At 40.6% G+C, this 72,089-nt stretch overlaps 1 long non-coding RNA gene across 1 annotated transcript; it reads left to right on the forward strand.

Annotated features, from left to right (window-relative positions):
* The first annotated feature begins 927 nt into the window (after positions 1 to 927).
* LOC146761176 (uncharacterized) lies at positions 928 to 17,723 on the forward strand. The gene is made up of 2 exons (XR_014946136.1): positions 928 to 1,019; positions 17,485 to 17,723. It is a non-coding gene; the product is annotated as an uncharacterized LOC146761176 (long non-coding RNA).
* Positions 17,724 to 72,089: the final 54,366 nt, after the last annotated feature.

The raw sequence follows: 72,089 nt of genomic DNA on the forward strand, positions 1-72,089 counted from the left end.
ATGAAATGGCTGACTGAAGAAATTTCACTCAATTCTATGTCCTACATTCAAAAACATCATTTTCTGTCTCTGATGAAACTAACTATGGTTTGTTTGGCTTCTTTTTCCCTTTCTAACTTTTCATTCCATGACACATCTAGACTAGAATTGATTTAGTCTTTTCTACTTATATCCCTGAAGTTGATGACAATTGATGTTCTTTCATTTGGGTTTCAAAGGTGTGAACCACATGATCAATTTATGCCTTGCCACAACTCACCTCAGGACACGATATATACCTGGCATCTAGTTCCTGGGTAACAGATCTTTAGGACAGCTTAATGACTGATGCAGCTGTGCAAGTGGTGATGATGAAAAGAAAATCCATATTTCAGCTTTCACTCAAAATAGGTGACATTCAATCAGTAATTCTGAGGGAGGACAAAGGCAGAAATGTGAGAGATTTTGGACTCTACTTATTTTTATACCTGTCAATAGAAACAGTTCGACTCCTAGACACTGAAAGAGGGGAGCAAATAACCTGTTCGTTGCTAAATGAGCTTTCTAATGCAAAGTTGATGGAGTCTGAGATGTCATTGTTAAGAGAAGCTGAAAAATGTCACTAATTTTTCTTTACAGAATCTTGATCAGAGATTAAATGAAGAATGCGTAGATGTCAATTCTGAGGTCAATGGCCCCAATTCAGCAAGTTCTATACATGTCTGACTTAAAGCATATTGATGAGACATTTGAACTGACGTAAAACTAGTCTACAGAAGCTTTGGGTGCCCCATCCCTGCAGGTGCTCAAAGCCAGGTTGGATGATGGTAGCCTGATATGGTGGAGGGCAACCAACACACAGCAGAGGCAGGTACTGGGTGGGTTTTGAGGCCCCTTCCAACTCAAGCCATTCCATGGTTCTATGGTTACAGTTCCATTGTGTGCTGTCATGAAATGCCAACAGAAGACTCGTGTCTACATGGATCACCATCCACTCTTAGGCTATGGACTGGGAAGGTGGTCACGTTGACTGAAGGAAGGTAGAGAACTGTGTTATTTCTTGTACAGTATGAAACCCTGTGAAATATTAACTTCTAGAATAGAAATCCTGTTAAATTTCTGAGGGGAAGGACAGGAAAAAACACTAGAAGTTCACATGAGATGCAGTCTGCCTCAGTATGCAAGTAGGAAACAGGAAAACTTCAGCTAAATGTGAAATTTGGACTAAATGATCAAATGATGTTTTGCTTTGGATTTGTGCAGCTGAGTTTTGTCTGGATTCCATGTTGTGGTGCAGAAGAGAGCTGGGATCTGGGAGAAAAGCCTTTATCAGAGTCCTTAGATCAAAGGGGTATATATAGAGGGTAATGAGAAGTGAGATATTCCTACATAAGCAATACTGTTTGATGGTACTGGTAAGAAGATGGGCAAGAGCTGATCTAAAGATGGGACAGATGGCTTTTACCTGCTTCCCTGGGCTCCAAATGCCCATTGTGTTGCTTTGAGTACAGCTGCCACCATACCTGGTCTCACAGGTGCCATGGAGATCCCATAGTCACCATGGGACAGGGTGAAGCAAGCAAATACTCTGTTTACCACAGTGAACCCTTTGCAATTAGCACCTGTGTGGAGCTGTGTGCAGCCTTAAAATTGACATTTTTTTGCTCTCTGGTTTGCAATATTCAGCTGCTACACCCTGCAGGCAGGTAATTGGACTTCAGTGCCTTTTCTTTGAACTGTGTTTGCTGGAGCACTGGAGGATTTTGCTAGATATTTTATCTTTTATGCATCATTCACATCCTTTTGGCACGTTTCCTAACATAGCAGTGATGCTTTTTGACCTGTTTCTGATTTTTATTAGTATTTTTAGACAAAGCATACTCCCTACTGGACCTAGATTAGGAGCAGCTCTTACTTTAAGCTACTTAGAGGTGAATTTTAAGGAGAAGAATGGAAGCAAAGGAAAAAGTCACACCTGACTTCTTGAGATGAAAAGCAGTATTATAATATCCCAGTACACATGGGAGGGAGACCATTTCTTCGACAGAGAAGCACAGGGTAAATGAGAAAGAAAAGATTGTTCCAACCTCTTTATGAAAAACAAAGCTAATCCTGCAACAAGGGAAGGAAAGAAAGCAGGGAAACTTGTTGGCAAACAAAGGAGACGTGAAGGTAAAGCCTTTTCAGTAAACCTGTGCTTTGAGGTGTACAGGCAGCTCCATCACCCATGGGACAAAGGCATCGGTGCTTTCAGCCTGTGCAGCATCTGCTTTATGGCAATGAAACTTGCAGGGTATCTCAGTCCCACAAATGATTCAGACTGCTGGGTGATGAGATGCTTCCATTTCAGGAAGCGCTATGAAATTAGGCTTTTCATTACAGCATTGAAGTACTGGGGGGAAATCTATTAAGGCAGGCCTAATTCAGCTGAGGGACTGGGTCAGCAGGCAGCACAGCAAGGGGAACGGAAGATGCTAATTTACACAAAATATCTACCACAAGTAAACACACCAGGGGTGACATTTAAATGGTTTCTTTGCTCTGGCTGTGTTACCAAAACCAACAGCATAAAAAAAAAGCAATTTGTGGCTGATGCTGAACTAAGGGGAGAGTCTGATGTGACAAATGACAGAGTGGGTACCCAGGGGATCTGGATTAATTTGAAGATGGGACAAGCAGAGATCCCGTGAGGTTTGGCGAGGGGAAGCTTGAAGCTTTGTGCTTGAGGTGGAGACACCAGCTGAGAGCCACAAACCAGGTCCAGTGGAGAAGACCTGGGGTTAACAAGGGATGCTGGGTTGGACTTGATGATCCTTATCAGTCCCTTCCACCTAGGTTTATTCTATGATTCTAACATATGATTCAGAAATACCTTTCATAGTGATCAGCCCCACATCCTGCATGGCCATCAAGCAAAGGGAGGTGTTATTCCCTACAGCTGGTGGTGCTGAGGCTAAGGCCAGGTTGGATGGGGCCCTGGGCAGCCTGGTCTTGTATTAGATATGGAGGTTGGTGGCCCTGCCTGGGGCAGGGGGGGTTGGAGCTTCTTGATCCTTGAGGTCCCTTCCAACCTCGGCCATTATATGATTATGTGAAACACAGATGGATAGCACAGACGGATATCTGCTCTCTGAGCAGATTTTAGGGCTCAGATAGATGTGAATGCAGGACTGCACGAATGGATCTGTGCTGCTGATGGTCTTGTTTTGGGTATGAAATTGGACTTGAGACCTGCAGAGATTGCTTCCACCTAACATTTCCACGACATTGTGAGAAAACCAGAAGAGTGATCTTAAAGTTCCCTCTGTTGAGTGACACTGTAAAGTGTTATGCTAATAAATTTTCATATTTAAGCAGTAATGATAAGGCCCAGAGCTTTTTGCAGGGATTAATGCTTGGCTGGGAGAGTTTATGGCTTGAAGCAAGACTGCAGGGCATTAAGACAGTTCGTCATCAGTTTCCCAGGAAATACCCAAGAGAAGGGCTGTTAGTGCAGCTGGAAGAGCATGTTTGAAAGGATACCGAGTCACAGGATTTGTTGTCATGTCTTATTTCATTTGCTGTTAAATGATTTCTTGAGGAAACAAAGAAGTATCACAATGATTTCTCAAAGGGGGCAGGGAGCTGAGCAGGGAAAGGGAAGTGCCTGAAATGGTTAATACCAGAGATGGCTGAAAGTGATTTGACAAGGATTGCAGGGCTTTCTGCATGCTCCCTGCAAGAGGTCATCGAATATGATTGATGCTTTAGCACAGTTTTAAAAGGTTGTACAAATGTAGCCATTAGCAACTTCAACCAACCTTGAAATGTTATTTGTAGGAATTTATCTCAAGTTTTCTGCATTTATTCATAAGCAGATCTCGTTATTTTTTTCTTTAATGATTTTGGTTGCCATTCAAAATGATTTAGTGATGCTTTCAGTGTGAGAGTTTTTTGTTGTGTATAGAAGTTAACTGCAGTTGCGGCTTTCAGGAATCACTTTAATGAATTTCTCACTTCAGTTTTGCTTTTCTTTTCCTTGAACTTTCCTGTGCGTGGATATGAGCTGGAGAAGAAATGGCAGAAAATCACTAATTGACTTTGCATGGCATATTCAGTGAGTCTGTACTTTTCATTCTGTAGAAGAGTAGAAAGACCTAGGAGGCTGAGATGATTGAGTTGCCATCCCTGGATGTGTTTAAGAGCCATTTGGACATGGTGCTCAGAGATATGATTTAGCAGAGGGTTGTTAGAGTTAGGGTACTCTGGTTAGGCTGAGGTTGGACTTGATGATCTCTGAGGTTTTTTCCAACCTGGGTAATTCTGTGATTCTAAAGAAACTGCTAAACCAGACCCCTGCATTCAACACTTGTTCTCCCTTTCCACCTCAGCAAATGGGACCCAGACTGCTTTTCTGAATTTGCTCTCTATTGCTGTCAATCGTGACAGCCTGCACACCTGTGTTTTTCTTTCCTACCAATTATTTCACCACTGCCAGATGCATGCTTTTATTTTCTTCTCTTTTCTTTTGCAACATCAGGTGTTGATAACCTCTGGAGGCAAAGTCCTTGCTTGATGGACTAGTGATATGATACAGTCTGACAAAGCCATGGCCTCCGTTATTTCTGCTTGATGCTATTTCCCTGATAGAAACAGATCATTTGTCATTGTTTGAAAATCTACACATTTGTCCCCAGAAGTTTGAAGTTTCCCTTTCTTTTAATTCCCCAGGAGAGACACGGTTGCAAAAGATCTTTCTGTCCTGCTTTGTCATTTTTTCCCATTACCGAGTGCAAGATGAACATCCCAGTAGGTACACAGGATTTGCTGTAGCCAATCAATGTATTTGTTTATCCAGTTCCCAGAAGAATTCAAAACCTTTTAAAATGCACATCCATTTCAGTACCTTAATATGAGATTCAAGAATAAAGTGCATGTTGCTATGATATAATTGGAGGATGCATGTGAACAAGGCAGTAACAATCCATGAAAGCTCCTATGGAAATCCTCATCTTAAACCACCTTAAACTAATCAGTTAAACTAAACAACATACTTAGGATGACACATCTGTGAGTATTTAGTGATTGTTGCTTTGGGAACAAACAGGACAAGGGGAAATAGTTTCAAAGAAAAAGAGGGGAGATTTGGATATAAGGAAGATTTAACAGTAGGAGTGTTGAGGCACTGGCACAGGTTGCGCAGAGAGATGGTGGGTGCCACATCCCTGGAGACACACAAGGTCAGGCTGGATGAGGTTCTGAGCACCTGATGGAGCTGTAGGTGTCCCAGTTCATTGCAGGGCAGTTGGACTAGGTGGCCTTTAAGGGTCCCTTCCAACTCAAATGGTTTATGATTCTATGACATGGCAGAAAGTGCAAAAGACACAAGAAGTTCACAAAATCCACATTAGCTGCTCTTCCACTTCTGCTTGTCTGTGCATCTCTGAGCTGTGGGTGCAGTGCCTGTGGGGAATGGGACATGTCCCTCTACCTGCTGCAGCACATGCCTCCTTGCTTGGTCACATGGAGCATGTCTGCACTGGGGCAGAGATTGCTGTGATCACTGCTCACCAGGGATGCTTTTTCCCTTTGTTAAAAATCACTCTTATACAAAGCTCCTTATGCTTTATCCCCTTTGCCTCTAGCACTGTGTTTGTGTTTTTTGCTAGCCATTGAAGTCTTTCGTGCTGTTTCCAATACCTGTGGGAAATCAGACATATAAGCTTTTTCTTGCATTGCATACAGAAAAGAATTAGGGCCTCTACTGCTGCTGAATTGCCTGTATAACCATATTGGAAATTTATTGCAGCTTTGACAGCTTTTTCCCAGTGCTCCAAGTTTATCTTTTCCCTTTCTGATTTTTGCTCTTTTCAGACCCCATTTCTAACCTTCCGTGGATGCCCTCTTGTCTTTGCTGCCCGTCTTTTAAAATATGAATCATCAGATGTGAGATATCATGTGGCAAGAATAGGCTATGTATCTTCAGTTGGTGTACTGTTAAACCATGGAGATCATTGTCAGATGTTTGGATGTTTTGGGCACCAAACTTTCTGATGGGTTGAAAGAGCAGTTGAATAAAATTATGGAGAATATAACTGTGGACTGTGAAGTGCAAGGTCAGAAAGCCACAAAGTCATTGGAGCTGCAAGGACATGGTTGGGCTTGGATTGCTACTCACCTGCCTTGCCCTCATCCACTGAAATACTCATGTATTTCCAATAGACAGTGCATTGGCCCAGAGGAGCCATCCTCATGCTCTGATCCCTTACCTTGCTCACAACTCTGCTCTCTTCTGCTTGGGCACCAGCAGACATCAGTCCTTCCTTTGTTTTCTTTCAGTGTTCTGCAAAGCTTTTGGGTGGGTATCTTCAAGCTGGCCTGTTTTTAGCTATATTTTCTCTATTCAGCTGTAGATTTGCTAAAATAAAAAGGAATCCCACCTGCTGTTACACAAGATGTGCATTTTTACTTTGGTAACAGTACGTGGCAAGTAGAATAAAAATAAAGCATAAGCATATACAAGCACACCCACAGATATAACACCTTTGTTCTACTGAAGTTGCCATGCTTTGTTTTGGAAAGAGAGAAAAATGTCTGTGGACAGGTTAATGTGCTGGTTCGTGTCATGTTTCTGCTTGCCTAGCAGCAGGACTGCTCACAGGGGCATGAGCGTGCTTTGTTTCCAACAGGGACCTTGCCTAACTGTTTCGTGTACCTGTCTGTGATATTCAGTGTCGTGGATACCCATTTCAAATGACGGCTTTGAACAATAACAGAGGAAGAAAGATCGACACTTGCATGAAGGCAAAAGGGGAATGTCATATGAGCCACTCTCATCAATACCCCTGAATAAACCTTTTTTAATGACAGCAGAGGGAACACCATACTTAGGTGCACAAGAACTCCCCATTTTCACTCTCTCTACATCTTCAAGTGTTTTCTAGACTGTATTGGATGATAGAAACTGGGAAGAAAATAGGAGAGGTCAAAGCAGTGTGATTGTCAGCTCAGTGAGCTGAGGCTTTGTTCAAAGCTTTCCTTTCTCTTCTGTGCTGTTAATTTGAATAATTACAGCTGAGAGCAGAGCAAAAGTTTGGTTTATTCTCATGGTTTAGGAACAGAGTGAAACACATTGTTGCATGGGTGATACACGTGTGTGGGCTCGTGCGTGTGTTGTGTGCATGAAGATACATTCATGTTTCATTGATGCAAAGTCCATCTACTGACTAAATAAGACGTGACAAGTTGATGGCCCTACTTTCTCTTCCCAAAATTGCTCTGTTATGTCAAGTTGCATAATGTCATATGAAAGACACATGAAAAAGTACCCTCCATACAGGCCTAGAGGAATAAATTAATGAGCTATAAACAGCAAAACAATCATGAACGCTCTTCTGGACATCTGGGACCAGAAGCCTGGATCTTGACATGCAAAGCCAGTGGCCTGAAGCTCTTGGGCTCATGGTAAATCTCCCCAACACATTGTGTCAGCAGGTCTCCTCCTTGCTTGTTGCGTTGCACTCGAGGGAGGCATCATGCTAGAAGCCAAGAACTCTCATAAAGTTTCAAAAGCAGCATAAACCTTGCTGCCTGGCTATGTAAACTGTGATGTGAGGGTAGCTACTCTGCTAAAATACAGGTTGGGAGACCAGTAGCAGTTGCAGATCTTGCAAAGGCTGAGATTTTCTACTCCATAGGGCTTCTGTGAAGAGTCTGACATTATACCTCTAAATATTGCCAAGAAAGGTGAGATAGCCACAGGAAACAGAACAAATCCCAGTGCACATGCTTACGCCTACCTCTAACATGACCTGGACTAGATCCCACTTCTGTGGTCACATTAAGCTAGCCAGACTACTGACACAGTGCATTAGGGCATCTTCCTGAGCTTTAGCAAGTTACTTAGTCACTCGTTTCATGTAACTGCTCTGCTCCTACCTCGGAGGCTGTCAGCTGGAGTAATTAGTTCATGTCCTCTCAGAAGTCTGAAGGGGCTCTAATTCTGATTGCTTCTGATCCATTAAGCTGAACTTTAAAATGAAGTGTGCTTTTCATTCCTCTCCCTAAAGTTGTCAGGGCAAATAGTAGGGTCTTTAGTATGAACTCATAGGATGGATGTGCAAAGGAGCTTTTCTAAAATACCACTGGCCAAGGCTCTGGCAAATACCCACATTTTACCTCAAGGCATTTGCAAAAGCAGCAGGGCACCAGATCCAAAGGGACAGCAGTAGTTTTGTATTAGGCAGGCAGTGCCACTGAACTTTATTTAATCTTACCCATGACTGAAAATACCACCGTAACCTCACAGAAGAGAGCAAATGCTCTTTGCTTCCATATGTCTTGGTTGAGAGCTTTGGATGAGAAAAGTTTTATTGAGGGTGCACTCTGTGCCTTTATGGAGGGCCTCATTCTGCCTTGAATGGAATTTGTCTTCTGCATCTTCCCTAGCTCAGGAGGATGCTGCTTTAGTTGACAGGATCAAAAGCAAAGCTTAGGAAAACATTTCCTTCCTGTCCATACTTTTGCCTCCCTTTCTGGGATGGTGATCAGGGACGTGCTTGCTAAAGAAAAGTTCAATTTCTCTTTGTTTTACACCTTCCAGGTAGGCTGTCTCATAGATGCTGTTGTTATACACATAGAATCATTGAATTACCCAGGTTGGAAAAGATCTCGAAGATCATCAAGTCTAACCACAGCCTAACCATAGTACCATAACTCCAACAACACTCTGCTAAATCACATCTCTGGGCAAACCATCTTGGAAAGCCGAAGCATTTGGCACGTATGCGCATAGTGAGAATGATCATTTCTGTGGCCGCAAATGCATCATCTCAGATGTTCAGAGTTTTTCTTTGCAGGGCGTTTTCTGCCATCTGCAAAGAACTCATTCTTAGATTTCCTTTTCCCCACCTTGTTCAGGCATTGCTGTCAGGAGACTCTGCAAATGTCAAAATCATTATCAGTCACAAGCAAGCAGACTCTTAACTGAACTTTTGTTCTCCTGTCTAACTTGCTGAACTCCAAAGAAAAGGCTGCAACATTGGCAAGGAAATGGCCTTTGGAAGTCACTAAATGTTAAAAACGACATTTAAAAAATAGAGATACATGTAATATACTATTTCTCCATTCGGACTTTTCCTTGGTTATTATATATATACACACAGATTTCTGTATATTCACAGAACCTATTTGTGTTTACTTACATATATAAAAGTAAAGTGATAGAATATGTCTTCCCCTTCAGTTTTGCTAAGGCACGTAGAATCTCCCTGCTGGCGAAGCACACCTGCTGCCTTGTGACAGGAGCCCACTGAAAGTAAATAAAAAGTAGGAAAAAAAGGTGTGAAATAACAGTCTTGTTTGATGCCTTGTGCTGTCTCCATCCTTCTTTTTTATCCTTTGTTCACATTGCTTCCCTTCTCCATCTATTTTGATCGAAACATGACAGGCAGACCTGATATTCAGCTGCCTTAGTCCATAAATGTCTCTTCGGATGATGCTGTGCTCCAAACAAAATTCAGGGCAATTGGAACAAATATCCTGAGTCCATTATTAGTTCTTCTGCTTTATTAGGACATTTTTTTTCCCCCTTTATGTCTCCCGAAGTGGTTATCTCAGGTCTTGTCAGGTCTGCCTTGGCTTCAGGAGTCTCCAGGATTCTACTGCATGGCAAAAGCTGTTTTTGCCATTAATCACCCAAACGGCTGTGAGCCATTATAGCTGCTTCTGATTTATTTCTGGCACGCAGTCTGACTGTCCAGGCTCTGTGCTTTTATATTCTGTCTTTCACTCCACAGGAATTCAGAGTGCCTTACAAAGAAACAACCTACTCCTAACCATTTAGGAACTGAACTCTGAACCCAGGTTTTCTTTGTGCCTTCATAAATAGCCTCCCTTTCCCTTCCACAAAACACAGCCTGCGCTGAACTCATTTTTAATAGTTGGCAACATGTTCATGGCTGCACAGAAAAGCTTGGTAAATAAATCTTACTTTATGTGTCGTTCAGTCTTGAGGTCACATCTCTAAAAAGGCTGTACTGTGGGTAATGAGGTTCAAGCAGTCTCTAATTTGTGTTGTATTCACAGAATGGCTTGGGTTGGAAGGGACCTCAAGGATCGTGAAGTTCCAACCCCCCTGGCCCAGGCAGGGCCACCAACCTCCACAGTTAATATTACACCAGGCTGCCCAGGGCCCCATCCAACCTGGCCATCCAGACATGAGCCAATGCTTTTATGAAGAGCAGGTCAATTAATATAATCACGAATGACTGCTTGGTCCCAGCTTGTTCTTCCACAGCTTCAGAGACAGTGCCATCACTGCTGGTTTAACCCCTCAGCCACTTTTGCATGTAAGCACAGTATTTCCACTTCACATTCTAAAGATATCATTATGCCAAGAAGAGTAGAGATCTGTTGGCTGAATGCCTGCTGTTACCCAGGTTTAAGAGCAGAAGGGACACTTCTAAAATAAAAATGCTTTTTAGTACCATGGGAACTTCATTCTACAAGCTTTTTCCGTGGTTGTGCATTGAGGTGGTGTGCTGGGAATTAGACCTTCACACTTCCTGTCACCATCAGATGTCAAAATCCAACTGGAGGTTGGAGAGCCCATGTTGGTCAGAGTGAGGGAGCAGATGTTTTGGTCTTGTAGAGGGGAGAGAAGGAAGATGATCTGATTTTTGGGTGGTATCCTGTGTGAATCATAGAACCATAGAATGGTCTGGGTTGAAAAGGACCACAATGATCATCCAGTTTCAACCCCCTGCTATGTGCAGGGTCTCCAGCCACTAGATCAGGCTGCCCAGAGCCACATCCAGCCTGGCCTTGAATGCCTGCAGGGATGGGGCATCCACAACAAGCAACTAATGGTTCCTTTCCTGTTTAGGATATTCTGTGATTCTAAGTAGCAGAGAGAATGATTGTGGCACAGACACTGTCAGCCTGGGATAGGTCCTGGGATGTTAGCTGTTGCTTCTCAACAACAAATCCCAAACTCTGTAGGACCACACCAGGAAATCATTCCAGATACAGTTCCTGCTGTACGTTTTGTTCTATAATGGCATCCCACTGTTTTCATGGAAGCTACTCTAGACTTAAGCTGCTTTGGAGAAAGTTAGTAGCCTGGCCTTCAGCTTTTTCTCTACACAACTCCTATTTTGGAATACAGAGCTATAAGCAAGCAGTCATGGAAAGGGAAATGGCTGGTAGGCAGCTCCCAAGCATAGCATCCTTGATGGCTGGAAGTAGTAGTTTTCTTCTATTGCTCCAGGCATGTTACGCAAAGCAACAGCTAGAGCAGGTCATGCACATGGATTTTTTTTCATCTCTGCTACCCACAAACAGTAATTAAATCTCAACGTGTGTTTTAATTAGTCTCCTTGGCTTTTCTCAGATTGCAGTTCATGAAGAATTTTTCAGCTTTCTGTGGGTAACTATAGCTACCATTCATGGGGAAGAGCAGGGAGGAATATTAAATATGTCTCAGTCCTGTGGTGGGAGCTCTGCAGCTCTCATAACTTGCATGGACTTTTATTTTTGATATCTTCTCTAAAAATCTTTCTATCACTTGATGGCAGTAGAGCTATAATGTAAATTCATAGTTACTCATGCTGCATAGCATTGAAAGAAGAAAAAAACCAACACCCTCGTATTTATGTTTGTCTGTACAGTTTTCTATGGTCTCTCTTTTGTATTATAAGTTTTAAAAAGACATAAGGCATAGGAAAGCCTTGTGTTTCCAGAAAGGATTAATGCAGGTGATATTTTATTCATTCACAGCAGTCATAAATAACAGCTGGTGCAACCAAACATCTGAATTTCTCCAGCTGTAGTTCTGAACTCTGCTAAAGTAAAGTCAGTTTTCTTACTGCACTTTAACTTCTATGCATATAATTTCTTTTCTGCTCTGAGTGCTGTGATAAAAGCAACAACTCCTGTAGTCATGAGCCTGTGAGTTGCACACTGCTGGGAACACTTTTGTTTGCTCTATTATTGTCAAAACACATATTAAAAGCAACAATACTGATACTGAGTTACTCTCATCTCTCATTTCTTGAAATTCAGGTAAATCCCTGACAAATAGTGAGAGCGCTATATGGCCAGTGGATGCTGAAGTCTTCCTTTAGCAATGCTCCCACAATCCATCTGAAAATAAACTTGTATAAAATCACAACCACCCCCCAGATAATCCTTCTTCTTTGCTTTGTAAAGTATACCAGGGTGTACCTCAGTTCCCAGTGTAACAAAAGCCTGGCTCTACCACTATGGGTAAATCTGCAGTCCAGTGTGCATATAATACTATACTGGGGATGCAGTAGTATGAACGAATTGCCAAAAAGCTAAACACTAAAATATGGGCTAATTGCCCTGCTTGACTTGTTACTCAAGTGATTAGCATGTGTTAGTGACTCCGCTACCTTCAGCAGTGAATCCGGTACCTACCTTGCCAGAACCAAGCCTTTATTTTCCATCCAGTCCCTCTGCAAGCTGGAAAATATTCCCTTGCCTGGAGTTATGAGCGTATGATTTTATGGGCTGTCCAAATCCCCTTGCACAAAAATGGCACTGCCTTCTCAAAGAAAAATACCTCCCTGTCCTGCTGCTGAATGCTTCTGGATGCTCTAATATATCTACGGCACTTTAATATTTCAGTCAGATCAAGCTGCTTTCTCCCTCTTTGTTCAACTTCCAGCCCTGAAATGCTTTGCAGAATATTTGTCTGTGGAGGGCACTGCTGGCCAGTAGCCCTACATTGTCATGGTGACATCTGTCCATACACCTGGGATCCATGCAGATCAAAGTCTCCTCTGATCATTTTCCCCAGGCACAATGATTTCACCACCCTTCCTTCTGCTACATGGAGTGCTTTTGCTTTGCTTACCCTTGCAGATGTTATATCAAGATGGATGTACCCAAGTGCCTCTCTACAGGCGCAAAGATAGAGACCAGGGTCTGTGAGACCCCCATTTGCCCTTTCCTCACCCAGATTTCTACTGCTTCTACTTTCCATCTCTCTCATGATCCCCCTGGTTCAATTAATATTCTCATCTTTGCTGGAACAACTCAACCTGGAGAGACCAAGGAAACGTTCTCCCAAGCTATTGACAACATGCTGAGCAGCTGCTGGGGGAGGTGGAAGGCATGGGGCTTGTTTCTAAATCAGGCTGGGATGGACTTGAAAATATCTACCATAGCCGCCACATCTGAGCTATAAATGGATTTAGGATTTTGTTTTCTTCCCCCCACCTCCACAACTCAAAGAGGAGAGAGGCAAGCAGTTTCTGCTGTCCCTGCTGATAGATGGTCAGCACCCTCCGCTTCCTCTTCTAAGCCTTATTTTGAGCTGAAAACCCTTTAGCAGGGCCTTTGAAGGCTCTTACCCGGAGGCTTTGCCCTTGGGGACAGCAGCTCACTCTGCTCACAGAGCCAGACTCTGGGCTGTGTCCTCACCCTGAGCTGCTCATTCTGCTCCCAGGCTGTGAATGTTTCCCCTGTGGCAGGACCTGCCCTTTCTACTCCCCATTACTTTGTTCAATCCTCTGCTAAGTGAGGCGAGAAAGGAAAATAAACCACCCTCCTGATGTCAGATAAACTGCCGTTATTTCACTCCAAGGTATTTTGACATTAATAATGTTGGGAACATTCAAATAACGGTGCCAAGGGAACAGAGCAATATTTAACTTTCATTTTACCTTGATCTCATTACTAGTTAGAAAACCTATTACAGAACAACTGCTTTCTTGTTTATGAAGAGAGGAAAAGTAACCATTATTTTTTAAACCCGCAATGGCTAAATACAACACAGAGATTATTTACCCCAAACCAACAATCTCAATTTCCAGCTACAGTAACTTTATAGGAGCTGCTGCAGCTTTTCAGTTATCTGCATTTTATGGCTGGTGACGACTTCCACTATAAATTCAGATGTTCCCTGTTCCTTTATCTGTCATAAAAAAGTGGTTGGTAAATGACTGAAGTGCTCTTGTTCCCAGGGAAGTTATGATCCAGCATCTGCTAGTCTATGGACAAACTCCCTGATGACTTCTGCTGGTTTGAGATCAGGTACTTTTGAGTAAGATAGAAAAGGGAGTATATTTTTACCTCTTTGTCATTTATAGGAATAACAGGGCTGTTAACCTGAAAGCTTGCTCTTGTGCCAATCTGGGGCTGGACTCGATGATCCCTGTGGGTCTCCCAACTCATTGGACTTAGTCTTCACTGATATGGAGTTAGTTCAAGTAGTATTAGAGACAGATATCTGGTTAATTGTTTGTCCTCGAGAAATGAGCTCCTGATATGTGCTTCATATCAACACAGCCTGTGGGAACAAATCACCCCTAAAACGCTGTTAATGTTGTCTGTGACTCTGTTGGTTCTTAGCCCTCCAGATGAGCTGGCCTTTCTGCACTAAACTTGGATGCTACCTAGATGTACTTTAAAAGATTATAGATTCTGCACAATTTTAAGCTATTCATCATGTTTCTTTCATAGAAAAGCATTAGCCTTATTTGTTGTGATGCCTCCTGAAAGCAAATTTTCCTTCAACAAAGCCACGGCTCTCCTAGGAGAGTTTTCTGCTGCCATGTGCCACCAGCATTGGTTCTGGGGTGCTGATGCTGCAGGAAGATGCAGTCCTGAGGCTCATTTCTTCCCTGTGTTTGCATAAAGCAGGTCTTGCAGGAACCCACCAGCTGTCTCTGCTGAGGATGATACATTAAACAACTAATTTCCTCTGAGGTCCTCCACAGACAATAAAAAAAATGACCAATCCCTTCATTCTGGTTCGTTCCACTAGAGAGAGCAAGTGGTCCAGGCTGATGTCAGTCATTTTTTTTTTTTTTTCATCAAATGTTCTCTTCTCTCATTTTTGACAGTAAAATTTGGGTTTAAGCTTCAAAATCCTTCATTAAAGGATTCATGTTGCCACCGCTTGTCCCAGCCCCCTCTCTTTGTTGTATCACTTTGCTCTTCAGCTTGTTTGCAGCAATGCCATCTGATTACATGGAGCTGGCTCGCTGCTCTGGACTTATTTAGCCCTGACTTGATCTAGTCTGGGTTTCCTCAAGCAGTCCTAGGATAACTCCATACCTTCTGTTCCCTCAGCCTTGAGCTCATGGCCTTATGAGGATCTTTGTAAGTCAGGCAGCTCTAAATCGATACTGAATTGCAAATCCTGAGATTTCAGGGTCCGAGTTTGTTTCTTGATTCCATACACAGGTTAGATATTAGGAGGATGTTTTTCACCCAGAGGGTGGTGATGCACTGGAACAGGTTGCCCAATGAGGCTGTGGATGCCCCATCCCTGCAGGCATTCAAGGCCAGGCTGGATGTGGCTCTGGGCAGCCTGGTCTGCTGGTTGGCGACCCTGCACACAGCAGGGGGTTAAAACTGGATGGTCATTGTGGTCTTTTTCAACCCAGGCCATTCTATGGTTCTCTGGTATGGCACAGGGCTTATGATGCCTTTCAACAGTAAAAAGATTTGGGTGCCCAAGAAAGGAAATACAAAGAATTAGCTGAGGGTAGTTCTTTTGCTCTGTTACTTTATATTTGCTCTGGTCCCTACAAACTTGTAGAGGATCAGGACTCGCAGGTGAGGTGTTTGCCTGCGGACTTGGATTCGCATTTAGGGAGTTGAAGCCTTGTGGTCACTAAAGTTTCACAGGCAGCTGAGCAACAACTGAACCAGCATTTGGAGGGCAGGGTTTGGAGGTGGAGAGTTACCTGCAAGATATTTGGAGCACATCTTCTCATTTCTGTTTGCCTCTCTTTCATCTGTTATCCTTATCCTTTAGTTGGCTCACTGAAGACTTTGATAACTTTAATCTACTAATAGACTGCTACATCAGTTGCTGGTTAAATCCCAGCATTAACAGCCACACTACTTTTTATTTAGGGAATTGCATTTCTGGGCTGTGGATATTTTCTGACCTTTTAGGAGCCTTCTTTGCCGATACCAAAGCTCCCAGCCTCTACTTGTTCATTTAAGACCCTTAAAATGCTTTTTTACTCTTTTGCTGGTTTCAAAAAGTAGGCATGCATTTATTTCAGAAGGAAAAGCTGAAAGCCTTTGTAGCAATATCATTGTTATTCTGGTGATGTCTCTTCTACAGCTCCATGGACTTAGAAAGCAGAAGGTCTTCTGACAGGCTAAGCTTTACATTGGGTTCAGAGTGAGCCAGTTCCTTACATAAAGACCAGTAAAAAAGGGAAGAATCTATATATTAATAATTGGCCTACTTCAGTCTGGTTTCCTGCCACACTAATAAATCATATCCTTTCACACCAGCTTTTCCCTAGATCTGTACAGGGACACAGTATTCTTAGCCCTCCATCACTCCCAACAGGAGCTGCCAATATAAGGTTATTTTAAGTACAGGAAGAGTTTGCTGGTCAAGCCCTAGAGATACAAAACCAAATGAATGGGATCAGCTAGTTCAGACTTCTGAGTTATATGCAGTCTGAAGCAGTGGCTTTGCACATCTCAAATATGGATGTGTTTCTGTGCCCTGGATATCTTCCTCACACATGGGATCCATTTCACCTCATTACAGAGGTTGAAAATTTAATTGTTCAAGCAGAAAAGGTTTGTGTGGGCTTTCTCTTCAGTCAGTAAAGGGAAAGTGTTTCCAGAGGGGGATTCATCTCATCTACTGTGGGATACAATCTCATTACCACTTCTATTTCAGCTGTTGCAGAAAATCAGTGATCCCATTCCCTCCCCCCTCTGGGCAGTTCAATCCCTTGTGCCTTTAGTTCATTATCATGAGGACCATGGACAGAGAATTGAGCTGGTTGAGGATTACCCTTCTTGTGTTTTGTTCTGCTTTATTATTTGTTTTGCTGTTGTTTGTTTGTTTTTAGTTAGGTTTCAGCTAGCTCTGTTTCTCGGTTGCAAAGCTGTTCAATAAAATCTAGCAATGATAGAGAAAAGAATACCTTAGTAAGGCAGAAAGCTGTTGAAGCAGCCCTCTCTGTAACACCATTGAAATGATTGCATCCTACATATAATGCATCTCTCCTTGGGGGTATGCCTCTCGTACACCCAGTTTTACAAGATTTATGATGAATCTCACCTCTCTTTAGCCTAAATGCAACCTAAAAATGAAGGTTACATACACATTTGCTCCAAAGGACTAACAGAAACTGCAGTGGGTATGAACCCTGGAGCTGTATTGATTTGGCTCATCTTGGCGTATTCACTGACTTCCCTTTCTCTTCATCTGTCATGGCTGGGGATCAGATCTCCTTTTTGCTTCTGGGGACAGCAGGCACCCAGTGGCACCAGTACTCACAGTGTATGTGATGGGCAGACAGAAACAGTGCCCTGTGCACAAGTTTTTCCTTTAAAATTTACATCTTCTGCAGTCGCACATCAATTCATTTCCACTGAAGTCAGTGCTATTTCATTGTAGAATTAGGAACAGGCCCATTAAAACCAGTAACTTTTCCCATTAGGTTTACAGGCTTTGGATGGGATGTTATTTGTGAGGACTGTACAATTTGTGCTTTCCCCTGCACTCTGCAGACAGCAGAACAGGAGCGGACCAAAGCAGACAGGATTTAGAGCCCTCAGTCTCCTAGCAGCTCTGGGAGAACAGAACGCAGATGACACAGGAATGCAGATAGAATGAGGGATTTCTGTGGCAAGTGAAGAAACTGAAGTTTCTGGCTTTACCAGAAAGCAATTTTGGTAAAGATATTTCTGCAGGGAGCTGCAGCAGATAAGGATTATATTATTATTAATAATAATAAAACAATGACAAGGAAGTAGAAATGACATTTTTTTTTTCTGGAATCATTTCCTGGTTTATCTCCAACCAGTATCTCTGAGTGAGCATCTTAGAGCTCATAATATATAAGAAAAATAACAATAATAATAATGAAGCTTTCTTAAATACAGGCTTCCTTGCTCACTGGTTAATACTGACTGGGAAAACAATAAACTAATAGCTTTGAAGCACAAGCTGACCAAATGAACAATGATGTTGTGATGGATCCCATGTGTGAAGAATGTCTCACAATATGCTGGTTCTATTGTCAGTGAGTACTGAGTATAAATCACAGCAGATCAGTACAGTTTTCTCTCTCCTCTATCTGCTGAAACATTATTTAAGAGTGAACATGATGCCCTGTGACTGCCACACATGCAATGTAGGCACAGATGAGCTCAGTTCAGCTCCTTCTGCCCCAAGCAGTTCTCCATTGCTATCTCAATACCACATTGGGATGGCAGTTTTTCCAGTGTTTCCCCTTCACAGTGAGGATACACCCTACTTAGGCTCCTAGCTTTGGTCCAGCCTCTGTGGTGAGATGAAGGACTCCCCCAGCAGATCCAACATGTTTCTCCAGCATATCTGTTGTCTCACCAGAGGTCAGCAGCATCCCTTCCATTCTAGGAAAAATCTGGACAATTTGCCAAGGGAATTACTTTCCAATGAACCATACCAAATTCAATTGAGAAAGATTAGGGGCTGTTAGTGAACCTTCCCCTGTGCTGTACACACACGGTTGAGCGCAGCATTATACAGAAAATGGCTGGGGTGATAATAGGTGCTTTTCAGAAAGAATCTCCCTGTAGTACAAAAAGAAGAACAAAGTGAATGAAAAATTTCAGACTCGGTCGTTCCGCTTTAGGTACAAGCACTGTTTTTAAACAGGCATAGACTACTAATTTCTGCATTAATCCCCATCAGGAAGAGAGACAGGACAGGGAGGGAGGGGGTGTGAGCAATGAATACTGTTGCATTCTCCTTTTGTTAAGCCACATTTTAAAACCCAGGGAATGAAATCCAGATACCAGTGGGGAGCCTGGGGGTGGAATTACTGACAGCATCTCTGCTCTCAGTTATGTGCTCTGTTCTCTATTGAAAGGCAGTGCAGGAGGCTGAGTTACAGCAGGAAGAATATGGTCACAACGACTTTTTTTTTTTTTTTTTCCAATTAAATAACCAATGCAATAATTCCACACTTGGCAGATCATTACTAAAAATCTACTCACAAATACCGACTCGGTTGATTTAGAGCATAAAATTACACTTTTAGCTGCAGAGCACCAGGAAATGATGAAACAAGAGTAGTATTTGGTATTTACATGAAATAAGAACATGGCAAACATAAGAATTTACTCTGCACATGGGCATCATACTGAAGCTGGTAGCTTTCAGAGTAGGATGCCCCTCTATCTACATTTTGAAGTCATTGTTGAAGTCAGCTGATGCTTTGACTTCACTTGAACTCTAGATCAATATGTGATGCCGCTGAGCTGTGGGAACTGTTTTTATACACCCAGCTCATTCCATGGCTCTAGGAAAAATCCTGAAGCTGGAGGCTATTACATCAGAAAATACCCTCGGCCATGATGATGAAGATGCAAACATTAAATGCTGATAGTGTTTAAACTTCCTGGAATGGAATACAAAGTTCATTTTATTCCTGCCTTTATAGTAACCCCACCTGGGAGAGTGTATTCTTCCAGTATTAATGATAGTTGGTGTTTCAGTTTTTCATTAAAACACTCAGAAGGTAAACTCCCCAATGACTTCAGCCTGAGAGCCAGGCCCTACATTTACTAGTTGAAACAAATCTTAATACTGTGATTAAGTTAAAGGACAGGTAGTGGTGTATGGCATGAAAAGACGTCTTGGTTATTGGATCCATTCCATCTATTGTTGTTTAGTCTTACAGGTGGCTAGGCACCATACAGTCACTCACTTTCCCCTTCCCAGTGGAATGGGGGGAAAAGATTGGGGAGGAAGATAAAGTAGAACTCATGGGTTTGAGATAAAACTATTTACTGAGATAGGGAAAAGGATAACAGATTATATATACATATATACATAAATACATATGGATATATATAATGAGTGGTGCACAAGCAGTTGTTCATTGCCCCCTGACCAATGCCCAGCCAGTTCTCTGAGCAGCAGAAGAGACTCTGATGAACTCCAACCCCCTTCAAAACTAATTCTGCATGATGCCATACGGTATGGAGTCTTCCTTTGGCAAGTGTAAGTCAGCTATCCTATTTCTGCTCCCTCTCACCCCTTGGGCCCTTACTGAGAAAGACCTTGTTTCTGTACTATACTGCTTAGCAGCAACTAGAAACATCAGTGTGTTATCAACATAGTTTTTCTTATAGAATGAAAAACATGGCATCATACCAGACACTCCGAAGAAAACAATTCCATCCCAGCTGAAACTAAGACAAAAAATGTTGCTATTATAACCAAAATTCTCATAAGATTAGATGTGTAATGCTTTTCCTTGTCCTCCGCTGTAAGCTTTAGCTCTGAGACTTCAGCTCTAACATGCCAGACCAAGCACATGGAGCAGATCAGCACCAAGCTGTGTCCTGGGATCATGCAAGAGAATCCTAGGCCTCTGGTGACAATTAACAGAGTAAATACCTTAGAAATACCACAAAAACCAATGTGGCAATATGAGCTGTGTTGTTTGTGGCATGCCATTACCATGGCAAGTGGTCTGGATGAGCCAATCCTCGGATAATAACCTTGACATGAGTTTCACAAGTAACCTTAAAAACTCATCTTTCATCCTTTCCTTACATGAGATGCCAACATATCATGAGATGCCAAAAGTGGCCCTGAAAGTTGTTTCTGCTGCTTCAGATACACGGAACTCTGGAAGTACAATGTAGTTACATGTGAACCCTGTGAAACGATGAGGATAGTATGGCCTAAATAATTGCTGATGCTCACAGTGTTACTGGTAGGTCTGGAAAGTGCCCAAGAGAAGCAAGATTCTAGAGCTTCTCAATGTGGTTCGGAGGTTGGACTCTAGTAAGCTTTACCACACCTACAGGTCACGTAAGGGATCAGAGAGTTTCATTTTGTCTCTCTGATAGAAGTGACCATTGGCAGCTGGCCACAGCTGGCTCTGAAGGCTTTGAGCAGAGTATGCCACAATTTAACCTGCCCTGAGCAAACAGTGACAGAAGGTGCACTGAAGCATTAGAGTGACCTGGTGATCTGGTGTCTGGTAATGAAAGGTTTTAAGTTTTAATTGTCCGCAGCCCCTGGCCTACTTTGAGCCTCCTGCTGAGTTGCAGAGGTCAGTGAAGTGACAGTGCTGAAAATCTCAGCCTATAAAACATCTGCTGGCTTTAAAATGACTTAAATAGGTTGTAGTCACACTGTGAAGCTGTTTGTTTCAGCTTCCTTGTTTAGATTATGCTTGAAAATTGCACTTGGGGGTAAAGGGGTGAAATTGAATTAGGTAAACTGGGAGAAGATGCTCCAAATCCTTCCCTCTTCACACAGCAGTCTCTGAAATAAATATTACTTACCTTTTGGTCAGTACAGGACTGTGGGGACAACAGGGAGTGAAGACTCTTATAGGAAGAGGCCACACATTCAGGCTGATGTATGTAAGAACTACGTATAATGTATGTGTGTATATCAGAGTATGCTTTGGAACTCTAGGAAATTCTGGAGTTTCTTTGGGCCTTAGGTCCTGTTCCCCATATTCTTAAGAAGTTGTACTGCACAATTCCTTTGATGAGAACCTGGGAAACAGAACAAAAGAGGAATTTTGTGAGGATGTCCACTTTGTCACAGTCTTTTGCTGAGATCAACCTCTCTTGTGTTTTTCCTGCCATATTTCTGGCCAATCCTTAAATATGTCCTCTGTAAGAGATGTTTCACGTCTTATTTGTGCAGTGTATTCAAATTCCTCACCAGTTGTTAGGTGATTTGTCTAACTGTTTGTCTATTGGTCTAACTTGTATTTGCTGAAGGTTACTCTTTTGTGCTAGTTCATATTGAATTTCTCCTCCATCTCACAACACACAGGATTTTCCCACTCTTACATGGGACTGATATTCACTGATGAAAGCACAGGGTACTTCCGGACCCAGCACAAACACTGTGGTAAACTACACAGCACATCATTTTAATAGCAAACCTTTGAGAACTTCTTTTTGTGCCTGATTATTAAACAAGTTTTGCATCAATTCTCTGATTGTATCTTGCTGTCTGTGCTTTATTCACTTGTTTATGAGGATATTAGACAAGCTATTGTCAAAAGTCTGGAGTAAAAAAAGACACCCATAATTGCTCCCTTTTTTATAGGCTTCTTATACTGTCATCACAAGGGATTGTATTTGCTTTATATTATTCCTTCTTAACAAATCTATATTGACTGACACCCATTTCTTTGTTGTTTGCCAGCGAGACTGTTTGACTGTTATTTACAAACTGCTTGAGAGTTTATTTCAGGAGTGAATATTTTGTCTGTCTTCTGAGAACAGAATCCACCTCAGATTTCTTCCTTTTCCTTTCCCCTTTTCCCACCTTCCAACAGCTGCTCTGTAGCCACAGTTCTCCTTTTTCCCTTTTGCATATTTAAAGCAGCTGGATTTTCTTCTGTTTTGTCTGGCTGAACACTGCTTCCGCACATCACTGCTCTGGTTGGTAGAAGCCTTTCCATCTAATTTTCAGACCGGATTAATTTCTGTCCATTTTACACTCATTTCTCTTTTGCTAAATTTGTCCTTTCACTTAAATAGTTCTTTCCTCTCCCGTGGTGTTTATCCCCATGGCGATACTTGCAATTGCATCCATTTCAGACTTCATTTTGTTAGACTAAACAGAAATGGTTGCCCTTCTATATATATATATATTTTTTTCCTTCATGAAATAAAATATCCTGTCAATCTCTGGAATATATTGAATATGTTTTCTGCACCTCTGCCTGTTGCATTCCCTCTTTCTTTGATTGCTTCATGAATTGACCCAATCATGTCAAGGCTTGGTGGTCATGGAAGGTGACATAGCTGCAGGTCACGTTTACCTCCTCCATGTCTGCATCTGGCCAGTGTCTCAGTCCAAGAGTGACTCACACCTTTCTAACTCATGCCTTAAGCAGAAATCCCCATTCTTCATCCGGAGATGCATGAGATCATTCTTTGCCACAGAGCATAATCCTTGTTTTATTATTTTGACAGGCTTCAGAGGTGTCTGGTTATTCCACTGTGATTTTCCAATTGTCTTTTTGTTTGCTCTGTGTCTCTGGCACACTCCGTGACTTCACTCTGACTTTCTGTGCAAGAGTTACTCTTAGAAATATTTCACTCACATCACTCCATGAAGAAGTTTTAGAAGCAAAAACATTCCCATTCCCTGAATCTTTCTCTTTCCACCCTACCAGTTCCTTTAACTTCTTCACCACCTTACCATGCTGCTTCCCTTAGTGCTATGTCTACCTCATCTGGACACATCCTTGGGGAGGGGATGTCAAACCTGAAATGCACAAAGAGAGGAGAAATTTCTAGTAGATTCAATGGAACCAGATACTCCTTATAGGTTCTGTGCCTCTCAGCCCGCTTCCTCCATTGGAACAAGCTGTGACATTCCCAAGACATATCCTGAGCATACAATTGTATGTGGGAATGCAGTGAGGGGTCGGGCACGTCTTTGTAGAGTATAGTTATGTGATCTGCTCCAATTAATTTAGTGCTGTTCAGTTTAGGGGGAATTAGGGAGATTAGAATGGGATAGAAGGAAAAAGTTTTTTACTAGAAGAGTGGTTTGAAGAAGTTGCCCAGAGAGTTGGTGGATGCCCCATCCCTAGAGAAATTCAGAGTTAGTCTGGATGCATCCTGATAGAGCTGTAGGTGTTTCTATTCGTAGCAAGAAAGTTGGACCAGGTGGCCTTTAAAGGTCACTTCTAACTCAAATGATTCTGTGATACCTGATACTATTTATGAACCACACCGTGCTAGAAGAAAATTTGGGAACCCATCACACAGCTTCATCACACATCTAGACTGATGTGGCATGAAGCTCCATATCCTTCAGTTTATGCCTCACCTTGTTTGTGATAGTAGTCCCAGGATGCAGCCTCTTCTACATCACTGAGCCATAAGCTATCAAAAGATGCTTGGAGAAAACAATTCCTTTGTAACAGTGTTGATTTTACTACTTCTGACACATCAGACTTTGGCTTTCAGCTCTCAGAAAGGCCCTGGGGCTGATTTTGGTGGAGAGGGGAAGGAGAGCTGCTTTGCAAAGAAAGGAGCTGCTAGGAGCTGTTGCTCAGAAATCATTGCACTGTGCTCTCACAGTGGCCTTTTCTTTTAGCTGTTTTCCTGTGCTCCAGAAGGAAAGACATTTTGTGTCTTTATTTATTTCCCCTCTTCTCTCTTCACCCCTTTCTTTCCCTGACTGGTGCAAAAACTTCAGTCCTGTGAATCCAACACGGGATGAGGCTCAAAGCATAAAACTAAGTCTTGTCAACCCAAAGCACATCCCAGGGCAGCCAGGGTCTGGTAGGCTGAGCCTATTTTCAGTCAGCAGCAACATAAATGGTATGGGATGATGACAAACCTTTGGACACAGCTCCCTGGGAATTAGCTCCCTCCCGGTGCCACAGGTGTTGTCTGTCTTACCCAAGTCATTATCAAGCTGGAGAATACACAGGAATGCTAATTTAAATGTCAGCTCTGCTTAGTATTTTATCATCGAAAGGACACCGTGCACTGAGTTTGTGACCTGCAAAATTTCTCTCCGGGGATGCCTCCTCTGGTGACCCAGTGTTGGTGGTGGCTTAGCACAGGCAGGGAGTAGAAGTGTGGAATTTTATTAGACTGCTGTTTAAGGATGAATCCAGCTTGAAAACCACCTCCAGGGCTGCCTGGACCCCCTTCCGACTGTCTAAAATAAGTGTCACTAAATCAGACAAATGTTGGTGCTGGGACACAGCAGGCACTAATTTAACCCATATGCTCTGGGAGTGCTCCTACATCTGTTGGCTATGGGCAAAAACTAAATGGCAGGATTAATTTTTTTTCTCTCCCCCCTCCACCCCCCTGTCAAGTAAAACTGTATCACAAGCTAGTAGTGCAATTTTAAGCCGACTGGAAGGTAAATTAGGACAATTCTTGGCTCAGGAAAGCACAAGTAGTAACTAACCGGATGGTGTTACTGTTGTGGAAACTGAAAGATTGCTGAGTGGTCCAACACTGGTAACATGAAGGATCCCCAAGATGGACAACATACACAAGTATGGTTACTATCCAAGGTCTGTCTGTCCCTTTTTCAAGCCCCCTCATCAAACATCTTCCCTGGAAGTGTTCAAGAAGCAGGTACATGTGGTACTGAGCTACGTGGCTATTGGGCATGGTGGGGATGGGTTGGTGTACTTGGTGATCTTAGAAGTCTTTTGCAACCTTAACAATTCCATGATTTTGACTATTTGCCATCTTACTCCTTCGCTATTTAATCATACTTACGGTCTTACTTACAACCATTAATTTCTTTCCTTGCCGTGTTGTTCAGTAGCTCTACAACTAAGAAAGGGATGAGTCAAAGCAAGATCAAGAGCTACTTCCTATTCTCTTACAGCAAGTGAAAATAAAAATCAGTGCAGTACCAATAGATGACTCATATATGTACAGAGGTAAATTACACATGGCTGGAAATGCCATAAGGATAACCAAGGTTTTGAGATCAACATTTAGTTTTTGGATTGCCTACTTTATTATTATTACTGCTATGTGCCATAATGCCTTTAAATGTTGGTTGTAGGAAATGAATGGAATATCCATCTCAACTGAAGTTTCACAATTTTATGATGAACTTGGATGACAGCAATCTCAAAATTCTTTGCAGGAAGTCATTTCAAAGCTACTTTTTGAATATATGAAATTGACCTTAATGGTACATTTTCTTCCAGCAATTTGAGGTTTTGTCACTTTGGGAAGGCAAAAGGTGCATTTAAACAGTAAAAGGGTAGTTTGATCATATACATACATATTACATTGAAATAGTAGCATTTTATAATATTTGTGGTTATTTTCAAGTTACTTGCTACAGAAAATGGTCATCCAAATAAACTAATTTCTGTTAAGACAGGAAGAATTGTAAGGAACACTTAATTAGGCTCAATAAAAATAGTGAATATAGATTTTCATCAATTATTCTGCTTCTTACTTAACAACTTCAAGCTGAGCTGAACATGTCTTTTTAGAAAGACATTTAGTCTTGATTTAGCAGCTCCCAGATGAAACAGAATTTACCATAAGCCTCAGTAATTTGTTCCAATGGTTAATTATCATGTCTTAAATATGTGCATCTTATTTTCAGCTTGCATGAGGTTTACTCATGTATTAATTGTATATTTGATTGTAATTCACCTGTCTTAGCTGGTTAAATGCATTGCACTTATTTTTATTTTTTTTAAATTCCCTGATTGGACGACTTCTTTAAATAACCAACTTAGCATGAATTATGAAGTATTACAATCAATTATACAAATGTAAAATTCAAGAATTGAACTTGAGCTGAGCCATCCATGGATAGTTTGTGCTGAAGTAGCCTTTTAGGTTTTGAATATGTGCTGGAAGGGAATTGCAAAGAAATCTAACACAGTATGGCTTTGTCCAAGCATACTGATCACTGTTGCTTTTCCTGCCGATTCACTCAAAAATAGCACAAATCATAGAATATCCTGAGTTGGAAGGGGCCCATAAGGATCACTGAGTCCAATTCCTAGCAAATATTGCCAGTGTGTAGGGACCAGAGCCTGTGAATACTGAACTATGCTCACCTGATTAAGTCTGTTGGAGTCTACTGCTGGGTCATATTCTTTGTAATTTTATTATATTCTTGTCTAAATATCATATTGTGAGATCATTGTTTTTTACAATGCTTTCAAATCTTTTGGACAGGTAGCAGTGGGTTTTGGGGGCATTGCATTGTGGTAGGCAGTGCAGGACAAGATTAAAGAACTCTGTGGCATATATCCTGCCTCTTCAACATCCTTATCACCCTTCCTTTCCTACTATCGTCATACTGGTTTTGGTGGGTTGATATTAGCTTTGGCTACATTGTAAATTTATTCTTCTTGTTCAGAGCCAACTTCCACAGATTGCTCAATTCTATACACAGTCCTTCCTCTAACTCTGTCTGAAAAAGAACCATATGAGATCATTTTGCTGTTTTAGTGAAAATACACTTGAATATTGCAATGTCAAAAAGACAGTTAGCAGAAAAGTGTCCTCCAGCCTTCAGTGAGACCAATTTTCTTCACATTTTTGAAGTAGTGTGATAGAAAATCTTATTTTCTTGCAGTAGATAGTATATTATAGAAATGCACAAACAATAACAACTACATTTTTAGATGAATTGATAAAGAGATGGATTGCTGAGCATGAATCTTGATTTTTCTCTCCTCTCTTACATGGGCAGTTCTTTAGGAGGTCCCATAATCAAGCAAAACAGCTGTACTCTGATAACTGTGGTATCTGAGCACTGGAACAGGCTGCCCAGGGAGGTGGTGGAGTCTCCTTCTCTGGAGATATTTAAGACCTGCCTGGACACCTACCTGTCCAACGTGGTGTAGGGAACATGCTTTGGCAGGGGGGTTGGACTCCATGATCTCTAGAGGTCCCTTCCAACCCCTACAATTCTGTGATTCTGTAATTTCCAGTCAGTGCTAACTCTGAAACCTAATGATAACACTGGAAATATTTTGTATGATTACGTTATGGGCATTGATGAAGATGGCAAAATAACATAATTGTGCATACACATGGGCTCCTACAGCTGAAACTATTAAGATTTCAGTTCATCTGATAAGTAAGCATGAAAAGTATTCAGTGTACTTTCCTGACTTAGGATATAAGACCTGATGTGGTATTTGGGAAAAAGGCTCTGACATGAGAAGATAAGATAGAGATAATACAGATGTCTAAGATGAAATAGCATTATTTTTCTGACCTCTTCCCATAAACTAAGAAGGGAGCCTAAGGTGAGAAACTCGTGTGTAAATCAAGTGAGATGAATTTTCATCCCTGTTTTATGCCCACACTTAGATTTTTACAAGAGAATCAGAGAATAGAATAAATAAATAAATGAATGAAGGCTGATAAAACTTGAAAAAAATATTAACACTCTCATTGAAATATTTACCTTTTTTCAAAGTGTGTAAGACTTTACAAATGCAGCTTGCTTCTCAACCAGATCTTCTGTAAAGCAAATGTTTGACTACCCATTTAACTTTCATTTGTGTAATGGGATTTATGGAGAGCTGAAGAGGAGGCACGCTGTAGGGGCTAATGCGGCACTCGAAGTGGGACAATGTTCTGTATAGCACTTGGAAGCATTATAATGCATGGAGTAAGAGGAAAAATAAACAATCAAAGGAAACTGATGCCAAGAAAGAGTGGAAAGGCAATAGAAGAATGGGTCAGGGAGACCTGATCCAGTTTAAGTACATTTTATATTCCTTTTTCTTTTTCTTTTCTGACTAAACAAACTTAATCTGTTTAGTCTTCCCACAAACTTCCTTTGAACTTCATATCCTTTTTCTTTGTACCAGGAACTGGGATAGTTCATGGTCCCCAATTCATTATAATCTCGGTTTCTATACCTCTGTCAGCTTTCCAGCCTCACTTGGACTCGCTACAGTAGACACCAATGAGTTCCTGCCAAAGCTCATGCCTCAGGAAGAACAGAAAATCTGCATTTAACATCAGTATGGAGATGTTTTCCATAATGCAAGGTTGTGTATTTTTTTTTTTGTCATTAGCTACAGGCATCTTTGTCTCACCTGCTCCCACTGTGCTATATCCTGAGATGTGCAAGTGCGGTACTGTGAGAGCACACTTCATGGAGCTGCCATCTGAAGAGCATCAGGGGAAATGCCTTGGATCCTTCTCTACCAGGCAAAGAAGCCAAGAGATAAATATAACAAAGCACTGCACAGAAATCCTTGATTCTTAGTGTGTGCTACAAGACACATATAAAATGCAGGTAGTGAGTTGGGTTAATGGGTGTAAACAAAAGGTTAACGTTCAAAGGGGAGAAAAAGACTGTAAATTGCAGGGCAAGGGGGGAATTTTATATGGCAGGGAATAAATCCCCCATGCTCTGGAAATAGGTCACTGTTAAGATCCTCAGTGATATATTTCCTGGTGTGAAACTAATGGTGCTGAGAGGCAAAAGAGAGCAGACCATCCTTTTCTGTGGCTAGAAAATTTAGTAAATAGTTTATTTTTTGCAGGCATGCTGGACATACTCTGGAAAAGCCTATTATTAACAAGCCTAAGACTTGCATCTTTAAGAAGTTTCATCAGATTTTTGAATTTTGGCATCAATAAGATCCTTCCTGCTCCCTTATGTGAAGTCACATACTGAAATATTACGCAGAAATCACTGCAGATAGTTGTTATTCTTCCAGCAGCCCACCAGAAATGAGAACACTATGAATTTGCTCTGGCCACATTATTTCTTATTCCTCTTCTCCTGGACACATACTGTAGAGATACATACTTAAGGTGTTAAAGAATACTATAATGTTTTTAGCTGAGATTTAAGTAATGAATAAGGGCCACGTATTACACTGAAGTGTGATGTATCTAAGTTGGACATGGTTTCTGTTCTTTGGGACATTCAAAAGTTGGAAATGAGACTCCTGACAGGATTTAGATGTGCCCCCGATTGCTCTGAAAATTGCCTGAGGTTCCTAGGTAGTACATCCTGCTTCAGGAGGGATTATTATTTCACCTCCTGCTAGAACACAGGGCATGGTCTGACTGGCTGTTTCCATCTAGTGTATTTCCTTGTTCTCACTGCAAGACAAACACTGTTCATCTTTTCTGTTCATCTGTTGTGCTGCTTTTTAAACTTTGGAAAATGAATGCTGTAAGCTTGGTACTCCCTTAGATGATTGCTCTTGTCTCAGAAACACTTCTGGTTTTCCCTTCTCACATTATTTGTTTGGACATCTCTGGCAGCTTTGCTTGGGTGTTCGAACAGCAGCTAAACACAGACCTGTCTTAAGATCACACAATTCCAAGGATCCTCCTTTAGCAGTATATTCATCTATGATTGGCATTTCTTGACTTCTCAATATTACTGACATCCATCTTAAGAAAGAAGAAGCATGAGGGTTCCTCAGCACAGGAAAGACATGGAGGATTTTCTGAAGAAATAGACTTGGAAACATGTAGAGTTAAATTTTGTTTTCTCTTATTTTTCTAAAGCATTTGCCCACATCAGTGTTATCACTTGTTCCATTTCGACTGAATGCTTGGCAAACTAAGTGGATATTCATCAGTGATAAGAGTAAAAAGGTTACCTGCCCCAGGATGTTTTCTTTATTGATTACAACAAGTGTAGTTGTGATGGCTGGAAATACATCAGGATCCAGAAAAAAGATAGTTACAAATTAATTCAGACAAAAAAGAGCATTCTCAGACTTCTCTAAGTGGGTTATATTCTCCTGCTCAAAGCTGGGCACTGAATAACAACACCTTTGCTCATGTTTGGCTTTGCCTATCTGACTTAGTGTCTGGATAGGGAGCTAGGAAGCATCTGGATAGGGAGCTAGGAGATATGGGTTAGGGGTTTTCTGTAGGTATGGTAAAGGGAGGACAGTTGGACTAGATGATCTTATAGGTCCTTTCCAACCTTGTGATTCTATGATTCTATGACTTGCAGTACCGTCTACCTGAATGAGGTCATTGCAGCTTGGGAAACGCATGGTCCACATGTCTACCAAGTCATCCCTGACATTTTCTTCATGTTTTTGAGAGTGGGGAGATGAATTGTAAGATCAGGTTTTGCATGTCGTTTTCTAGTAATACATGTTAATACAGGAACCTGAGCTCTACGATGGCCTCAAATAAACAACAGAAGATGTGAACATTGACTTCAGTTGCTGGAAATAGCTCAAATGACGTTGTGTATTGGAATTCTTCTTGTCTGTGGTGACATGAATTGACTGGAGAAAGGACAATGCTTTCCTGTGCATCCTTCCTGTGCATTGCCTCCAGCTGCAAGCAAGGTGATTGCCTTACAGAATCAATCAGATTAGCAAAATGTGAGCTCATAGATCACTTTCTTAACACGAAGGAGAGAAAACTGTCCAAAATTTAAGAAGAAACAGTAGCTGCTTCAGTTCACCCTACTGATACTGATCCAAGCTAAATAAAAAAACCTCTGATTTTCCTTTAAAATCGAGTCACTGTTCTTAACATCCATATTCAGTGTTTTCAGCTGGCTCTGCTCTGCTCTCTCAGGTCTGTCACAGGGTGTATGCCTTAGCTGCAGCTGCATATATTAACTGTTGTGTACAGCAGGAGAAATAAAATTGTGTGCTAACAGCCAGAAAAAAAATATTACTGAGGTACTTGCACACACCCTCACACTGCCACAAATGCTGATTGTAATGAGGGTGAGCTTTTTTAATTTAAAACTGCACTTTAGAGCAAGACTTTGATGTCATTAAAATCTACTGCAGTGGTAGTGCTTCCCTTTTGTGAAGGTCAGAGGAGTGTTTTTCGTTACTGCAGGTTATGATGCCCTGTGTTGGGCTGGGTGAGTGCCTAAGCACTCCACACACATTTACCTTCATTTTTAAAGTAAATTAACTTGCTGATTTCCAACTCTTTTTGTTTGCTTTCTATGAATACTCTAGTGAATCAGCTTTACCCACAGAATGCTCACGAGGAATTTGAAGAGCATGTTTCAATTGCAAATTAACTTCATTGCGTACTGCATTGATGTTCTCCTCAGCTAGGACTTGGCAAGGATGTAAGACTAGAAATAAGGAAAAAAATTCTTTATAATAATGGTGGTGAGGCACTGGCACAGGCTGCCCAGAGAGGTGGTGGATGCCCTGTCCCTGGAGATGCTCAAGGTCAGGATGGATAGGGTCTGAGCACCTGATGGAGCTGTAGGTGTCCCTTTTGATTGCAAAGAACTGGACCAAATGACCTTTAAGGGTTCCTTCCAACTCAAAAGGTTCTCCATAGGAGTGACATTATCAGTGCTTTCGAGCACCAGTATGTTTTTGGAGGTTGAGGCTCAGAGGCCCCAGCAGTGCCAAACACGGAGGCTGTAGCTGGTTCTTCTGTATCACACAAATGCAATTTCCCTGATCGATTAATGTGTAACTCAGTACCTTACCCAGAAATAGCAAAGGATCAGCAATAGCAGTATGCATTGAGAATGTACACAGTGGGGGAAGCCAGAGATCATAACACTATGTATTAATTGATAAATAAACCTGTGAACCTTTCTGAATAATGGATAGTTTTCAGAATATGACATGAAATTGGAAACAAGGCAGACCGCTCACTACACAATATTTATGCTCCTCTACAGGATGGAAAAATGTGAATGTTCAGCTACAGAGGCAAGGGAAATTGGATGTGCTCCAGGGAGCTCATGATCCATGCATTTCATGAGATGAAACAGATGGATGAAGCTGACACACAGAGTGGGTGGGAGGAGGGAGGAAGTTGTGTTAAAGAAAATGGCTTTATAGAATTAGCAGCACTTCATTTTCTAGTACAGATCTCCCTATGACATCAAAATGTCACTTTAGGACCTGGGTGGTTTTTGCCTTTTAATAATGTCTGAATCTGTGTTTGGAGGGATTTTAGAAAGTGAGGAATTTGGGAATTCTAAATGGAAATCATGAAGATTTCGAGATCTTTGTTCTTCTGACACTGCACTTAAAAACAGACTATAATTGGTCTCAGCGCTATCTGTGTTATTGAGTTTATAGAAAGAAATCATCGCTGTTTATAAAGCCTGTGAAAATCTGAGAATGAAAAGGCTTATATTATAAGGTACAAAAGAAAGAGAAAACTCCAAACCACAGTCACATATGTGTAGTTGTCATGGTTAGACACATTTACATGTCCCTCTTCATGTGACCAATAACACCTGCATCTCCAGGCTTATTCCTGTGTCAAATAACAAGGGGTGATTAGCACAAAATATTTCTCTTTGTTCCAGTTAGGAGTGTCCTGAATGGCTGCTTGGCTGCCCAAAGCAAGGAAATACCTTTCAACTAGTCCTGCCTGTTAGAAACTAATTACCCTTTTCCACTTCAATTCTTTTCCAGCTTCTGTATCTCTGTGAAGCAGAAACTTGACTTTCCGTATCTCTAAACCAGCATATTGCAGAGGGTTTCTAGTGTCTTAATGGAATAATACACTTCTTTGGGTCACAGTCATCGCTATTAATTGATGGCTGTTCAGAAGCAGGAAACAGGTGAGAAAACAGTCGCATGAGCTACTGATGTTCACAGAAACAAGTTCACATTTGGTTACCTAACAAGGGTAGGGTATGCCTCAGAGAAAGACATGCAGTCTTGATTCAGGTTCATAGGCATTCACTAGTACAATCTGAGAGGCCTCTGTGCAGGCTACTAAATACAGTGTTGGATTAATAGGAGACTTCTGCTCTTCTAAAGCAGCTGTTGGAGACCAGACAAGAAGCTCTGGAGCTTTTAAAATCACATCAGACCCTAATTTCAGCAACTAAACTGTTTCTTTTTCGAGTGACTGAGATGGGAACTCAGGCTCATACATAGGGGTGTAAGGAGATACCTGATCTGTGATTAGTCCTATCCCAGTTACACACTTGTCCTTCTCCACTGGCACTGTCCACTTTGTCTCAGTGCTGATTAGGGACCATGCTTCTGCACCCTCCCCATGAGCTGGGAGTTGACTGCAGTAATAGTTTGACTCTCACTGTCCTTAGGAATGTGCAGAGGTATGAGCAACTCGTGCCTGGCAAATCACTGCAGCAGTTTTCCATGGTCATGATGAATTTCCAGGAGCATTTGGGTGATCAGATCCTATTGACAACCCAACTTCAGTTTGTTGGAAGATGAGAGTTATAGCACTACTGAAGACTTGTATCCACACTGCCTGGCCCAGCCTGTGGTTCCCTGGTTTCTTTCTCCACCACACTGTACAACCCAGCAAGATGCAGACCTTTTATCTCCAGTATCAGCACCTGAATATCTTGACTTTATGATGTTCACTATTGGTCATCATATTGGTCATGTTGGTTGTTGCCCTTGTTCTCTCTGCTCCCCTACTGCTGCCCAAATCTGCTCTAATCAATTTAAGATACACAGTCATGGGCTTTTCCTTTTGCTTGAAGGTCCTTTCATACACTCGTCAGTGCAAACTTCCTGCCTCCTCCACATCAATTTCAATTTTGTTGTCTGATAGTTGAGAGCTTTTTCATCCTTTCCTGCCTACTTAGGCAGTTTAGTTACTAACCATTACCCATCCATCAGTGAATGAGCTTCTTGCACAAAACTCATTAGCTACTGACCACTCTCCATCTATCTTTAATTCTGCAATGAGAAAGCTCTGCTGAAATGCCTACATAAAAATCCCCAGGAGGCAATGGGCAGAGACAAAGGCCAGCAGATTGTGCTTTGATATTTCCATTACAATATGCTTCTATGATTCAGAACAAAGCACTTGTGCCTACATGTGATGGAAGTAAGTTTGCAAGCTCTTTGCTCTAGCTGTGTCTCTGTCTCTTCTTTTCATCCTGCTTTTTGTCATATATTCACTTTTTGCATGTTGTCTTTTTTGACATTTAAGCCGTTTGACATTTAGGGGGAAACCCTGGCACTTTCACACATCACCCTAATCGAAGTAAAAGCTTGAAACATCAAGATCTGAGGCCTGCCTATTCCCAGGGCACTCCAACACAACATCATGTAAGCTGTAGATTGGCCGGATCATTTAGATCACAAGAAACTGGGACTGTAACTCCTGAGGATAACAGAGCTGATGAAGGCAGATAAACATCTATGCACGTTTTTCTGGTAAAAAAAGCACCCTGTTAGAAGTTGACATTTTTTTCACATGCAGTTGGGATGAAATTTTGTTTTCCAGTGGAAAAGATACTTTTTATTTATTTAATTTTAATGAATAGCTGTTCCATGGCTAATTGACACGTACTTCACACAGTGCAAGTGGAAACTGCCCACTGATCCAAACTTCTAGTCTCTGATCAGGATGAATTTAAACCTGTTTACATAGGTCAGATTTTCCACAAGTCTCTCCTGGTTTAGCTCTGATATAATCAGTTTAAGCTTTAAGTTTTCATCAGCATAAAATCTGATCCAAAATTTGAGACCTACCAAATAGAGTTCCTGTCATCAGTGCTACTGCATGCATGGCTCAGAGATCACTAGCTACCTTTGCAATTTAAACTTGCTTCAGGCAGCAGACCATTTTTGGCTTGAAATCTGCTCTCCATGCATTCCTGCCAGAATTAAAAGAAATCCAACCAGCATAAAGCACTGGGAGCAGCTTGTTTCATTTTGGATAGCTTTACATGAATACTTGGCAAGTCATTTTCAAGTACTTTAGAAGGGAAGAAAGAGCCCCTTTTTAAGATGTACTGAGATATTGTCATGACAAGTCATGCATGCAATAAATACCATCCTTAGATGGAAGCGTGTCAGCAGCTGTATAGCTGGGCATAGTAGCCACCGTCTAATTCCACTGCACCTACGTTTTCATCAGGTCGTAAGGTACTGAGCATGATTTTAAGTAAAACATCCACCACACCCTCTTATTTTTCCATGATTTGGTTAATGAGATCATTAAAAAGGGTCTAAGAAAGTCCTGCAGAAAATCAGTGAATGCTGTGGTAGCCATATCAGAGTTTAGCGGGCATGGTGGGGATGGGATGATGGTTGTTTTTGATGATCTTAGAAATCTTTTCCAGTCTTAATGATTCTATGGTCCTATTATATTCTATGGTTCTTCTTTTGGAAGGAATTTCCAACCTTTAGCTGCTCTTGTAGAGATTTAGAAGTAACAAATATGTGAAGATAAGCAGGTATGGTCTAGTGTGAGGAAGACTAAACAATTGGTGATGTCTGTACCCTATTTCCTGTTGAGTTTGGTTTTGTTTGGATCCTGACCCATTAGTGTCTTGGAACATGGAAAGAAGAGTACAGCACTGCAGATGTGTGGAAAATTGGTGTTTTCTTCAGACTGAATCATCTTCATTCTACAAGTTGGGTGTCCATCAGAATGGAGTTCAGCATAAAGAAAAGACTGATCTTGTGGTTAGGTGTAATACAAATGGAGAGCAGAAACTGAAGATTTCTTGTGTGTTCAGGAAGAGATTTTTTTCTTTTCCTTTCTCAGCAGTTGGCATCAAAGGCAGAAGGATAAAAGGAACATACCTGCAGAAGTTGCCACTCATAACTCTATACTCAAAACCCCTTTTTCCTCCACATCTCCAGCCCTGTGGTTTCTAGCTTGCATCTCTTTCTCATCACAGAGGAGGCCTTGCACATTGAACATCAGCCCTCCTCCCCAGTGCAGCTGCTAGAGGCATAGAAGTAACCCATGCTGTGTGCAGAGAGGTGAAGCATGTGGGCAGTATTAATGGCTTTTGGACTGTCTGCTCTAATTTGAGGAGTTAGAATTTACTCTGATTTTCCTTAGGGAAATAACTATGTAATTGTCATATTCCTCCCTGGAGCTGTTCTAAGTGCTCCGTAGCTCTGACATTGCTGTTGTGCACTTGGCTGCTGCATGAGTCACTACCACCTTTTGACTCAGAGAAGTTTACCTTGTTAAAAGTCGAAAAATAAGCCCAAAGGGAGAAAAGAAAGAGAAGGAAAGGTGAAATTTTGGGGCTTCTCTCAAAACTGAAGTTATGACTGAGCATTTCTGAAAGCGTGGTGCTCCTGCCACTCACGGTCCCTTTCTAATGATTGGTGCTTTCTGTAGCTCAAAGGATGCTCATGGAATCCTCCCTCTTTTCCCCACTTCAGGAAAGGAAGAAATAATAAGCTCGAGCATGGAAAAAAACGTGTCTGATACATATTCACAAATAGTTTGCCTTGTTTACTGAGTTGGCCAAGCATTTCTTTCAAATAGCTGCATTAAAGTGGTGGCTATAAGCTTTGTTTCAACACCTCAAACAAGGTTTTATTTTAGATAGAATCACAGAATCTTTTTATTCGGAAGGGATCCTTATAGGTCATCTAGACCAACTCTCCTGCAGTGAACAGGGGCACCTATGCTCAGGTGATCAGAGACCCACCCAGCCTGACCTTGAGTGTCTCCAGGTATGGGGCATCCACCACCTCACTGGCCAACCTGTGACAGTGCTTCACTACCCTTTTCATATAAAACATTTACCTTATATCCAATCTAAATCTCTCTCTTACTCTGAAACCATCATCTACTCTAGCCCTATCACAAGAGTCCCTGCTAAAGAGTCTGTCCCCTTCTTTCTCATACATCTCATTGTACTAACAGACAAAGAGACTTTTTTGCATGGTTCACTAAAGGAAAGCTGAGCGATATAAAATCAGACCTGGTCCCTCAGGTCCCACAGGCAAATATCAAGGTTTAAACCACTGAGTTTTTTATCCCTTTTGCTGCATAGTTTTGAATAATCCAGATGACAAATATGAGGGAATCTGGGATGCCAATACTTTCTTTAAGTCATCCAGTTCCAAAAGAAAAACTGTAATGACTGAAGGAAATTCTTTCTTCCCTTTTGACCTTGAAGTCTGTCTGCAGGGAAAGGCAAAGGCAAACTGAGTATAGCTCAATGTACTCTGAACTGATCAAACACAGATTTGCTCCCCTGAAGAGACATGGACATGGCCCACATGACACAGAATTTGGGCCCATTTTCACTGTTACATACATATATTGTCATTCAGAGACATTTGGTGGAAGCCTTGACTTTGCAAGGGAATGAAAAGGCAAAATGAGAGACTTCAGTGATGAGTACAGATGAGAACAGGTTGGCACCTGCATTTTGCAAATTCACCCAGACAATATTTCTCTGTGGACAAATCTCATTCTGGGAGTTAGGAAACAATTTGAATTTAAAAGGGAAAATTTTATTGAGAAGAAAGAGTTCTTTATCTTATGAAGGGGCATCTGGTGTTTTCTGAAGCAACCAGTGCTGGCACTGTAGGAGATGTGGTAATGAGCTGGGTGGATTGTGCCTCTGAAATAGTATCTGCCAAAACTGCTGGCTTTGTACCTCTTGGCACTGCAGCTGCTGGGCATAGTTTCATCTGTGTTTCCTCTATTCTCCTCTTTTCAAGCCTTTGTTTCCGTTTTATTTATTTATTTATTTTTAACTAGAGATTTTCCCTTTTACATATGTGATTGATGGAAGTACTGCCATGGTATAAGGCAATCGTGCATTATTTGTCCATCACCCTTTAGGAATTCTTTGTCATCGTGAGCCTGTGCTGTGCCAGAAGGCAGGGATCCTGTTCTTGATTGAAATCCTCAGAAGCTGCAGATGGACAGCAGCCAGATTGTCATTTCCATATCGTCCCTCTTCCCAGAAAACTGACATTCAGACATGTTCAACAGCTTCAAATCTATGCTGGCTAATTTTTTAGCTGGAAGAAAAGGAGGTATTCCCTGTGGTGAGCACTGCTTTAAGGGAGATACTAGTTGTTTTGCTCTGGTGTTGCCCAAGGAGGCTGTGGATGCCCCATCCCTGCAGGCATTCAAGGCCAGGCTGGATGTGGCTCTGGGCAGCCTGGTCTGGTTGTTGGTGACCCTGCACATATCAGGGGGTTGAAACAGGATGACCATTGTGGTCCTTTTCAACCCAGACCATACTGTGATTCTGTGATTCTATGAAATTTCTTTGGAAATACATCTGTGTTTAGTATCTTTTAAATTTTTATTTTGCCTTGGAAGGGGAGCAGGAGGAAGTAGTTTAGTCTTGTAGACTTTGCTGCTTCCTATTGATAAATGCCCTCAGTATTACTGTGAATGCTGAATGCACTTGTATGATGATGGAGAGCCTGTTAAGGTACAGAATCAACTCAAGCCTTTTTTATCCCAGTGGTTTAAATTCTTGGGAGGATGTTCTGACTACCACAGTCTTCTTCATTGCTATGAATCTACATCAACATTACCACTGAAATCAGTGATTTACATTCTGTTTGCATCCAGGTGCTCAGAGCAGCCACTTTTCAGGTCAATCGACTTCATGCTAAGTAAATTTTTGGAACATTTAATAGTCCAGTGGCATAAATCTGGAAAGTTATTACAAACCTTTGACACGTATCAGTTATGCTGCATGTTTAGCTTACTCCCTTCTTTTAAAATTCATCAATTGTGATCCTTGATATTATTTTCCTTCCATTTTTTTTTTCTTTTTTTTTTTTTTCCCCTTCTACATTGTTGTTCTACAAATGCTTAGCAGAATGTTAAGGCTGTCCTCTAGGACTTCATAATGTAGCTCAGAAGTACAAGAAGAAAGACTAAGGATCATAATTATAAATATTTTGTATGAAAGTGTTTTCCCAATGCTGGCTAGTAAAAAAAAATCATTACAGGAAGTAATTTAAGAAAAGAAAATGGTTTGAAACCTCATTCAACCTGCCCTGCTGTGTTCAGCTCACCGTTCCCAAACAACTCCAGGAACACACACTCCAGTGATTTCTGATTACATCTACCTTCTATTAACATCTTTAACCTTCTTTGATCTGAACTTATCCTTGCAGTATAAGATGGGATTTGTATGAGTAAACTCAGCCATCTGTAACATCAATGTACACAAACCTGTCCCTATACACTCTTTTCATAGCACTGGCCCTTGGCCTGGAGCTTGGAACCAGGAACAAGCTGTAGGAGAAAAGGGAAGGGGAAGGGGAGGGAAAAGAAGGGAAGGGAAGGCAAAGGGAAGGGAAGGAAGGGAATACATTCAGAACAACCTGTTATGTACTTGCTGCTCATAGAGTTACAGTAGTGGAGAGAAATTGAGGTAACCAGGGGCATAGTTTATACCATCCTTCAGGAGGCATCTTAAATAAGACAGATGACTTGATTACTGATTTTATTTTTCACTGACTGAGGTCAAACATGAAATGAGGATAGTGTGATTGGGAAAAGATAAATGCAGGAGGAAAGGGAGAGGATTTATAAACAGTTATTTTTCATAACATGTGCAACTCCTTTTAGAAACACGAGAGAAATTAATAAACCACTCAGGGTACTCAGTCCTATGGTGGGCATCCATTTCTCTAAGTCTTTTTGGGTTCACCAGGGAAAAACAAGTAAATGGAGTAAATTCCTTGACTTGCCCCATAGCTTTGCCATGTTGGCCATTCTCTCCTCCTTTCAGCCCAAATCCCAAGGTGTCTCTGCCTATATGCTCTACTACCAGTTTCCTTCCTTCCTTGATCAGTCCCTTTCTGCAAAGCCAAAAAAGCATGTTCTTGCTGTCAGTTGCTTTAAGACATGAAATTGATTCTTGTTCTCTATTGAATCTTAAAACTAACAAACAAATGATATAAAAATCCAGCTGATTGTACTATACATCTTAATTGTTCCTAGCTTTGAACTCGTCATCAATAATAAGCTGTGAGGGAGCAATATGAAGGGAGAAGTATTACTTTAATAATTGTCTTTTTTTTGAGTGATATTAACTATTCTGTTTCTTTAATGGGAAGATTAAGTCCTTGGATAAGTTTCAGGACAAATGGCTTGACCTTGTCAGGTGCTGTGAAGGTGCGATACCGATGGACAATGAGAATGTTTGAATGCACAACTGATCAAAACTGAAATTATTATTTGGGGAAAATCAGACTGCTTTCCTTTTATTTGGAAGAAAAGAGCTGCTGAAAAGGGCAGTATTAGATGTGTGTAACATCCAGTGATGCCTCACTAGGAGGCAGCTATCAGAATATTCTTTTCATCAGTCTCTAAGCCTTATTCTACATCACGTGGAGAGACCATGGCTTTAGCATTCAATAGACATTAAAGCCAGTCAACCTTAGAAATGGAAAACTGAAGTCCCAGGCCAATGTGCCAGTACTTGCACAGCCCTTTCACTGTTGGTTTGTAACAGCACCTGAGATCTCCTTATACATGTATGTCCCATGCCTGCTGCTGTCCTGAATCACTGTTTCTACATTTAGTTGCAATCCAAGCACTAACTGAAAAACAAGCAGGGAAAGAGTCTATGCTATACTCAGACAACATGAAGAGTTATTTGAATGTGCATCAGGGTTTTGCACAGAAAGGGACAATAGTGTTTCAGGAATGCTGGGATATAGCCAATTACTAGCTCATCTTGGATCCCATCTTGCTGAGGGCTTGCTTTGGTTAAGCAGCCCTGTGAAGTCGATTCTGTACCACACAGCAGCGCATGGTAAGCTAATTTGTCTGGTTAAGGGCTTTGAGGCAGTGCTACTGAGACACCACGGAGGCTGCAGCTCACAGCAAACCTAGACTTTGGGTACAGAGAGAAACCTAAATCACACCTGCAGATTGCAAAGTGAGCACATTACTTTTTTTTTGCCACACATCATTGTGAAAGATCTGCACCTTCTGAACTTCTTATTTGTTTGAAACTCTCCACTGCTATTTAATCAGCAGCTGTGAAATATGTTTTGGAAGACTTACTGAAGATTGCAAGCTGCTTTCTTTTCTATCTTACATAATAAGTGACTGAAACATAATGATTTTGGGATTTGCTTTGTAGATAGCGCCTCAGTGGGAAGAATAATCTGCACATAGTCTCCCAAAGGAAGAAGTGACGGTGGTAAGGAAACAGAGAAACCACTCACATTTTCTAGTCTCAAACTTTGTACACTTTTGTGTCTTTTTCAATCTGGTGAATTATTTAGGATTCTATTATTGTTATTTCATTTGCAAGGAAGTCTCAACTCATTTTAACTGTACACACGTCAGGTATGTAGATTAATGTAGTTGCTTTTCTCTCTCTGTAACTAGATGCTACCATGTGTCTGGTTAAATGAGATCACGCCTACTGTAAATGCTGACTTACTTGATCTGATATGTCTTGTTGGTGTCAGAAGTTTTAGCAAAATTTAACTGAAAACTTTTTCTTAAATTAAATGTAGAAATTTCCTGTGAGTATTAAAGGGAAAAGAAAGGAGAAGCTCTCCCATAGTAGAGGAATATAGTAGTAGGGCAGTCTGAGAACTCATGTAAGTCAGAAGAAAATCCATGTTAAAATCCCAAGTGCCAGTGAATTGCAGACTCCCCATAGACAAAGACATCCATTCCCCAAATCAGAAGGTTTTCTCTTCTTTATATGGCTCTGTGTGGCCTGGTCCGGTGGTTGGCAACCCTGCCCAAAGCAGGGGGGTTGAAACTATTTGAGGTCCTTTTCAACCTAGGCCATTCTTAGACACAGGGCTCAGTGCTGGGTGCCCATCACTGGAAGTGGAGCCCTGGACTGAGTTTGAATCACAGGGGAATGGGAAGGGAGATGTAAGGATTGAGTCCCACTGGAAACATAAAGAAATTAAAGCTTAAAGAACTGGAAAGTCTGCAGCAGGTTGATACCTTTGAAAGTCCAAAAGTGCTTCTTGAGTACTACCCAATGAGACTCCACATCACAGCATGTATGCTGCACACAATTCACAATACTTTTGATGATGTCAATAACAGTTGCTGATATAGGATGTGGTCGTGGCATGCTCAGGTTGTGGATGCCCCGTCCCTGGGGGTGTTTAAGGCCAGGTTGGATGAGGCCCTGGGCAGCCTGGTCTGGTATTAAATGTGCAGGTTGGTGGCCCTGTCTAGGGCAGGGGGTTGGAGCTTCATGATCCTTGAGGTCTCTTCCAACCCGGTCCATTCTGTTATTCTATGATTCTATGATTTAGGAGAAGTTAGGGGGAATTAAAAAAAATTAAATATAGGTCTCCAGCCTTTTTGATAAGTTTCATAGAAGCTGTCTGGCTTCCTTGTGTTAATTTTCCTTGAGGATTCAGAACCACTCGGAAATATCCTGTCTTTGTCCCCCCAGAAGAAACAAAGTGATTGAAGAAGATAAAGAAACTCGGTCTTGTCCCTGTCTGCAGGGACCTTAAAAGCTATGTGCAATGCTGATGTATAAAGTAATAGTTCTATATGCACAGTGTAGATGTGAGCTAATCATCTCACATCTTGACTAATAAGCCAAGAGTCTCTTCACAGTCGATGAGAAGAGAAAAAGGCATTTTTAGGGCACAATTAATTTGCTGTATTTTGCAACATACTTTAGAGTGAGATGAAGTTCTTATTTGTCTCTGATGGGTTTGTGGGAACCTATGGGGACTCATTCAAGTATACAAATCTACATTGCAAAAGTCTACAGTTGGTCTGAAAAATTACCTCCTTAGTGCCTATGATATAGAGAAATGCCAAGTTCTAAGGAAAGCCTCTAACTATTTTTATTTTATTTTATAAGAGAAGTTTCTCTTAATGAGTTCCCATTTCAAACTGAATCCCCCAGCTTCTTGTTTGGAAATATTTCTTCAGATAGACTCTTGTAACATTAATGTCACGATCTAGGAGTACTTTCTTATAAAGTCTCCAGCTATCATCAGTATAGATATCCTCATGTATAATGCACTCACAGTGTTTCCCTTGTGCCCTTGCTTCTCCTCTGCTTTCTCATTTGTGTCAAACCCTGTACATCTGAACAGGATGTTTGGCAGTAAAGTCATGTCTGCTGACACTGGTTTCTGCTGGCCAGACCCTTCTGGCGCTTTGCTGGGTTTTATTCAATGTGGGCCCTGTGCTGTGGCCACTGAGCTGCTTCTACATATGTGCTTGGAAGGCTTATTTGGGCTAGAGGAAGCTGTATTCCCTCTTAACACACAAGTAATAAGTGAGAGGTGCCTGGAGACAGACGAGGTACTCTGAGGTATCCAACATGGCACCAAGCACGTTCTGAACTCTTTGCCCTCTGGTTTTTCTTATGTTCTCACTTCTGAAGCACCATGGTGGGTGTCAGAGCCCACCCTTTCTTTTCCTACCCATTTTGGAACAATAAATAAAGATTTCTTCCTAGGAAAATGGCACCAGTGGGTTAATACAGTATTTCAATGCCTTTTCTGTTGGATATTGATGAAGCCAATTCCAATTTGTGAAATCTATTTTCTACTTGATTTGACAGAAGTCAGGCCTGGATGCAGGAAGCTTTCAAGGGCAGGGACAGCCCATGGACAGGAATGAAGGGACCTCATCTAGACTGGGTCTTCATTCTCAGCAACTCTCAGCCCCCCAAAAACCTTATAGCAGTGTTTTGTTGTCATAGCCTTCCTTACCATTAACCTTATCTGACCTATTTCATGCTATTTACTTTCACTGTATTCCTGTGTTTTGCTCAGAAATATGTTCTGAATCCACTCTGCAGTTTGGTGATAGTGCAGTTGCAGTATGCATTTGGGACAGACTCTTAATTAGGAATGAAATAAGTGCATGTTTCATTGATAGTGCATTTACAGTACAATGAAATGGTGACACAGGTTCCTGCATAATAAAAGGGTGAAAAGGGTTTCTGTGTTTTAAAATATTTCTTTATACTTCATCTTTTCTGGTGCTGGTTCAGGAATGGGTATCAGGTAGGGAGAGACCAATGATGTCCACAGCAGTGTATGAACATTAAGTGTTTCAACTGAAAAATGAAAGCTAATCCTCTTCAGAAGCAGCATTTTGAGCATGAAGGGACATGTTCTGGCTCACCCTGTGTGTCTGTAGTGCAATGAGACACTTTGTATGCCTGTGGTGTATGTAATTAATAGCAATGACAAGTAAGTACACGATTAGTATTAAAATAATAAAGGGCTCAGCTTGTTCACAGTTCAAAGTCAAGCTGTTTCAAAATTAGAGACACAGCTTTCAATCTTGTTGTCTTTGAGGGGAATCATGATAGACATCAGGTCTCAGCTTTTTTTTTTTTTTTTTTTTTTTTTTAAATATATATATAAGGAAATATAGTTCCTGCAATCATATAACCATTAAGATTGGAAAAGACCACAAGGATCATCAAGTACAACCATCAACCCATCCCCACCATGCCTACTAACCCATGTCCCTCAGTGCTACATCTAAATAATTCTTGAACACCTCCAGGAATGGTGACCCCACCACCTCCCTGGGCTGACTGTTCCAATGTATTACCACTCTTTTGAAGAAGTTTTTCCTAATATCCAAACTGAACCTCCACTGGAACAATTTAAGAAGCCATTATCTCTTGTCCTATCACTGTTACCTGGGAGAAGAGGCTGACTTTACCTCACCAAGCTTCTTTCACGGAGTTGTAGAGAGTGATAAAGTCTCCCTTGAATCTCCTCCAGTCCCAGTTCCTTCACTCAGGAGGGATCCTGCAGGATGAGGCAGTGGGAGAAGACCCAGTTTGAGGAAGTGAAGGTGGACTGAGAAGCTGAGAACTGTGAGGAGTTCTAAGGTATTGTGTGGTCATAATTCAGGACTGAGGCAAGACAAGATGAACAGTGTTGGAGTTGTGCTGGGTTGAAAGGGTCCAGAGATGATGATCAGGGGGCTGGAGCACCTCCCCTATGAGGACAGGCTGAGGGAGTTGGGTTTGTTCAGCCTGGAGAAGAGAAGGTTGCGGGGTGACCTCATTGCAGCCTTTCAGTACCTGAAGGGAACTTACTCCCAGGAGGGGAGTAAACTCTTGGAAAGGGCTGACAATAGCAGGACACGGGGAAATGGTTTTAAGTTGAAAGAGGGAAGATTTAGGTTGGATGTTAGGGGGAAGTTCTTCACTAGGAGAGTGGTTAGGCCCTGGAACAGGCTGCCCAGGGAGGTTGTGGATGCCCCGTCCTTGGAGGTGTTCAAGACCAGGTTGGACGGGGCCCTGGGCAACCTGATCTAGTAAATGTGTATGTTTGGTGGCCCTGCCAGGCAGGGGGGTTGGAACTACATGATCCTTGAGGTCCCTTCCAACCCGGCTCATTCTGTGAGTCTGTGATTCTGTGTCTTACCCAGGGACAGGAACATGAGGAAGAAAGTATAAATTTGAGGAGTTGGAACTAGATAATCTTTGAGGTTCCTTCCAATCCAAACCATTATGTGATTGTATGAAATGGGAACTTCAGATCCTTTAGTGAAGCTCAGGTCCCCTCTGTTGAACTCTCACAGAAAATAATGGTAATGTATGCTGATTTTGGTCTTGGAAAATCTGTTTTCTGACAAAATTGTTTAAAGCTGATTACAGGTTTGCCTCGTTTCATACCCTGAAATGACCCCTGGCCACCCCATCAAATCAGAACTACATTAATAACTATGCAGGTATGGTAAAACTTTTGACTGGCTGTCTTTAAGGATGGAAACTTTGATTGAAGGTAGTGAATCAAAGGCTGAGGGGAGAATACATTTAACTGAACTCGTGAAGCTTATATGGTGCTCCCAGGGGAAGAGACTGCCAATTCTAATTTATTTGTCTTCTAATTCCTGCAGTTCTAAATCTTCTATGACAAACAGATTCATTTAATTGTGTCACCTCTGGCCTGCCTGTGCCACAAAAATAACTTTTCATCTTAACAGTGGGTAACAAAAGAGTAAGAATTTTGACTGATAATGTCAGGGGAGCTTGCAAAAGCACACAAACTATGGGAGGTCATGCTTTATATTACAGTAAAAATTATACTAAATGGGAGCATAGGCCTGTAATTTTAGAGAGAATTTCTTTCCAATCAGCACCGTGCCTTTGGAGCTGAGTTTAGCCACACTATTCCACGGCTTTACATGATTTTCTGAGCTCAGCAATAGTTGTTTTCAATAAAAAGGGAACTAATAACTCTGGAGATTAATTGCCTGGTAATATGCACTGGCACATAGTGATGGCATCTGTATCTAACTGAAATACAAGAAGAATGAGCCTTTGTAGATTAATTCAGCTAAAATAAACAACTGGAAAACCGTCTGGATTCCCAGCTAAGGCCAAGAGAAAAAAAAAAAGAAAATTAATTTGTGGAGAGATTATTTCTGGCAAATTTCTCTTTCTCTTGTTCTTCTCTCAGAATATGGCTGTTTTTTTTCCCAAGCTAACCCAACATTTCTTCCATTGCAAATGCTTGTGCTTGGCGTTAGAAACAATCTCCAGCCTGAGTCCATTCTGTGCCAACGTGTTATATCTCCTATAAACACGTTGCACTAACATTAAAGGCAGGCCTTGTGTTCCCAGTTCCCAAGTTCTCTCTGCAGTATCTGCAGCAGGGTACGCTGGTGTACTGGTTTCAGATGGGACAGATTAGATTTTCTTCACAGTATCTTGTATGATGTCATGCTTTGGCTTTGGAAGGGGGGAAATGAATGGCTGTATAGTGCTTAGCTGCCTGTTAACCCACAGTACCTGGTGAGAGCCTTGCTGTAAGCTGCTCTGTCTTTCTCCCTTCATTACAGCCTTCCTACAGCATGATGGCATTAGAGCTCTGCAGTGCTGCATAGCCATTTGCACAGTCCGTGCCAGGAGTAGCCCTGATGCTCTGCATAGAATCATAGGATAAAACAGATTCACGGAATCATTAAGGATAGGAAAGACCACTAAGTTCGTCTAGCCCAACAGCTGACCCAGCATCACCATGCCCACCATGGTATACAAAGGCCGTTCTCTCTGCAGGAGCATGGCTCTACATTTGGGTTCTGAAGTGGGGTCTCGTTTCCAAAGTGATGCAAAGATAACTTTTCTGCATTGTTTTTTGAACCACTTGGTTTACAACTGAAAGAAAACTGAGTTTTCTGAACTCCTGGAATCTCTTGTAGCTCCTCATCCATACGCCTCTTGAACACTGCCAGGCACAACGACTCCACCACCTCACTGGGCAGCCATTCCAGTGCCTGTTCACTCTCTGAGAGAAAAAGTTCTTTCTTATGTCTAATCTAAACCTCTTTTTGTACAACTCAAGAAGTGGGCACATGAGAATCTAGTGAAGTTCAACTAGGAAGGCTGGAGCTGGATGGTCTTTAAGGTCCCCTCCAGCCTCAGCCTCATGATTCTATGAATCAGATCCTTTATACAGCACAAGTGGCCCTTGAGGAACTGAATCATACGGAAGAGAATGCTGATACTATCAAGAAGAGCAAGAGATCCCAGATTGCTTTATTCTCTGTAAATTTTGAGCAGTTATTTCCCAAGTAGGAGCAGGAGTTCAAGGAAGGGAGGAGCTGATGAGTGACAGGCTCAGCAGTAATCAGATTTTGCAGGATTGAGTTCACTTGGGTTAATGAACTGGCTCCTGGCTCACATGCAGCCCTGCAGACCTGCACATGCAGATATGATGATTTGGCTTATTTGCAAGTCCTCGGCTATTTGTACAGGATTTTTATTATAACCATATCATCTGTTGGTCTTCACAATCAGTACTTCCTAAGGGAGATTGCAGGCTATTTTTTTCCCTGTTCATTCACTGATGTATTTTGCCTTTGCCTTCGTTACCATGTTTATTTCATCTTTTTCTTCCTGTATTTTTCTTCTTTTCTTCTGATATAGATACAGAAGAATGTTTGTGGGGATTATCATTATATTTAATGGAGAAGCTGTGAATGTTTTTCATAGTTTAGCTCGAATATCAACTTTATTTCCTTGAATATGGAAAGTAGACCTTAATTTCATCCTGAAGAATTTTATATCTTGAAAATACGACTAAAGTTAATCTGTACAGCATTTTTGTAAGGCGCAGGAGAGGCTGTAAATTTTCCTCCTAAAATAGTTGAACCTTCTGCATCAACGTTATTTTATTATTGAAAATGACACGTTCATTAAAATTGAAATGTTGGAACCAAACACCCGTATTTTGAATAAAAAAAGATCAGTTTTACTTTCAAGAATGTGTAGCACAGCATCCATTTGAAGGAAGTTATTATTTTGTTGGTTCCTGCTTGGTTTTAGGGCATTAAAAGTCCAAAAATGTACGTATATGAAACAGTACTGACTTGATATTATTTAGAAAAGATCTTATTTCTTTATCCACAAAACTCTTTTCATACAATCATAATGTGGCTTAGATTGGAAGGGACCTTAACAATCATCCAATTCCAACCCATCTGCCGTGGATAGAAGATTCATTTCAGAGCTATCTCACGAATGGAAGATGAAGTATTTTAAACACAATTTATTTCAACAAATATTTTCAAGCAAAATGCCAAATAATTTAAAAACACAGCAATTCACTAGAAAACACTGATACTGAAAAACACCTCACTGTGTTAATTAAACCCTCACAAATCCATGCTTCTCAAAATTAAGATTGATTTTAAATCTGCAGAATACCATTACTTAGGGATGTGGTTTAGTGGGAATGGTCTTAAGAGGTCTTTTCCAACATTAGTGGTTCTATGAATCTATGATTCTGTGATCTCTGTTTCTTTTGGGGAAACAGGAGGGGATATTCCCAGATGATTACAAATTACTGAAGACTTTTTGTTGGAAAAGTGCTATACAGAACCACCGAGACAAAAGATTGTACTGGGTCCAAAGCCAGTGGAAGTCTTTCAGTTGATGATGCTGGTATCTGGGTGAGGCAAGAGGATTTCTTGCCCTTTCTCTACCTCTGTTTCACGTGGTGAGAAATGTTATGTATGTCATAGGAACAGAGCAGCATTCCATGCAGCCAAACACAGAGATCAGCACCTCACCTCCAGCCTGCCCATACACTCAGTGTGAGTAACAAGTATTTTGGAGACATGATTCACTGCATGCCAAGCGAGGTCATTTGTACCATTTCATAAAGTGCCTGTTATTTTCCAGGCTGATGTGGAGCTGACATTGAGACTAGTGAGAGGAATCACACCTGTGGAGTTTTAGAGCATGTCTACATTGCACACTGCTGAGCTACCTCTGGTACACGCTGCTGAGTCCATATATCATAATGCAAAAAAAAAGGCAGCTTGACTACCAGGTCACTGAGAGTAGCTTAGCTTCACAATTCCGAGCCAATTACTCCAACATACCCATCTTTCAACGCTGCAGTGCCATCCTGTCCATTTACAGCATATCAGTCTCAATGCTTCTGTAGTTGGGATTACTTGATAGAGCAAATTTAGTTGCAAACATTGTACGTTAGTTGAAAAATTATTAATTACATCTGTAGAAGGTCTCTTAGGTCTTTTAATGTGATTCATGCCCATCCTACACATCTTGAGGTCCCTAAACCTCAAATGGCCATGGGGTAGGAGGGGATTTTGAGGATAGCATCAGGCTGCACTTTCCTCATCCTGAGGCACTTACCTTAAACGTCTGCTGTTGGGTGTTGCTAAAGGTAGGAATGTGAAGGACTGAAAAATGCTTTTCTTTTTCGATGATCCCTAATGTAGTTTTGCTGAACTCTGTGTATGTTATTTTGCTGAACTCTGTGTAGGTTGTTTCCTGTGAGGGTTGAACACAATATGGGGGGAATCTGATGAAGTGACAGACTGGAAAAAGCAACTCCACCTTGCCACAGAAAATGTCACCTTGTGTGCAGGTGACACTTTGACATTATCAGCAGATTGCAGTGTTGTTTCCTTAGACCTTTGGCAAGTTTATATCAGGGGTCAACAGAGGCTGGAGGACTCCAGCAGTAAGCAGGGTGTGCATGCAGACTGCTGGGGAAAATAATGCAAGAAGAAACAATAGGAACACCGAGGTCCTCTGTATGACAAATAATGTGTTATGCTGAGTCAGGCACATTTTGTTTGGGGAAACTGCCAAGATATTTTTTACTTAGGTGAGACCGACAATGTATTTTCATTTAGTATCCTGATTAAAATTACCTTTTTGAAAGATCCAGGACCACATTCATTACTGCCCTTCCACTTAAGTATTTTTGGCAGGTTGGTCTTTACTTTTAAATAAGCCAAAATTAGCTACAGAGATCTAGACCTCCGTGTTCCTATTCTTAAAGTCAAATGTGTGAAACTAATTGAGTGAGACTGCTTAATGAGACAAACCTCATTAAGATGGTAATTTTTTCCTGCATACTGTATCCCCTTACTCCTTCTGAATATTTAGCTATCAGTATCCAAGATATAGAGAAACACTTTGGGTGGTTTATTTGGCAAAGTACAAAATAATAAAGCCTTAGAACAATTTGCAATATGTTCAGCTAATGACAAAAGTGGTCGTGAATCAAATATATACATTGTCTGAAGGAGACTCTCAAGTAGAAATAGAGAAACAGGCCAAACCTTCACAAAATGAGGGAAGCATTTTCAAAGCTCACAGGGCTTCCGAAAACAAGCCAGGGAAGTCCGGCCTTGTACTAGTTTCAGCTGATAAGCAAATGTCAACATTCAGAATGATGTGGTTGTGCATTTAAAAAACAAAAGTCTTGCAAAAGTAAAGCAAAACAAAAACAAAACAGACCATGAAACAACCTGTTAAAAGGGACCTAGCATGGCCACCTCAGTGAAAAATAGAAATCAAGACTCATAAATTATGCTTTAATGCATGATGAGCCATCAGCATGTGCTTGCATCCTGGAAGGCCAACTCTATCCTGGGCTGTACTGAAAGAGGGGAGGTTGGGAGGGTAAGGAAGGGGATTGTCCTTGTCTGCTCTGCCCTTGTGAGGCCACTTCTGGAGCACCACTTCCAGGTCTGAGCCCCTGGCCCAAGAAGGATCTGGAGCTGTTGGAGGAGATTAGGAGGAAGACCTCATTGGAGCCTTCCAGTATTTGAAAGGAGCTTATAAGCAGGAGGGAAAATGACTGATAGTGGAGGGGAGATTTAGGTTAGTTTTTAGGAAGAAATTCTTTATTCAGAGGGTGGTAAGGCCCTGGCACAGGCTGCTCAGGGAAGCAGGGAATGTCCCATCACTGGAGGTGCTCAAATCCAGGCTGGACGGGACTCTGGGCAACCTGTTCTGGTGGAAAGTATCCCTGCCTATGGCAGACGGCTGGAACCGGAACCATTCTATGATTGTTTAAAATGAAAAATCACTTTTGATATACAATAACACAGAACTATTTGTTGGTAAACACCCAGAGGAAATACAAGGCTGAGAAGGGTAGAAGTTTGAGCCTGTTATGCCTGTGATGCTACCCACTCTACCCCAGTTGAGAGATATCTCACTGACCTTCTCCCCCTGCCATTTCATTCTCAGCCCACTGGCATGAGGCAGAAATGTAACCCAGCTGCTGAACACAGTGCAGATTAATTAGCACAGCGGTGTGAATGTGTTAGCACAGCACTTCGGCTAGTATCTTCTGAATCAAGCAGGTGTTTTTCTTCCATCCTGGTGCATGTTCACTGGGTTTGATCTGAAAGCATGATTAAAAGGCATGTATTTGTTTGTTCCTCAGCCATTCCTGAGCAGTCAGTGCCTCTTTTGAGATATGAAAGAGAAAAGATGGAAGAGATGAGAAAAATTGACTCTCTATTACTTATTACTGCAGGATTTAAATGGTTCACCCAACACTTCTTATTTCATTTTTTCTTCTGGAAGGATGCATGATGCCACAGATTTCCTCAAGGCTGGAGAGCCTATGAGAGCAGAATACCCAGCTTTTACAAACCACTAAGAAACTCTTCTCTAGCTGAGATCACTGTGCAAGCACACAATTTATAGCCCCCCACAGCAGGATGTCAACAACATAATTCATTTTTCACAATGATACGCTGCATGCTTTTGTATTTACAAGAATGCATGGTGAAATCCAGAATGAGATGTGCTTTATTGCCTTGTGTGTGTGCTGCTCAGCACAGCAAAGGGATCGGCTTAGTGGGCAATAAGCTGTTAAAAGACTGAGACAGTGGTAGTTAATATCCAAAGAACCCAACTGCTTGGGGCTGTAATGTGAGCAGCGGGTCTCATCAGCATTAATGACTTATTCCCTCTTCCACTCTTACACGGAGAGAAACACACAAACCACTGTTGAAAAATAACTGCATTTTGCTATATATAATGCAATAGAATGATGGCTGAACTCACTGCAGTTGCTCTTTGCAATTTCTTCTTCCTAATTATTGCAGGTTACACGCATCAGTGAGTTGATCAAATCTGTTCTCATCCCTTTGTAAGTGAAATGGTGCATTACCCCTTGCAGTTGCAGAAGGAAAAATTAGCAGTCTTTTAGCTTCCTGTCCAGACTTGTTAAATTCATAATAAATGGGTGGGATTCTTGTGACTGTCAGCAGTGCCAGTCCTGCTTGCTTAGTTTCTTCTGATAGTTATTACCCATTCAATTTTAGAAGCTGGAGGCCAATTGTCTTCTTAGTTTGATGTGTCTTGGGTGACAGCAATGTTGGTGCAGTAAAGCTTTTACATTTCCATAAATATGGCACGTGTCAGATCTCATCAGCCTCCCGCGAGGTTGTGTGAAAGTACAGCTCTCAGCTGTGGTTTGGAGCAGTTGTCAAGGAGTAATCACGTTTATGGCTGTGAGACTCCATTCAAATGTGTGTGGTTTGAAGGGGTCCTGGTAAAATTTGACGTTGTTCCTGCTCCTCATTAGGAAGTTCACACATTTCAAGGGATTTAGATGCTATTTTTTACTTTATCAGTACAAGCTAACACTGCAAAATTCATATCTGTATCTGATTTATCCTCAAGTTGAAAAGTTTTTAAGAGTCTTCTGAATTCATTCCATATTTGAATGATAGAATCATAGAATTATTTGAGTTGAAAGGGCCCTTAAAGGTCATCTAGTCCAACTTCCATGCAATAAACAGGGACACCTACAGCTGGATAAATCAGGATGCTCGAATCCCCATCCAGCATGTCTCCAGGGATGGAGCATCCACCACATTTCTGGGCAACCTGTTCCTGTGCTTCATCAACTGTATTGTAAAAAAGTTCTTCTGTATGTCCAAACAGAATCTCCTCTCTCTTAGTTTGAAACCATTTCCCCTTGTCCTGTCACCACAGACCTGCGACAGAATCTTCTTCATTATACATCCCTTTACATACTGAAAGGCTGCTCTCAGATCACACTGCAGCTTTCTCTTCTCCAGACTGAACAGACACAGTTCACTTAGCCTGTCCTATTCAGAGAGGTGTTCCATCTCTTGGATCATTTTCTCTGTCCCTCTTCTGGACATACTCCAATAAGTCTGTGTATTTCCTATACTGCGGACTCCACATCTGGATGCAGTACTCCAGGTGAGGCCTCCCCAGCACAGATCAGAGGGGCAGGATCACCTCCCTTGACCTGCTGATTTTTGTTTATTCATTTATGATATTTCATTGAATAACAATGAAATTAGGCCAAAAAATAAATATGTGATTGGCAGTATATACAATTTTGATAACATAAAGAGCACATGGGATGGGTTCTTCGCCATGCTCCTTCTTGAGGTCCCCTGTGCTTGATTTCAGCCTTAATAAAAACTGTACGAGCCTTATAAGTGTCATTTATACTAGAGAAATCAATTCAGGCAAAGAGATGCAGTTGGATCATGGATGAAGAGAATAGAAAAGGAGTTGGTATTTGAAGAAATGTTTTTTAAAAAGACAGACAGATTATTTACCGGGTCACTGTTTTGGATTTTGGAAGCAATGTGATAGATGGTATAAACCAAAATCTAGGAAAAGAAATAGAAGGGAATAAAAATGCAGGAGGATTAAGAAGAGCAGAAAGGAAATAGGAAGGGAGCAGATGAATGAAAGACAAAAAGATAGGTAGTGGAGAGATTAATTAGAGTCTTACAGAGGAGAACAAAGAGCAAGGATGTGATGGATATGCAACTCATTTCCTTGCAGAAAAAGCTGACAAGTGTAAGAGAGTGTTTTTGGAAACAAGGCATCATCAGTGAAGTACAGTTGCTGGATATATTCAGAAATTAGTCCAAGAAGGTTCAAAGAAGGTTCAAAAAGCACTTAAACATGAATAAGAAGTAGAATTCATCTTTGTCATTGCAGTAGCTACTCATGGACATTTTTTCCCCCCCCTAAATCAAAGCTGTCATTGACATAATGAGGAGTTTGGATTAAAACATTTTTTTTCTTTCCTTGCAGAGGTTATCACATTTTATCCACAAATGTTATCACATTTTTCCTTGAAAAATTAGGAGCTAATTCTTCCCAAATATCCCTCTTCTCCTTCCTGTCCTAGTTTCTGAATGATGGCATTATTATTTTGGGTTGATTTCTGTCATTTTTAAATTAAAACTGTTCCTAGAGGAAGAAAATAGAACATCATTGACTTCAGACAACAAAGTACAAACCAATCTTTCTCATTTCATGTAATGCATGGCTTTGCCCTCCATATTGCATAAAGGACAGCAACATGATTCAGTCTTCTTTTCCAATGTCTGGAACATCATTTTTTACTAATGTATAATTTCTTCCTCTTTATATTTTTTTTCCTTTTCTTAATGTGAAATAATTTCTCATTACTCATTTAAAAAAAGTTTTCAGGTTTTAAAAAAAAAATCAAATATTTCTGAAAGGTAGAAACATAGATCAAGGAAAGCCAACCTTTACAGTCAAACTTAACACTTTATTAGTGCAAAAAATAACATTGTTTCATAATCTAGCATTGATTCTTCCTCAGTTAATTTGTCTTTTCCTTCATTCCAGAAAAGTTACTGCAGAAGTTATTTTTTTCTTTAAGGCTGTTCTTCCTATTGCTGGCTAAACTGGTCTGTAATCAAACTCCAATTCTCCTTGGAAGAACATTGTCCTGTCTAGATCAAATAGGCCAGGATGTTTCCTAAAAGTCAATACTGAGATATTTTCAGTAGGAATGAGAATGGAGAAAGGAATAAGCTTTGGTTGCGAAACATATCTGGATCCATAAATATATTTTCTGACATCTAGAAGGCTATGCTACCATTCAACAAGACCTGGACAAACTGGTGAGTTGGGTAGGGAGGAACCTGGTGAAGTTCTTGCATCTGAAGAAGAATAACTGCATGCATCAGTGCAGGTTAGGAGATGAACTTCTGGAGAGGAGCCCTGTGGAGAAGGACCTGGGGGTCCTGGTGTACAACAGGTTGTCCAAGAGCCAACAGTGTGTCCTTGTGGCCAAGCAGGCCAATGGTATCCTGGGGTGTATTAAGAGTAGTGTGGCTACCAGGTTGAGGTGGTGTTCCTGCCCTGCTGTGGCCACATTTAGACTACTGTGTCCAGTTCTGGGCACCCCAGATCAAAAAAGACAGGGATCTCCTAGGGGTCCAGCAGAGGACCACAAAGATCATTAATGTCCTGGAGCATCTCCTGTATGAGGAAAGACAGTGTAACCTGCATCTGTTCAGCATGGGCTGAAAAGAGGACGGAGAGGGTATCTGATACATGTTTAAAAATATCTAAAGGGAGCTGGGAGGCAAATGGATGAGATCGGGCTCTTCTTGGTGATGTTTAGCAATAGGACAAGGAACAACTGCCTAAAATTTGTACATAGGAAGTTCTGTGCTAACATGCAAAATAACTTCTTTATGGTAAGGGCGAAGCAGTAACAATTGAGTTTGTGGAGTCTCCTCCTACGGAGATATTCAAGACCTGTCTAGACGTCTACCCATGCAATCTATTGTAAGGTAGTTTCTTTAGCAGAGGGTTGGACTTGATGATCTCTTGAGGTTACTTCCAACTCCTGAGATTCTGTGACTCAGCCAACTCAGCCTGGTTAGGCTGCAGTTGGACTTGATGATCTTCAAGGTCTTTTCCAACCTGGGTAATTCTATGATTCTATAGCTGGAGGCTTTCAGAGTAGAAAAATTTTAGATCTAAGATAATGAATCTGTAACTGCAAATACAAATCTCATGCTTTTACTCTGTGCAAATTAAAATTGACAAAGAAATGCTAAAATCAGGACTGAGCTTTATTTTGACAGGTGTTGCTAAAGCAACATTTCCTATACTTTCTGCTTTGACACCGAGACAGCTGAAACATCCAGGAGAAATCTCACAGGTTTTGCATGAAATTTTTATATTCTGACTCCAGTTTCCTACATTTCATTGATTTTAGCCTTATACAGTTCAGTACGAAATCCTTACCTTCCTGACATGCAGGAAGACAGTAAAAGCTGTGGGTATGATGAATGCAGTGATATCCAGAAGTGTGTGCATTTTCATTTAAAAAGCTGAATAATACTCTAAATGCACATGTCCCATCTAAAAAGACAAAAGCCAGTAGAAGAATTTGGAAGTTTTTTGTTGCATTAGCTTTGATTTTCTGATTATTTCCAGAATTTATAACTATCAAGCTGAATTCAAAGATGTTAGATTAAGTTTGGAGGCATTTGGAAGTTTGCTGCATTATAAAGTATTGTTTTCACTATTATTAATATTAATAGCAGTATTTTCATGCTAGTTAAAATATGAGAGCCAGAAGCTAGGAAAGCTTTTTCTTAATTTGATCAAATAATGAGTTGTGGATCAAGTAATCCTAAATTGATAGCAATGACAAATGGCTCTTGAACATAAAAGGAAACTACTCAATTAAGGAAATGTTATGTCATCAAGAACCTCTATAGGAGTTACACCACTGATCACAGCTGTGTAAATTTTCTCATCACTGTTAATAACAAAGAAAGTTGAAATGCATATGAAGTTTTAATTAAAAATCTGTGTAGTATGGATGTGATTTCTACAGCTCGGTGCTCAGCAGGCATTTCAAGATCTAGGACAAAGCTACAGGAAAGCTTACAAAATGAAAACAAAAAGGGAAAGAGAAACAGGAGAGGGCAGGAGTGCATTGAAATAAAGTAAAAGAATGAATTTTCCATCAAAAGAAGTTTCCTGTGTATACATCTTGTACAACTTATGGTCATGGTGACTTGGCATAATCTTCTCTTAGATGGGATGGCTGTTCAGAGTGAAGCAGCAGCCATCAGAAATGGAAGAAATATTTCTTGCATACTCTTAACAAAGCCGATAGTATACTCTGATTGGATATGAGCTTGGTCTTGTTTCTTAAGTGTAGGCTAAATCCCTCTGATGGATATGCAGACATTATCTCTTGACTGCTGTCATCAGTTGCCGTACAGTTCTGCCTACCAAGGGGACTTGCTGTCCAGACCAAAATAGTATTGGAAAGTGTTTGTGGTGTACTTTCCCTGTATACTTCCCCTATATCCTCTGTTGCTCAAATCCAGGGGGACAAGGTACAAATTTTGAACGTGCCATTGTACCATTTAGCAAGTGAACTCTAGGAATAGGTACGAGCAGTTACCTAAGAATGTTACTCCAAATGGACCAGAGCAGATGGAAGGACCTCTCCCTGACTCTGGGGCTTGTGCATGTGCAGGGAAGTAGCCTGTATCTGATAAATCAACCTTGGCTTAGTCTCTTCCAACCTAAAGTAGGTGTCCCTGGTGCTGGATATCACTAATGGAGCATGTCCATTACTGCCCATGGAGTAAAAGTGAGCAGCTCACTGGTACATTCATGCTAAATGTTTAGAATTGGATGAGATTAATAAAATCTGGTGAAACAGAGAGATAGGAGAGAAAGCTGAGAGTAAATGAGAGTTCCCCAAAGTGAGCTGCACAGGGGAATAGGATGTATGAGTGGGATCTGAATGCAGTAACTTGCAAAGCCCCGCTGAAATTAGAACTGAGTGAGAGGGATTTTCTGAGAGATAATCACAGATACAGGAGGAAAAATGAGAGATATTTTCTTGGTCAAGCAAGTAAGAAAGCAGGAGAAAAATACTTTGGCAGAGGAGAGTTCTCTTATTCTGGAGATGAATGCACTTTTCTGCTGAACAGAAATGTATCTAAGAGATTGGCTTAACACCAACGAATTATTAACTTTGTAGATGCTATAACACCTATGTAAAAGATTATAGAAGGTGTTCAAACAGGTGTGTGGTTCACAGTTGCAATCTACAAAATGAAACAGAAAGCAGCAGCATGTTTGTGAATGAATAGTCAGCATGAAATATATTCCTGTATTCAACGAAAAGAGATTTATGTATGCATAAAAAAAGTATTAATTTCAGGGGGACAGCTATGAAAATGAAGGATTTTCGTTTAGACAGCTGAGACCAAGTCCTGGTGCTGACATACTCATCCTGATGTTTCTCCTCCCTTAGTTTATCAGCCAATTTTTATAAGACATCTGGTGAAGTATGTAGCAAACATCACTATAAACATGATTTTGTAAATAACATGTGATAAAATAACTGTATTTTCTTCTAGTTTCTAGCTGTAGAAATCCATCATTTCTTTCATGAAGATAGGTAAAAGTTGAAGCCTGTCTACAAATTAAAACCCCACTGACAGCATCACCAGATGATTTACAAAGTCAAGTGTCTAATTGCACATTCATAAATATTCATTCTCACATTCATAGCTATGGAGGAGAGAACATGAGCCAGTTGGTTAGTGAACTGATAGTATCTGATTAATCTAGCTATACAAATGGGGAAATAGGTAAAGACAGAAGACCAGCTTCCAACAGAGGCACATGCAGAGTGTATTGGTTAGGAATGCTAAATTGAAATGAAGAAAGAATTTAATGTTAGAAGTTAAAGAACATGCAGTCAGAGTGAACAGATTTTTCATGGCAATCATGATGGATTGATGGTTGGACTAGGTGATCTTAGTAGTCTTTTCCAACCTTAATGACTCTATGATTACATGTGTAATAGATAGGGGGGAAACACATCTGAATTTGTAAGCATTATAAACCTTTGGAAATATACAAGTGTATGTTAGCAGTTTGTTGCATTTTGGTAGCTTCAGCACTGGCACAACATCTGGGGATGCCTGCACCTCACCTTGGCTGCAGAAGTTATTCAGTTTTGGAGTCCACTTAGCCTTGTGTAACCTATAGGAGGGGGTGATGAAGAGGGTAGCTCTGAACTGCAGCGAGGGTGCCCCTCTCATCTTCTTCAGTGACTTTCTGTAGACTTTGAAACATTGATTCCTAATTTGGGCACTCTGGCTATGTACTTACACTGCAAGTGTGAGGCCAATGCTAGAAATAGTCCTGAATTTTCACAGTATCAGACTGTCAGAGGTGGGAAAGTAAGGCAGAGAAAGTGATTTGTCTGAAACAAAGGAAGGGAGCAACACAACTCTCCCTTTCCTTCCTCCGTGCCTTATCACTGAGACCTCATTGCTTATTTGAGTCCACCTCCAGCCAAATCCTGCTTGCACTGCTCAAATGAATCATCTCATTGACTTCACGCCTTTGTGACTGTTCACAGCTTCACGCTTTGTAAATATGATCTTCTAACTTGTCTATTAATACACTGCAAGTTCCCTGTGTGTTTGGCTAACCGCTCTTAACTCTAATAGTACTTTACCGTATGGTATTATAACTCCCCCAGTGACTGATACTGAGAGACTCTTTATATACGTAGAGATGTATGTTCTGGGATTTTGACTTCTATTCCTTGCTACCAGATTTTTTTTTTACTTCTTTCTTCCTTACTTTTATTCTCATTGCATGTGGTTTATTGAAAGTATCTTCTTTCTTCAGTGCACACAAGGGAAAGTCAGGAATGAGAATTTTCAGTAAGGAAATATACCTATCACTTTGACAAAGAAGTCATTAAGTTATTGTTATGGTAATTAAATCACACTGATAGTCCTGGCATAAGAGTTATCATGTGCTTAACACAGTATTAAACTTATATCATCTTGTATATTACAGACATTCATGTATATTGCAAGCATCTTTCCATTTGTCTCTGTAGTGTAAATCAGATATATGTATATTTTCTAGATAATTATAATATTCATGTGCAGTGAGGTATGTATGTCATTTATCTTGCTATCAATTAACTGTATAAGCCTAACGTTTTTCTACTACATATTAGATATGCGCATAATTCCTGCATACTTAGACTACCGGGGTCTTTACCTATGAATTCATTTAATGTATTTAGGCTCTTCAGTCAGTATTGTACCTTGCTTTACCAACAATCATCTATTCTGCAGTGTGAATTTTCAGCGTCGCAGTCCCTGTAACCCATGTGAAATAACCTTTCCCTGAACACAAATAGCTTGGTGGAATTCCCCATAGTGGGTCTCACATCCTACAGTGCGCCAGCAAGAAGCTCTGTAGTGCGGGTTGAATGCTGGTCCCAGCATGCCCAATGTACTTATGGTCATAGGTTACAGTGGTTGGTTCACATAATTGTGGCTCTCTGGTGACACTTTACATCTTCATTTTCAAGTCTATAGTGCAATAAATTGTTTCCCAACAGGCTGTGAATAAAACACTATTTTGTTGGACGCTACATTTGTTTTTATGATAAAAATGCATTATGTGCAAGAATGCATAAAGCAGGCAACTCAGTTATGGTTCCCAGACCCCATCCTGGGGGAGGGATGAGTATGAACAATTTTCTAACATTACTGATTCCCAGACCAGGGTTTGTGGATCTTATTCTACCTTATCTGCAAAAAGCTTTGCTGAACATTGGAGTTATGTACTAAATTCTCAGCTTTCCAAACACATTTTGGTCAGTTAATTAGCAAAATAACATGGCTAACATCTAAAAACAGTTCTGAAATTCTGCATGGCTTTGCTGTCCTTGTTTCTATATACCTCTGCTTCAAACCCAACTGAGGCTATGGTGAATATTATAAAGAATTCCAAGCCCCTTCTTCAGGTGATATTCACATTGGCTCCTTTAGTGTTACTGGAGTGACAGCACGCAAGATGAGCTGAGCTCTGAACCCTCCATTGGACCTTTTCTGGTTTTATAACCATGAACAGAACTCAGCCCATAATAAAACACAGAAGATAAGTCCCTGGAAGCAGAAGAATCAAATAAGTTAGCAAAAACAGTTGTTGTTTTCCTTTACGACTGCGCCCACAAATTCTAGATGACCTTCGGAGAATAATCTCTGAGGAATGAAAAACTGAAAACTCATTACTGGTAAGAAAGGCTTTAGAGGACAGAGTTTATTACATTTACAGAACTTAATGCCTCTTCAATTCTGTCTCCTCTGACCCATTTCAGTATTATCAGATTAAATACATAGTGCATAGAAGAATTCTGATTCCAGTGTCATCAGAAGCAAATAACATTTGGAGAAGGACTTCCTGGTACCCTTTCTTTATACTCAAGTGCTTTATTAAACTCACCAAAAATAATGATTAAGCTGACCTAATGGAGCAAAGGAATGACAAGGTAAAGATTTGATATCAGTCTAAGTCTGGGTTTAGTCATTTATGTTAATCCTTTGTAGAAGTATTTAAACTAAAGTTACTTCAGCATGTGATGTATGAATTTTTAGCATCTTGAAGACCAGAGCCAAAGCTTATCCTTGTTGAAGTGAGAGGTATTTGCATACTCTTTGGACGATCTTTATTTTCAGCCTATTCTGAGGAAACTGTCAAGATGCCCCGAGCATTTAGCTAACTAAGGAATGCCACCTCTTCAGGTTTTCTTTATTTTAAGGAATAGATGACTCAGAAGGAGGCAGGTGTATTTTGCACTTGTCCATTTTCCTCCCTTGCATAATAGAGCAGCAACTAACCAAATACCCAACAGAATTAAAATAATGCAAATATAGATGGGGCCAAATATTTCTGAGTTGAGTTCTAAGCCAAGATATAACATGGTGTGAGTGAACACAGACCTTCCAGCAATTGGAATAAATGTCTGTTCAGTGACCTGGAAGTCCATGCCGTATCCCATACTCTGACCACCCTGATCTAGCTGTAGACATCCCTGTTCATTGCAGGGCATTTGAACTAGATGGACTTTATGAGTCATTTCAACTCAAATGATTCTATGATATTGCTTTTTAAGATGGACCTGCAAGCCTCAGATGACAGTGTATGCTGCAAGATGGGGCCAGATCCTATTACTTTTCTCAAGCAGTTGTTTCTTCTTTCTTGTAATATAAAGTTCAGCTCAGACATAATAAAGATCCCTAACTGAAAGCATGTAATTCATCTCTTTCCACCAGTCACCCACTATGGAATCATAGAATATCGTGAGTTGGAAGAGACCTACAAGGATCTTTGAGTCCCATTCCTAAAACTGATTTATATTAGCTGATCAGTGGGCCCAAAGCCTAGAAACTTATAAAACAAGAACTCAATATGGAGAAATTAGAAAAGATTGTGTAGAAAGATGCAGAGATGCAGTGTTAATTTGATCAAAACCAGATATGTCCTTTATGATGAAGAATGTCTATGTGATAAACACACTGGGTTGGGTTAGATGAGCCCACTCAAAGGTGGCAGTGTGGTGTATTCAGGGGCATGGTATATTTTAGGAGCGAGCAATCTACTCACATGGAAAAGACAAGAGTGAGAATTCTCAGGAATACCTGGGGTGGTTAACATCTAATCTAAGAAATTTAGCCCCTTAATTGATATTCTCTTCCTTTCCTCTCCAGTGAATGTGGAAAGTAAGAACTTCTACACGACTGCATCTCAGTCATAAATATTTGACTCACCCTCTGCAACACTGGTTCTTCCCTACTGACTATGAAAAAAACCTAAGACAGATGCTTGTAACTGATGCATATTACTTAACTTCCTAAAATGAAATTAAATGTGTCTGTGTCTTTAATACAGAAAAAGTGGATTTCAGTACTGCATCTTTGGCTACTACATCTAGACCAGAGCTGAGTTTTCTCTCCTTTCTTTCTTTAAGCCAAGGGGTATTTTAGAAACTTTTAATCAGGATTTGGACTTAGATGTATGCTAAGAAGTTGTTCTCATGTGTCTTTTGTTGGTGCTTAGTCAGTACAAGTTAATGTTTAAGGGATTAGTAGAAGGTTCCCGAGAGAGTGAAAAATTTTAGTCATAGCCAAAGAAGAGAAAAACATCATAATCTGATATGCTCATAAAGAAAATTTTATGATAAGATGTGCTATCCAAGGATTCGGTGACCCAGGAGGTCTCTTCTTGCTGTGCTAGAGGTTCTGTTTTGTTGAGGGAAGCTGGGATTTGCAGTCAAAAGTGCAGAAGTTCAATCAATGTCAAAACTATGCAAAGTACAGTAAGCGTACTGGATCATCCTGGTAAAAAACTCCAACCAGCTCCCAGTTAAGAAACAAAGCTCAAGGAGACAACTTGTCCTTAAACAGAACAAGGCTCTTCCTCAGTATTTAGAAAGAGAATTTATTTTCTTGCAAAAGTGTCTGTGGTGCAGAACTGGAGATTTAATTTTACATGCAGTAGAGCAGAGAACACAAATAAAAAATGGCTGTTAGAAAGCAGTCCATTACATTGATACACTATCTGTACACATTCATCTTCCTCTTTATTCATCATCATTTGTAAAGAAGTATTATTGCTTGCCATCCAGTGGTGCTCATCTTATATTTATCCACAATATTAAGCAGATGTCTGTGAGAGTAATTAAAGAGATAAAAAAGAGCATTGTTACTTTCTGATATAAGATGCAGAATGAGAGAGGGAAAATTATTTTTTCAGTTTGTCAGCTGGTATTTCTTGACATTTACATGTGAAAAATAAAGGCTTGTATCTTCAAAACATACAAATTTATTTCTGTAGCAGACACACGGACAGGAATTTGTTTTCCATGCTTTTCAAAGAGGAAGGAATTTGGGAGTGTGGAATCCTTTTATCTGTGCTAATGTCAAAAGGTATTTTAAATGTCAGAATTGGTTTTAAGTTATACAGACTTGTTTGTAACATCTGCTTAAAACCGTCATGATCGTTACTGACTACTAACTTAGATTACCTCTCACCACAGTCTGGCTGTACATATAGTGAATAGAAGCTCTAGTAGAGAGAGATGTTTCTTTGGAAAAGCTCAGGGACTCTTTGGTGGCAGGAGTGGCAAAAGGAGAGGTGTGTATGGGAAAATCACAGCAAATATAATTAGGCTCAGTGTAGGCAATACATCAAAGAAGGATCCTTAGGGTCTGTCTTGGAACAGCTGCTCTTTAGTATCTATATCAATTACCTCATCAGTGGGATCCAGAATACCCTCACCCCTGAGGACAACACCAAGCTATGTGGTGCAGATGACAAAACAGAAGGAAGGGATGCATCCAGAGGGACTTGGACAAGAGAGGCAGAGGAAGGGTGAGTGGTGCAGAGTGGACAGAGCGATGCTGTATTGCTGCTGGGTTAGAACTGTGGTTGCTCCACAAGAATTCATTCCTCATTGCACATGAGACTGCCTGGTTTACAGCTGTGATATCCCGTGGAGTACTGGCAGGGAGCAGCCATGTGCTGTGAAATGTACTTCCATTAGCCATGAGACATACTTTTGGAGCTATCTGTAGAGGTTGATTCATTTCTCTGCAGAACACTATCAATTCCGTTATTATGATCATCCATATTACAGTAAGGCCTGAAGGTCTCAGCCAAGATCAAAGCTGAAAACTTTTACAGCAAAAGGCAGTGCCAGTGATTTCAGAAGATGTTGCCTTGGTATCTGTTTCACTGCTGTGCTTATAGTATTACATTTATATACGAGCTTGGAGATTTGAATTCTGCGTTTAGATCTTGCTCACAGCAGTGGTTCAGGATTATACCAGCACCACCTCCAGCTTCTAATTTATTTTTAATAGATTCTTAGATTTTAGAGCTTGAAAGGAACCATTATATCATCTAATCTGACCTCCTGCTTGCTGCTCACTCAGGCCATAAAATTCACCCAGTTACTCCTCTGATGAGTTTTGTAGATCTTGAAATGCTCCCTTCATCTGAGGGGCAATCCTCCCCTTACCTCAGAAAGCTGCAGCAGCAGTTTGGCACTCTCACTTTAGTGAGTTTGTACCTAAATCCCAGGTGGAGTTGCTATGGCTTTGCCTTCTACCACTGCTTCCTCTGAAGTTTTCTCTAGCAGATTAGCGAGACCTTTGCTAGTAGGCATTTTCAGATTCAACTGCAAGTCACTTCACAGTGTTCTTTTGACAAAAGATAACAGAAGAAAAAGATGCAATATCTTGTTTTATTAACTTCCGGTGATCATTTCCTACTCTCACTGCAGTTGTCATTACTTTTGGTTCAGGTCGCTGACCTGAAACATAATGTTCTGAAATTTTTATGTTTGTATAAACTGGAAGCACTCCAGCTTCTGCCCAACATTACTGCTATTAACTCTGTATGCTTCCATAACCCTTAATCTTTGGAAATTTCCTTTCCAAGAGAGTCCAGCCATAAAGTGCATCATAGAATTAAGCGCAGACCTTTCCCTTTCGTTCTCCTCATGGTTTGAAGAATTTCTAAGACATACAGCTACCAATCAAAATTCACCTACATGAGATTTGATTGGCCATTCCCCTTTACCTTAAAATTGTCGTGAAGAGACAACTCGAGTCCTCTGGGGTTAAATTAAGAACAGAATATGGGAATGGATGTGTTGGATTATTCAGCTCTGTATACTGCTTTTAAAGCAGTCAGCTGTGGTGTAATATGGAAGATCCAAGGAGGAGGAGGTTCCTCAACTTAAACAATCATATGAAAGCATGCTTTTTCCTTTTTTGAGGTTTAAACCTGTCACTCTAAATGAATGGTGTGTCTTCTCCTTCCTTTTCCCTTAGGAGTTCCAGATTTCCTCTCTTCACTTTCTTCACAGTTTTCAGCTTTGTAGAGTCTTTCACCTAGAGGTTAGACTGGGGAACAAGTCCTGTTGTCACATAGAAAATCAGAGTCCAGAGACAGAACATCCAGCAACAATCATGGGTCTGTCCATGTTCAGCATTGGTATCAATGTGATCCTCAGTCTACCTAGGGATTACTTATTTTTTGTCATTAGTTAATTGAGCACTGGATAAAAATAATAGTAAGACAATAAAAATGAAGTAACCCAAGAAGGCAGACCTAGAACCCAGGGATCCCTTCCCATCCTGTTTAAGTTAAAAATATCACAGTTACTGAAGAAGTCATAGAAACCTGGCATTGGTCTGAAAGCCCACATGAACAAGGAGAGTGCGTACCCTTGCATTCCCCCCAGAGCTACTGGACAATGCCAAGTTAGGAATACTCACAGGAAGGCTTTCACTTTATGCAGTGTAGGTGGAATCAAAGCCCTCCTTTTGGAAGTTTCATTTCTTCTGACTGATTTCACACTTCACTTTTCCTTGTCCAATTCATTTTGTGCAGGCATGTTGTATCCTCCAACAGTCTGCAGCATGCCTCTGAAAATGTATCTCCAGCTATTATACAATCACCTACATAAATGAAAGGCTTTTATTGGCATGTGATGTAATTTCTTTCTCAAAGACAAACAGTTTGTTTTACATTTGGAAGGGGAACACTGCATTCTAAATGTAATGATCAGAGATGCAGCTGCCACCACCTTATGTTCCAGTTCAAATGATTAATAATATTTGTCACATCCAATGTGTCATTGTGGTCTACTGCTGTTCAGTGTGCACTAAATGATGGCACCCTCTTCAGGATTGGCCCGATTAACGATAGATGAATCTATTCACTTTGTTGTGAGCCCCTTAACTGAATGGCTTACTTTAAAGAGAATAGCCTTCACTAAATATTATGGATTAGGCTATCATTTAAAACATGTTTTCTTCCTACCTGAAGAATAGAACTTAATTACTCCTTATCAATACCTCCCCTTGAAGATATAAATACCCACTCTTTTTTTCCCCCCTCTAATTTTGACTTTGTTTTTATGCCTGGTGATGGAAGTATCTGTCACTGAGCTGTTTTATGTTGTATACAGATCATTCCACACTGCAGAAATTGCTCCTGGTGAAAACACTTTAATGATTTTTTTCTTTTTCTTTTTCATTTTCTTTTTTTTTTTTTCTATTCACCACTTGGAAGAAAATTTGATGCAATGGAGCATGAGCTTATAACAATGAAATGGGTGTTCAGGCTATACATAGTTCCTTTGTTATGTGACCTGAGGCACTGTTTACACACTAGTTGCTTCTCCTTTAATTAGCTTGTATAGTCTTACATGACAAAGACTTTCTAATGTTAGTTGCTTGCTTAGTGCTTAGCATAAGAGTGCCTCTGTCTTAGCTATTGTAATGCATAGTGTAAATAATACTAATAGTTTAACAGAAGACATCAAGGAAATCTTCACAGTTCCATGTTTCCTATTCAGTATTATGCTGGTATTCCCTATGGTAAGTTTCAGGGTTGACTATTGAAATCAGCTACAGACCTGAAGTAACAGTTTTTATGCATTAAAACCTGTCCAAATGTGTTGCTCCAACAAGAAACAGCCTCTGACTACAGATGTTGCTCCTGGTATATTTGCCACAGCTTGTAAAGAAATCTGTGAGAGGCTTGGTCACCTCATACTTCACAGGGCTGCCAGAATGATATGAAATATAACCAGTAGGACCAGTAAATTATCCAGGATCAGTTTCATCCAGAAGCTCTATCTCTTGCATGGGATACAGAGACTTAAATAATGAAGTGGATATTGTTATAGAGTGTTAATTGAGCGACTTCTTCAGTGAAGTTATAAGTGTGAGAAACCACTAAAAACAGTAATCAGAACTGTGTAAAATATAGTTAGGTAACTTCCTCTGATATCCCTGATTTTCAAGAGCTTCCTACTTGATTAAAAATGTTAATTAATACGTCTATTTTCAGAGAATGGAAAGCCTTGTTTGGGCCATGTGTTTGTTTTTGTTTTCCCCAGAGATTTGGATGACAACACTCATTGCAATCTTTCTTGCAGTCTTTTTCTTTGTGGTGAGCCATATTCTGTCCCTGAATGTTAAGAGGCATTCCAGTTTAATTGGTACAAATACTCAGCAATAGTAAATGCTTTCTCTAGTTAACCTATGTTAAACGTGTAAGCCTATACGCTGTGGAATACCTATATCTCTCAGATGCTAAGGATTTTAGGTTTATGTTAGCCTAAGAGGAAGTCCTCTCACTATGATCACAGAATAATGGAATCATTATGGTTGGAAAGAGCTCTAAGACCATCCAGTCCAACTCCAACCCATCCCCACCATGCCCGCTAACTGTATCCCTCAGTGTTCCATTCCCACCGTTCTTGAACACCTCCAGGGACAGTGACTCCACCACCTCCCAGGGCAGCCTTGTTCCAATGCGTCACCACTCAGTTGTAGGAGAAGTTTTTCCTGCTATCTGACCTGAATCTCCTCTGGTGCAACTTAACTTCATTATTTAAATAACAAACACAACTTAAAAAATGTAGTGGACTGAACATAATCAAGATTATACGTAACTGGAATTAGCTTCTCAAAGATCAGTTCTATTTTATTCCTTCTGCTACTCTTCCTCACATCTTACATTCACATCTGACACGTATCTGTTGCCAACTAATGGCCATGAAGAACAAACACTCAAAAAATTAAATGAACTTCTTGTTTTCTCACTGAAACCAACAGGTATGACTGCTTATGCACATGAACCAGATGCTTAGTAAGCAAGTGTCGTTTTAATACAGTAACCTTGGGGTACATAAACTACATGTTGCGATATGATGTGTTATTCAAATATCATAAAATATTATTATACTTTATATTTGTGAAACGGTTCCTTCCTGAAACTCATCTTTGCTCAGGTAGATTCACATTTACCTCAGAAACAGCCCACAGACTTTCTGATGAGCTTGTTTTTAGCCAGATCTGACTCATTCGAGCTTTTACAACAAAAAGCAGATGAAATCAGTGTTGTCTGGAATTTTCTTTAATCATAGTTTCTTGACCTTTAAACTCTGTAGGAAGCCTGGGTTTAAGGATACCAGATAAATGTCACAAAAATAGGGTATTTTTGCTGTCTGCCCACATAAAATTGACAATATCTTGCACTGTATTTCTCAGTCTAAACTGAGAAATATTTTGGAGAACAGGGGATGAAGACACATAAAGTCTCTGAATGAGAGGGGGAAGTTCACAGTGATTCACCGTAACAATTTGTAGAAAAACTTAAAAATAGTTGTTGAGTCATGGCTGACCTTTCACAAAGCATATATCCTCACCTACATTTGGTGTACTGAACCCAGAATGACACAGGCTTCATTATGTTACCCAAGTCTTGCTTCAGAATTAAGGCAGTAGAAAGTATTCTACTCTGTTGGGGGCCAAGCTAAATTGATGTATCATCATTCTTTCTTTCTCCAGCTTTCAAACTCCTATATTGCTGACTTATTTTATTCAAGTGTTTTGGAATAGCTGTTCTAGTTCAAGTCCGTTTTCAGCAGAACCAAGGGAGACTGGAATAGACCAAGAAGTCTTCAAGTGTCACTGGGTAAGAAGATCTAAATTTTAACGTATGATCTGATTCCATCAGCCAAAGAATGTGAAAACAGTCTTCCCCTCTTTAGGAAACTGTACTAGAGACTGAGCCATCAGTCCAGTTTTGGGCTCCTCAGTGCAAGAAATACGGGGACCTTGCAGAGAGACTCCAGTGGTGAGCAAGGGTTTGGATTCATTGATCTCTAGAGTTCCCTTCTAACCCCTGCAATTCTGTGATCTTATGATCTGCAGTTGGAAAGGAGGAATGAGCTCTGATAAATCTGAGGTGTGATGTGTAGGTTCTTATGGTTTTAATCATGAGACAGAAAAAGTAAGAAGCTCCTTTAAGTCAAGAATCTGTTCATGGTGAATTTAAAGTACATGAGCTGACGTGGGGTTTTTAGAGATATCCATGTCGTTCCTGAAACCTGTCTTCCTTCGACAGCAAGTAGTACACGAGACAAATGAAGTCTTTCTGTGCTTTCTGGCTGACTCTTCATTAGCTGCTCTGTATTGGAAAGAGTTTGTGAAGCTTGCAGTTAGTAAGTCTCCGGGAAAGATTTGAGTAACTGATTAAAAAGAAATCGATAAAGATATGCTGCATGGCAAATTAAACATGTTTGTAATGAAGAACAACACAGCTGTAACAGTGGTAACTACACTACTTCACTGCATTATCCCATCACTGGAGACAATTACTGGTCTATCAGAATTATAGTAAAAAGATTAAGTAAGAAGTAGTTGTACCAGTTATAGTACATGAACAATCAATTCAATCACTTTGAAGGAAAGTGTTACATAAGACCAAAGATATCAGACCAGCAAGGCATGAAAGAGTTGGCTGTGATTTTTTTTGCTCCTATTCCAAGGCTTCTTATTGCAATTATAAGACGTCACCAGTGAACAATGATATATAAAAAAGTATTTGTCTATGCTAGTTAGGGGACAGTGTTCTTTTATTTTTTGTTCAGCCTTGTGAATTCCTTTTTCATTATTTCTTGAACTGGAGGCATTTAGAATTGTGTCAGTGCTTCCAAGCATGTAATCATTTTCACATGGACACGACCTTTCATTATCAAAAACTGCCTTTGAGTATGGAGACAGATATGCATACATTATTTATTTATTTATTCACATTTTAAACACTTAATGTATTTTCTAATAAGAAAAGCACTGTTGATTTCAGAAGAACATACATATAAATTCAAAATTGCAGTATTTTTTTAGATGGATGAGGTCTAAGAAACAGTGGTCCTGTTACAGTGCATCTTGATGCTGGTCTTGCAGTAAACTATATCAACATGAACTCCAGTACCGTGGGATGGACTGTCCCTGAGATCTCACAGAGATAAGCCCCTTTTTGCTTGATGTCATTTTATGGCAGTGCTTAAACTGGAGCACACTTACAGTAAGAAAATGTTACTCTAACCAGAAGGTTTCATCCTGCTTAGGAGCAAGTTTCACCTCATCTTTTTATACTTGTGTAAAAAAGCAGACCTCGAGGCTGAGCTTCTCTTCTATGCAGATAGAAGATACCATTATGAGGTAGATGTCTCATACTAGTGGGAAACAACCTCCTTTTAGAAGCCATTCTCCTGTGGAAGGTTCCAGATGACATCTTTAGCAGTAGAGCAGAGCAATATATATGTATATTTATAGCAAGCAATTGAGGACAAATGAGGTGAGATAAACCTAAGTCTTCCTAAGTTTACCAGTACTAATTTCAAACACAGAGAGGGCAAGATAAGATATTCATGTATGTGCTCTGTTAAGATCTCCGTTCTTTTTGGTGAGAGAACATTACTGACTGCCTTCGTTGGGTACAACAGGTTGCAGACAGGCAGCTGACTGTCAGAGAAATTATGCTGTTCATGTTCTAGCTGGATGGTGGCTACTAATTGGATGCTTGCGCAAATTACATCTTGACTGCTTGCAGCTGTGAATTTGCAATACTGCATACTTGATATGCCCATTCAATCATATTCACTCAGATTCCTGTCCAATTTTTAATGTTTATAAAATCTAAGCTCCAACCTTCCAAGGGCAAATGTGGGTGGCCTTGAGTGCTCACATCACTGTCCTATGATATATAGAGGTTAAAATATAGTGACCTCCAGAAGATAACTCATCTCACCTGGTTTAAGAACCCATTTCTGAATGGCTTGTCTCTGTTCTGGCTCCTCAGAATTCTGCCTTTGTTATCCATTAATAATGGCTCTCTCTTTAGTTTAACAAAATTGGATTCTAAACTTTTTTAGCAAGTGATAAGATCCTGCTGTCCTTTACAGTGTACATTTATTTAATATAGTTATGCCACATTGTGCAGATTATAACTTAGTCTTTTTGCTCTGTGTTCACATAAATCTGAATTTCTCCACTGGGTGCAATCACAAGCCTCATGCATGAGGATTTAGATGCACCAAGAGAAAGAAGACTAATAAAACACCACTCTGAAGGTGGAATATCTCATGTCTTTGATCTAATTTACTCCTGTGTTCTTCAACTGGCTTCAGTGTTAGATGAGTTGGACCATTAGTTATTTTTATTATACTGACAAA

Source organism: Coturnix japonica, chromosome 4, assembly GCF_054131305.1.
Source record: "Coturnix japonica strain WE chromosome 4, WE-NBRP24, whole genome shotgun sequence".
Lineage (NCBI taxonomy): Eukaryota > Metazoa > Chordata > Aves > Galliformes > Phasianidae > Coturnix > Coturnix japonica.